The sequence below is a fragment of the Rhinolophus sinicus genome, chromosome 13 (genome assembly GCF_057876585.1).
Source record: "Rhinolophus sinicus isolate RSI-liver-muscle chromosome 13, RSI-T2T, whole genome shotgun sequence".
Classification (NCBI taxonomy): domain Eukaryota; kingdom Metazoa; phylum Chordata; class Mammalia; order Chiroptera; family Rhinolophidae; genus Rhinolophus; species Rhinolophus sinicus.
In genome coordinates, this window is record NC_142513.1 from 42,191,365 (window position 1) to 42,262,411 (window position 71,047).

A 71,047-nucleotide genomic window follows, 5' to 3' on the forward strand; every position below is an offset into this window, starting at 1 on the left:
GATTTTCAGTGAAGATTTTCCTAACTGTTTCTCTACCGATGTTTACTGGTCTGCTATGCTTCTCACAGTCTGCCAACAATTTTGACATACAATTCGATTAATTTTTGCTATGTTTTCATCAGTTCTGCTCGTTACTGGCTACCCTCACCTCTCTTCATCAGTGATGCATTCTTTCCCCTCAGAAAAAATATTTAATCCATTTGTACTCTGCCATTTTTTTCAGGGCATTACCCCTGTAAACTTGGACTAACATGTCCCTGATTTCACTTCCACTCTTGCCAAGTTTAACAAGAAATTTAATGTTTGTTCGTTGCTCTAATTCAAGCTCAGATATTCTTGCAATGGCCCACAAAAACATGCAATAACAATAATGAACGCTACTCAGCAAGATACTGCCACACATCAACACGAACACAGCTGGCAGACACTGATATACCAAGGTTATGAAACCTCACCGAGCTATTTGTACAGTGCTGCCAATATAAGCACACGGTAGAAAGTTCGTGAACTTAATTGTCAGACCTTCGAATAACACAATGGAAAACTACTCTGCCATAAGAAAAGATGAAATAGTGCCATTTGTGACAACATGGATGGCTCTTGAGATTATTATGCTAAGCGAAATAAATCACACAGAAAAAGTTGAGAATCATATGATTTCACAGATATGTGGTATATAAAACTGAAAGCAACAAAGGAACAAGACAAACAAATAAAGAAACAAAAACTCATAGACACAGACAATAGTTTAATGGTTACCAGAGGGTAAGGGACAAGGGGAGTGGTAGATGAGAGTATCGTGGTCAAATATATGGTGATGGAAGGAGAACTGACTCTGGGTGGTGAACACAATATGATATATAGATGATGTATTACAGAATTGTACACTTGAAACCTATGTAATTTTACTAACCATTGTCACCCCAATAAATTTTAATTAAAAGAAATTTGGGGGGCATGTATAAAAATACCATCCTTTCTTTACTTTAGGACTTTTAATTTTGAATAAACACTTTTGAATTTTATTGTATCTGTAACTTAGTTTTACTTTAATCAGTCACAAATTTCTTTTGGAAATAGGTAATATTTTTAAGAAATAAGCAAATTCAACAGTTTCACTCCTAGGTATATACCCAACTGAAATATATACATTCGTTCTACAAACTACATGGACTAGAATGTCCATGAAAACAATGTTCATGATGGCCCTAAAATGGAATCTGCCCAAACATGCCTGTGTACCCTAAATGCCATCTATAGTACAGTACATAGTAAATTGTGCTATATTCACATAATGAATACAGCAGTGAGAATGCAAGAACCACATTACATGCAACTATAGAGGTGAAATCTACAATTATAATCTTGAATGAAAGAAGCTGGACAGAAGAAAATACATGGTGTATAATTCTATTTATACAATTAAGTTCGTGAACTTGTTGTAATGATGTTGTTAACCTTTTTTGATATCAGAGGGATTATTCATTATGAATTTGTACCAACTGGACAAACAGTTAACCAAGTATACTATTTGGAAGTGCTGAAAAGGCTGCTGAAAAAGTTAGACGACCTGAATTTTTCACCATTTCGTGGCTCTTGCATCATGACAATGCACCAGCTCACACAACACTGTCTGTGAGGGAGTTTTTAGCCAGTAAACAAATAACTGTATCGAAACACCCTCCCTACTCACCTGGTCTGACCCCCAATGACTTCTTTCTTTACCCAAAGATAAAGGAAACATTGAAAGGAAAACATTTTGATAACACTCAGGGCATCAAAGGTAATACGACAGCTCTGATGGCCATTCCAGAAAAAGAGTTCCAAAATTGGTTTGAAGTGTAGACTAGGCACGGAGGTTGGTGCACAGCTTCCCGAGGGGAGCACTTCGAAGGTGACCATAGTGATATTCAGCAATGAAGTATGTAACACTTTTTGTAGGATGAATTCGTGAACTTAATTGTCAGACCTCGTATCTTAAGTAAAAAAACTAGACAAGAGTAATCTATGCTGTAGAGGTCAGGATAGTGGTTAACTTGGGTGGATAGTGACTGAGAAAGGGCAGGAGTCTTTGCTGGTGTTGGGATGATCTCTTTGTTGTTCTGGGTACTTGTTTCATGGATGTGATCATTTTGCAGAAACTCATCAAGCCATGCATTTGTAATACGTGTCTTTTTTGAGTGAATATTATACTTTAAAAATTTAAAAGAGAAATAAACAAGCACCTGTTTATTCTCTGTCTTCATTCTTCAAGGGCTTTTTCTACTGACAAAGAGTGTCCAAGATCACATTCTTAGGGTCTGCTGAAGGGTCCTTGTCTTTCATTAACTCCTTTTTCTTTGTATTTCTAAGACTCCCCAGGAATGCTGTTCAGTTCTACAAATGCATCCTGGTGGCCAGTACATCTTGCATGGGGCTTCAACATCCATTCCCTCTCATCTCTTATTGTTGTTCTCCATCATGCAGCATTTCTGCCAGGGATGTTTTGTCATAAAGGGTGGACCCAAAGCAATGCCAAAGCAACAGAAAATAAGGCTAACACAACTAACTCAAAATCTTCACAAAGTTTTCTGAAGGAGAGGTATGAAACTATAACACAGAAAAGTAAGACTTTGGAAGGAATATTAGGTACTATAATACTATTCCAGTGGTCCATTGGACCATGATCCTTCACACAGGATGCCCTCCTGGGCCTAGTTCTGATGACCTGCACATTTCATCCTCTGAAATCAATAACCCTTTCACTTTGACTTCCTTTTCTGTGTCTAGAGTCCCAATTCCCAGGAAACAAAAGACCAGTTCCAGTCTTCATAATCTCAGGGGAAATGGTCTCTGTCTCTAATAAAGACAACACTTTTCAGCATTAAACAAGATATTTACTATCTTAATATGAAAGGCTTCCCTAATAACAGTGAAATAAATATTTTCCTACTTCACATTTGCTTGATTAGAAAGGGTTTATGAAAAACGGTCCCTCCTAGAACAAAGCAAGGGGCCTCACTCTGAGCAAACACCACCTTCCACTTTGATGTCTAAAAGTTGTTTATGACCTAACCAACCTCACCCCACATACATATGAAGGACAATGCTATTTCAAATGCACTCACATGTTGTGTTATTCAATTTCCCTGTGATAATGTCGCTTAACAAATTATCCCCAAATTTCAGAGGTTCACAACAACATATATTTATTTTTCTTGCTCCAGATATATGGTTCAGTTGCAATGGCTCTGCCCCAGATTACTGGGCTAAAACTACTTTGTGTGCCTTTCATTCTGGGACTCAGGATGAAGGAGTAGTGGCTAACTTGAATACATTCCTCCTATGGCAACAGGTAGGAGTTCAAAAGTACTGTCAGAAAATTCCAATATCTTTTAAAATGTCTGCTTGGAACTAGGACACTGTCACTTCTGCCTACATCTCACAGGCCAATGCCAATATAAAAGTCATATTGCCAAATCTAACATCAATAGAAAAGAGAAGAGAATTCTCCTGTGGGAAAGGAGAGGAGAGTGAATATTTGCTAAACAATAATAAAACGAGTCTCTCTCTCTCTCTCTCTCTCTCTCTCTCTCTCTCTCTCTCTCTCTCTCTCTCTCTCTCTCTCTCTCACACACACACACACACACACACACACACACACATGCTCACGAACAAACATGCCCTACTTTGGGGAATATGGTGGATAAAACTGCCTGAGGGGCCCTTCTACTGTGAACAATGAGAACTTTGCTGGGATTGCAGAATATAAGGAAAACCTCCAAGGGAGGTGGGAAGGAGTAGCAAAAACAACAGTGAGCTAAAGCTAAAACAGAAAACAATAAGCCAGGCACACATACACACAAAGGCCATTTTCAGCATTTCCAAAGTTAAAAGGTGTGTATGTGTTTGTTGAAAGAGGAGGGAAGTTAGGGATGTGGGAAGAGACCTTGAGACCCCAGGTTTAGGCTGGGGACTACTGAAGGGGGCAAAAGTGACCCCAGGTTATTAATATCCCTGGATCTTTGCAGAATCAATTACAAATACACTCTGGAAGAAAGAATCTTCAATTTAGGTTCTCAGGTTTTCTACATATTAAAGGACCAAATATGAGCTTAAAATGAAAGGTTTCCAAATACAAAAGGAAATAATTCTCAATCCTGCTACGGATCCTCTGATAGTCTGCGCGTAGAATTTTTTCACCAAGAGGTGAGGAAGTTGGGGTATTTACCCACTAACTTCTGCCCCTCCTTGGCTGAGGGATGCTCTTTTGTGTCACTTTTCTCACCTGCTGTGGGTAGAGCATGCTCCTGCAACCAGTGAAAATGCTCAGAAGAAATGCAAGTGTATTGAGATAGGAAGCCATCAAGGTGTGTAAGAACTTTTCCACCAAAGTTGCTGGTGACTTACAGGGTGATCTGGGGGATATGGCACTCAACATTGTCTGTGACAGGACTGAAACCCAAAATGTATAGCAGTAAAATTTCAACAACAGTAGGATTTAAATCAAGAAGTGAGTGATCAGAGTTAAATGTTCTAAAGTATTATTCAAGAGAAATGTTAAGGTATTAGCATTAGATTTTATTAAAGTACATATGCAAGGTAAAATTTCAGTTTCCATTAAATGAGTAGAAATAGGTTGTATAACTTCCAAACCAGTTAAGAGGGAGACAGAGGGTACAAGAAGAAAAAAAATTAATAATAAACAAAACAAACAGAATGACCTGGGTGTAGATTATGATCGATAAGTAAACTAGCAACAGAGAAACTTAGAAATTCTGGGGATGAAGACTGGACATGTGTACTTTTCACAAGCTCCCAATGATTCTTGTATACCTTACAATTTAAGAACCACTTGTATATGCCCAGAGCAGCCATCTCAGTGGCTCTCTAGAAAACTCATGAGAAATAAACATGTGGGAGAAGCAGTCTGTGATTTCAAAAAACACTCCACTATGGCACCTTTAAAATGTGACCACAAAAATTTTAACATTCCTTCCATCAAGAGGTGGGGCCTATCTTCACTCCCTTTGAATCTGGACAGACTCTGTGACTGCTTTGACCAATAGAACACAGCAGAAATGATGCTACATGACTTCGAAGGCCAGGTCATGAAAAGTCATAAAGCTTCTCTCTTCCCTGGGGAATGCTTGTTTTTGGAGCTCTGAACTTCTATGTAAGAAGTTCAGTTACTATGAGACTGCTATGCTGGTGAAGTCACATGAAGACATTCTAGTTGACAGTCCCAGCTGAGTCCATCCTTCAGTTATCCCAGCCCAGATGCCAGTCTGGAGTGAAGAAACCCTCTTGGAATGGGGTCCTCCAGTACCATGGTTCCAGCCCCAGTTTGGACTATCTGAGGCTCCAGACACTGAGAAGCAAATATGAGCTGTCCCTACTGTGCCCTGTCTGAATTCCTGACCCACAGGATCTGTGAGCAGAATCAAACGGTGTTTTATGCCTCTATGTTTGTAATGCAGCAATATATGACCAGAAACACCTGAATTAGAAACTGGTCACACATATGAAAAATGCCACTGTGGTGCCCTATTCCACCCCTCCAAGCTCAGACCCAAAAGCTACCGGTGACCCTATGTGCATGAGAGGCAATATGATGAAAACTTAGTTGATACAGTTGATGAAAAGAAGCCCATGGAAAGCAGTAAGAGCTGGGGGTGTGGAGTGCACGCCTGGAGGCAGGTTCTTGCACAGAGCTGGTGACTCTCTGTGGTGGAATGTTCTATATATAATATTAATTAATTCAATGATACTGCTTTCCCCTGACACTTGGAGAGCCTCTAGGAGGAAAAAAAAAATTGAAAGAAACATGAGTAGAAATCTAGGTGACACTTATTGGGACCCTTAGAAGGGTAGGGTATCTGTCTCCCTATCCTACTTTCCTCCTCTAACTGGTCACTTTAGTCTTCCTGCTCCCCTACCTCCCTTGGGATGCTTGCCTCCTTCTCAGAAGAAGTAAATGAGCCCCAGATTTCAATTCCTCCTTCTTTCTTTCAAACTCGCTTTCTTTCAGCAGGCTGTTAATAGGTTTTCCTTGCCCAGGGTTCTGCTGCTCTAGAGAGGGAGGGCCCCATAGGCAGTGGTCCCATGGGGTTCGGGACACGTCCTTCCTATTTCAACTCCCTGACAGCAGTGATGCAGCTACTTCCCTCTTGAATTCACCTATGAGAAAACGCACCTAGTCACAGCCAGGGGCGATTAATTTTCTTACAAAGACTCCAGTCTCATGTAAAGAATACGTATTTCTTCTAGAATCATTGCTTTGACCTACTCTTGTCTATAATTATGCAGATATGTTTGCATTAAAGAACTGATTGCCTACTCTGAGGCTTAAAAAGAGACCTCATGTTAGTTGAGATTGGCTTTGTCTGGAGCCAGCCAGGACATACGAGGTGTGATCAAAACATATGGTGAATGTTTAAATTAAAAAAAAAATTATTACAGTAAAAGACACATTGTCATTAATCCCCCTCAAAATACTCCCCCTCTCTTCAAACACACCTTTCTCATCATTCTTGCCATTTTCTGAAGCAGTTCTGAAAGTCCTCTTTCAAGAGTGTCTTTAGTTGCACTGTCATGACTGCTTCGATGTCCTGAATCCTTTTGACTTTGGGGAAGGATCCAGAAGTCACACAGTGCCAGATCCGGTGAATAAGGTGGATGAGGACACACTGTAATGTGACATGGAACCTTTCCACTGTGATCAAAAGATACGGTGAATGTTGCTGCCAAGTGCCATCCAATGGAAAGGCAGGGATCTTCAATACAAGAAGTGGCACATCGAACCTTAGTAACACTGTGTGACAAGTTTCAACTTGTTCAGTTCAGTCAGTCGGGTGTGAGAGAAGGTGTGTTTTAAAGTGTGCCATAAATCATCCTCCATAATGATAACACTCCATGTCACCCATAGCTTCTGGTATGGCAATTTCTGTCAAGTAAAAACATTACAGTGTGTCCTCATCCACCTTATTCACCAGATCTGGCACCGTGTGACTTCTGGCTCTTCTCCAAAGTCAAAGTGATTCAGACATAGAAGCAGCCACAACAGCACAACTAAAGACAATTACAAAAAAGGACTTCCAGAACTGCTTCAGAAAGTGGCAAGAATGATGGAATAAGTGTGTTTGAAGCAAGGGGGAGTATTTTGAGGGGAGCTAATGGCAATGTGTCTTTTTGTAATAATTTTTTAAAATTTTAAACATTCACCTTATTGTTTGATCACGCCTCATAGAGTGCTGATAACGAGTGGATTCTTTCTGATCACATGCCCCCTCCCTGATGGAAGGAAATTTAAGGGAGTTGTGTTTCAGGTAAGCCTGCATTCAGGTATGAAGAAGTACCTTTACTCATGCCTTCAGTGTGGCCCAGAGGAGCTGTCCTCACTTGACAGGCATGTTATGATGGCTATGAGATGCAGGCATACCTTCTTTTATGATATTTCACTTCATTGTGCTTCCCAGATATTACATTTTTTAAAACAAATTTAAGGTTTGTGGCATCAAACAAGTCTATCGGGACCACATTTCCAACAACATTTGCTTACTTCCTGTCTCTATAGCACATTTTGGTAATTCTTGCAATATTTCAAACTTTTTCACTATATTTGTTATGGTGATCTGTGGTCAGTTATCTTTGATGTTACTATTGTAATTGTCTTGGGGTGCCACAAAACATGCCCTTATAAGATGGCAAACTCAATTGATAAATATTTGTATTCTGACTGCTCGACCAATGATTTCCCATTTCTTTCCCACTGCTCAGGCCTCCTTATTCCCTGAGACACAACAATATTGAAATTAGGCCAATTAATAACCCTACAATAGCCTCTAAGTGTTCAAGTGAAAGGAAAAGTCATACGTCTCTCACTTTAAATCAAAAGCTAGAAATGGTTAAGCTTAGTGAGGAAGGCATGTTGAAAGCTAAGACAGGCTGAAAGTTAGGCCTCTTATACCAAATAACTAGCCAAGTGTGAATGCAAAGAAAAAGTTATTGAGGGAAATTTAAAGTGCTACTCCCGTGAACACACAAACGATGAGAAAGCGAAACAGCGTTATTGCTGATATGAATAAAGTTTTAGTGGTATGGATAGAAGATCAAACCAGCCACAACATTCCCTTAAGCCAAAGCCTAATCCAGACCAAGGCCCTAACTCTTTTCAATTCTATGAAGGCCGACAGAGGTGAGGAAGCTGAAGAAGAAAAGTTTGAAGCTAGCAGAGGTTGGTTCATGAGGTTTAAGGAAACACACCGTCTCCATAACAAAAGTACAAGCTGAAGCAGTAAATGCTGATGTAGAAGTTGCAACAGAAGATCTAACTAAGAGAATTAATGAAGGTGGTTACGCTAAATGGCAGATTTTCAATATAGATGAAACAGCCTTATATCGGAAGAAGATGCCATCTAGGACTTTCATAGCTAGAGAGGAAAAGGTAACACCTGACTTCAAAGCTTTGAAGGACAGGCTAACTCTCTTGTTAGGGACTAATGCAACTGGTGACTTTAAACTGAAGCCAATGATCATTTACTATTCCCCAAATCCTAGGGCCCTTAAGAATTATGCTAAATCTCTACCTATGTGCTACGAATGGAATAACAAAGCCTGGATGACAGCACATCTATTTATATGGTTTACTGAATATTTTAAGCCCACTTTTGAGACCTACTGCTCGTAAAAAAGAATTCCTTTCAAAATTACTGCTCATTGACAATGCACCTGGTTACCCAAGAGCTCTGATGGAGATGTACAATGAGATTGATATTGTTTTCATGCCTACTGACATAACATCCATTTTGCAGCCCATGGATCAAGTAGTAATTTTGACTTTTTGGTCTTATTATTTAAGAAATAAATTTGTAAGGCTATAGCTGCCATATAGTGATTCCTCTGATGGATCTGGGCAAAGTAAATTGAAATCCTAGAATTGAAAACTATTCTAGAAGTCATAAAGTACATTCATGATTCATGGGAAGAGGTCAAAATACCAACATTAACAGGAGCTTAGAAGAGGTTGATTCCAACCCTCATGAATGTCTTTGAGGGGTTCGAGACTTCAGTGGAGGTAGTAACTGCAGAAGTGGTGGAAATAGTAAGAGAACTAGAATTAGAAGTGGAGCCTGAATATGTGACTGAATTGCCACAATCTCATGATAAAACTTTAATGCATGAGGAGTTGCTTCTTATGAATGAACAAAGAAAGCAGTATTTTGAGATGGAATATACTCCTGGTGAAAATGCTATGAAGATTGTTGAAATGACAACAAAGGATTTAGAATATTACATAAACTTGGTAAAGCAGCAGGGTTTGAGAGGATTGACTCCAATTTTGAAAGAAGTTCTACTGTGGGTAAAATGCTATCAAACAGCGTCGCATGCTACAGAGAAATTTTTCATGAAAGGAACAGTCAATTGATGCAGGTAATATCATTATTGTCTTATTTTAAGAAATTGACACAGCCAACCCAAACTTCAGCAATCCTAATCAATCAGCAGCTATCAACATCGAGGCAGGACCCTCCACCAGAAAAGATTATGACTCACTGTAGGCTCAGATGATGTTTAGCATTTTTTAGCAATAAAGTATTTTTAAATTATGGTATGTACATTGTTTTTTTAGACACAGTGTTACTGCACATTTAATAGACCACAGAATAGTGTAAGCATAACTTATGTGCACTGGGAAACCAAAAAATTTTTGTGACTTGCTTTATTGCAATATTCACTTTATTGTGATAGTCTGGAACCAAACCTGCAATATCTACAATATGCCTGTATCAAGAACTCACCTAACCAGGTAAGGATAATTCTGACAGCAAGAGGATTACTTCAGAATCAAGACTAGATTTCAACTGAGTTGGGCAGATCATGTTTTGAACAACACTGTTCTCAATTCCCTTTTTCCCCCGAATGTCTACCCATGAAAATCAAAACCACCTTTACTTTCCCTGTGGGTTTTGAGTAATTTGTGGGGAGCCATGGTTGCAGTTAACTCTGAGCCTTAACAGAATGGCTCGGTTTATGCTTAACCTGTTTCCTCCCCCTGAGGCAATTATCTCTGCCTGCATCTGGAGAGTGCTTGCAGGCTGCTCAGGAATGTGGTGGGAGTGGCCAGTTCCCGGAACAGAAGGCTGATGCCTATCAGGGCAATTGATAAGATAATTACTTTTGGGAGTTTCAGTGAATTTTGTGTCTCCTATGTTAAAGTTAAAGATTTACTGTTAACTAGGTAATGCATTTTTGTGCTTGTTAAACTGCACGTCCACAGAAGGTATAAATTCTGGGGACAGAATAAACTCAGCGGCTTCAGCATCACTGGAGTCCGCGATCGCCATCATCAAATTGTGTGAGTGTCTTTTTTCATTCCCACTCCCCTTGTCAGGAACCGTTCGACTCGTGGCGGCTGGCTCGCCACAAGTGGCGCCCGAACAGGGACTGAATATAGGGGTAATAGTGAGGAACACCGCATGGCAAGGGCCCAGCTCGTATAAGAGTTAATCTCAGTGGATGTGCGGTGAGTAAGGCACTGTCCCCTCGGTCGAATGAATGTGTGAATGATTGATAGTTCCACGACTTTTTGTCACGGAGCTTGATTGGGCCCCAATCTGCGGTTCCGGTTCTGTCATACGGCATAACGGCGACTGGGCTTTATAGTCCACCTGTCCGGGGGGATTATACCGGAGCGCCTCTAGCCAAGACAGGTTTAGTCCCGCAAGGGGCACGGCCAGACGGGCACCTGATTGTTTCTTTGTTTGAAAGAAGGACCGAGTTAGGGAAAAGGATGGGTCACGCCAGCAGCAAGGACCTGTATGTTAGAGGACTTAAGAAACTGCTTGCTGCTCGCGGCAGTCGTAAGAGCCGAGAGCAGTTAGATAAATTCTTAGACTTTATAAAGGAAGTCTGCCCGTGGTTTCCTGAAGAAGGAACGGTCAGCCTGGAAACCTGGCAGAAAGTGGGAGAACAATTAAAGGATTTTTACACTGTCCACGGGCCTCAGCAGGTTCCGATTGAAACATTTGGACTGTGGACTTTGATCCGGGACTGTTTGAACCTTAAACATGAGGAATGCAAATTAGAGAAAGTGAAACAAGCCGGCGATGAGGAGGGAGGGGGCGCAAAGTTGTTAGAGGGAGTTCTTAAAGTTAACAAAGAGCCGGTTGCTCAAGAGTTTCCAGACGACATATGGGAAGATTTGAGCCCTCGAGATCAGGAAGAATTAGAGGATGAGGCTGCTAAATATGATAGGGATAAATATCCTCCTGTTGTAGCTATGGCCCAAGAAAAGGGACCGACATCTGATGCTCTTCTTACTTTGTCGGAACAGATAAAAAAGATTCAGGGACAATTAATAGAGCTTAAGGTTTCAAAAAGTGAAGGAAATGGTCCTCGAGGCTCACGAGTCTCTTGTAAGGATCCTTGGAATCCGGGGAGAGAGGATCCCCCTTTTGATCCTTCTGCCCCGCCTCCTGAGAACCCCGGTATGTGGGATCCTCCATTACAGCCCCCTGTCTGGGATATGCCCACACAGCCTCCACCAGGTTATATCAAACCGGAATCCGATTCTTTTGTTGTGCGATCGCCACTTCAAATGGCTTGTGAACAAGCGCATAGGCAAGGGGAATCTACGGAACAGTTCGGGGTCTATCCTATTTTTGATAGAATTGACAGGAGAACAGGAAACAGAGTTCAGCATTGGGAGCCATTTCAATGGAAGGAAATAAAAGAGTTAAAAGAGGCTTGTGTGCAGTATGGACCCATAGCTCCTTTCACCATGGCAATTTTAGACGCTTTGTCAGGAGAGGCAACTCCCCCTGAGGATTGGAAACATATTGCCCATGCCTGCCTTTCTGGGGGCGATTACCTTTTGTGGAAATCAGAATTTTATGAAAATTGCAAGAAAAAGGCTAATCAGAATGCCTTGCGGCGAGTTCCCATTACTTTTGAAATGTTAGCAGGTGAAGGGATATACGCTAATTTAGAAAACCAAATGGGTTTTGCCCCGGGCGCCTATGCACAAACTTCTGTAGCGGCTAAGGATGCATGGCAAATACTGCCTGATACCTCCCGTAAAGAGGAGCATGTATCTCAAATAAGACAGGGACCTGACGAGCCCTTCCAAGATTTTGTGTCTCGCTTTACCACCGCAGCCGGAAGGATTTTTGGGACGTCAATTGCTACCCAGTCCTTTGTAACGCAGCTTGCCTATGAAAATGCCAACTCGGCATGTCAAGCTGTTATTAGGCCAATTAGGAAGAAAGGAACCTTATCTGATTACATTCGCCTGTGCACTGATGTGGGCTCCTCTTTTACCCAGGGCATAGCGATAGCGGCTGCTATTCAGGGGAAACCTATGAAGGAAGTGCTATGGTAACAGGCAAGACTCAATGCAGGGAGTCGCTCTGGAGCTTGTTTTACTTGTGGAAAGAAGGGACATCGAACGGCTCAATGCCCCGATAAGGGAGAAACAGGGACTGCAACCATGGCTCCCCACAGTAATTCAGTTCTTGGGTAGCCTTGACCCTTTTATAACAAGCTCTTTCCTATAAAGCCTTTTACATTTTAGGGTAGACGATTACTTCATTCCCTAGCTTCTGGGCAGACAACCTGCACCCCTTGACCATGTTTCTGTCAAAGTATGAGATACTCTACTTGAGCATGAATATTCAGAACCCTCTTGGAAACAGGGCAAAGCAGAAGTTTGTGGTTACCTTCGGTGCTGGGTCTTAGTTGTTTTGAGGACAAGCTTCTATGTCCTTTGAAAGAAGTTTCCAGTTAATAAACATGAAATTAAATACCCATAAATGGAGATACAAACAGCACATTTTAAATTTACCTCATTTAAAAAATCATGTCTGCTTCCCAAAAGCATGTACAAACTTGGTGGTGAGTATCCTGGGGTTGGTTGCTCAGCATCAATACTTAAAGCTCCTTCCACCCCCTCACTGTCCATCATGCCATTTTTGTAGCATTTAATCTCTGAGGATACCTTTAATGTCTGGTTGAACATGACCAAACTTCAACTGTGAGAAATCACAGTTGGAATAAGAGGAGGGGACCCTGGAGACAGCTTTTGAGATCATTGGAAGTTACTATTAGGAAGAAATCTTCAAGGGCATTAACTCAGTTTTGTAATACCTACACACCTATTCAAAAGTGTCCTTGTGAATGAGGAAACTAGAAAATCACAACTAGGCCAACACCACAATCATATTATACTCACTACAGGCATGATCCCTCAGTGGAAGTAAGATCAGAGGGCAAATGTTTGAAGGAAACAAGATATCTGCATATAGTCCCATACCCTGCCAAGATATTTGTTAATTACAAAGGGAAAAACAGTAACCCAACAGTGGAAACACCAGGCAGACACCATGTTAACCAAATAACCCAGTTTAACATCACTGGTGATAATTTACATCAGTGTCATGTACTGAGAAAACCCCAACATTACTTCTGTGGTATTCTTGCCCAAAATGTACAATTTCAGTCACAAGAGAAAAGACAAACTCAAATTGAAAGACATTTACAAACTAACTGACCAGTGGTCTTTAAAATTTTCAAGGTCATAAAAGATAAGGAAAGACGAAGGAACTGCCCAGATTTGAGATGACTACAATTAGATGGAAAGTGGGATCCTGAAGTGGGTCCTGTACTGGATAAAGGACATCAGAGGGAAAACTGGTGAAAGCCAAGTGAAGTATGTAGTTCTGAGTGTTGTTCCACTGTTAATTTCTTGGTCTTGTTAATCATTCAGTGGTTACGTACTAGGTTAATATTAGGAGAATCTGGGTCAGGCACAGACCCAAACTCTCTGAACTGTTTTTGCAACTTTCTGAAAGTCTAAAATAATTTTAAGACACACACACACACACACAAAATTAAAAAGTGTCCTTTTGAACAGGAAGTCTCCAAATATGGATTGTTGCTTTGTCAAGTTTTATTGGCCTGCAGATGTAAAGCCATAAAATTATAATATTCAAAACAGGTTCTTCCCACATTAAGGCGACAGTTGAAATAACAAAAAAAAGTAGAGATGTTTTGTTACTCCCTGATGACAAAATGTGTCGTTGATTCAGCTATAACTATAGCTGTGTGGAAAAGAACTTTACGTTTGTCCAACTGACATCTTGTCATGGAATATCCCAAAGCCTAACTTTTGGAAGCATAGAAGAGACCTAGCGGTGTTTTCTTTGGTTAAAGCTGTCTTAACGCCAGAAAGCCAGATAAATAAAGGCTGATACAACCTGTTACAAGGTTTTAAGATTCACTCCCATAGTGATACTGGTGGGGAGGGGGAGGGGAATTGCAAAATGTATGCATTTTTATTTGAGAAACTTCTTTGCTTTTCACAAAGTTGGTCCATAGATTTTTAAAGTGTACTTTCCCCTCCTATGTAGTAATTCCTCCAGGAGAGCTGAATGTAGCCTACTCCTTGGATTCATATCTAACTAGAGTTGCCACAGTCAAAACATTTAAGAATCATTAGGCAACAAACGCCAGGAAGAAAGATCATATCCCAGATTCATTGTTGATGCACTTCAGTGTTCTTCCATCAAGATAATGATTAGTAATCTATGTAAAAGTGACATTTTAATTAATACCTTCAATTTCCACCATGCTTTGTGGGTTTTAAAGCTTTTTCTTCTTATTTCAGCAGCAACAGCAAACAGATTGAGTGCCTACTGGAGTGGGACTCTGAGATCCTGTCCTGAGTGCTTGTCAGCCTGGCCGAAGACTGGGATGAATGCAAAGGGCCAAGCCCCACCATCAACCAAAAGAAAATCTAGAAATTGGGAATCCAGGGCAGGAAAGAGGAGCTAATTTTGGGGGAGATGAAAAAACCTTTTTGGGTTAAGGCAGAAGGCTGTGGAGGCCAGCAAGGGGAATGGATAGAAAGTGGGTGGGCATGCAAATGGAGACAGTCTCCCAGGCCAAAACAGAAGTTTTGGTATTTTTTTGTATGGATAGTGAGGAGCAGCTTGATTTTCTAAAGCAAGACTGTATAAAATTGTATTTATGAAGATTTATTTGAAACAGTATATAGAACAGTCAGGACTAGGGAAAAAAACACCCAAAGACTAGAAGAACAACTGGTAGCTAATAAAATGATTGGACATTCATTGAGAGCTTAACCAGGACCATGCTAAAGCCTTTACGTGCAGAATCGCATTTAATCTACCCAGTGTTCCTGAGGATTAGGTCACTGTTACCCCCATTCTATAGAACAAGAAACGAAGAGGTAGAATTAAAAAAAATTTTTTTTTTAATTTTTCAATTATAGTTGACATACAATAATACTATCTTAGCATCAGGTGTGCAAAACAGTGATTAGATATTTATATACCTTACAAGTGATCACCCCGTTAAGTCTAGGACTCACCTGACACCATACGTAGTTATTACAATATTATTGACTATATCCCTTATGCTGTACATTACATCTCCATGACTGTTTTTAGAAATGCCAATTTGCACTTCTTAATCCCTTCCCCTTTTCACCTTCCACCCATCCCCGCCCCAACCCATCTAACAACCAGCAACTTGTTTGAAGAGGTAGAGATTTTGAGTAGAGGAATCACCCCATCACAAAAGTAAGTTTGACCTAAACTCAGATTAATTGATCAAAGAGCTGGGACTTTAAACCAATAGTCAGCATTCAGATAATAATACTGATGGCAATAAGAAAAATGCCAAAGGAAATGACCTTGTTATTTAACACTCATGGCAGAGAGGCACTGTTCTAGGTGCTTTGCAAATACTTGGTTCCAGGAGTGGGGTTGTCATGTTGGCTTTCTTATCTTCAAGAATGCAGACTATGGGGGCCAGCCCGGTGGCTCAGGCGGTTGGAGCTCCGTGCTCCTAACACTGAAGGCTGGCAGTTCAATTCCCACATGTGCCAGTGGGCTCTCAACCACAAGGTTGCCTGATCGACTCCCGCAAGGGATGGTGGGCTCCACCCCCTGCAACTAACAACGGCCACTGGACCTGGAGATGAGCTGAGCCCTCCACAACTAAGAGTGAAAGAACAACAACTTGACTTGGAAACAGTCCTGGAAGTACACACTGTTCCCCAGTAAAGTCCTGTTCCCCTTCCCCAATAAAATCTTAAAAAAAAAAAAAAAAAAAAAAAAAAAGGAGAAAGCAGACAATGATCCATGATAAAAGCCTGAACTTGGGGCAAATGGGCTGGGAAGAAGGGGTTCAGTGATATGAATGTGGGGTTCCTTGGGAAGGAAGGGAGGAGTGAAATATATCAGGCCGGTGTGGAAAAGGCCAAGGAGACAGCTGGTGGAGAGGGAGCAGGGGGCACTGTTTTGCTTTTGGTAAGCTGGAGACCACTCCCTCCTCTTGGTGGGGCAGGGGTGGGAAGGATTGTGCCTACTGAAAAAAAGAAAAGAGTGAATTTCCTTAACTTTTATCTAAACAGCGTTAGCTATAATTTTTGAAGGGTGTATTAAATTATAGACTGGTCTTTAGTGAATTTGAAATCATTAAGAACCAATAATCCAATTAAGTGGGTAGGTTTAGTTAGCATTATCCTTAATTTTCTGAAATCATATAAAAAGGAAGAGTTTTTATTCACATAAAAATCATTTGGACTAGTTTGAGAATTTTATGTCTGAAACTACTGCTTTTCATTTTTCTGCTCAACTGTGTATTGGAAAAGTCAAACCTTTACTTATTATTGCTGGAGTTATTATTACACAAGCAGAAATATACATTCAAACAGTGTAGAAGGTATAAAATGAAAACTTGAAATATTCTAGTCCTACTCCTCAGAGATACCATATTTGACCATGTCTATTTTTGGTTCTTGTGGTTATTTACACTGAATCTAATTGTTTATTTACTCAGAAAGGGCACATATTTTGGAACTTGTTAAAAGCTTGAATTGTATACAAAATGGTATAGCATATTGCATTACTTCTACTAAGAGGAATTGACCCATTATACCTTTTAGAAACAGACTTTATTGAAATTTTTAGCAGAGTTCTAAAATGTTGATATTTAAGGTAAAAGTATGTTTTTAGTACTTGACACAATCACAACCAGCTTCATTGCAACCATTTCTAAACATACATTATTTGAATAACTTTCACGCCTTGTAAACTCTGAAGAACTAATGTGGTGTTAGAATAAAGAAATAATTTTTCAAATATATGGTGATGGAAGGAGAACTGACTCTGGGTGGTGAACACACAATGGGATTTATAGATGATGTAATACAGAATTGTACACCTGAAATCTATGTAATTTTACTAACAATTGTCACCCCAATAAATTTAAAAAAAAATCAGAAAAAAAATAATTTTGCTTCTAAACCCAGTTTTATCAGAATCCATGAAGGTTATATTGTAGCATAAATGTGCATACTATAATATGCTGGCGGGAACAAAAAGAAAACAAAAATTTAAGAATGGAAAAATTCCTGTCAGATGTAATATTACCAGTTTATTATTCTGGGACCATGATGAAAGTATTTGTTAGCATTGTCTTCTCTTACTTTTCAACCACATAGTGGAACTCAATCAGAGTATGATTTCCAACTTTACAGTCATTAAAAGTAAGGATTCACAAAAGAATGGATTGCCTTGTTTATTTTGCACCTTTTGCATTTGAACGCTCAGGATACTAATACTGCTGCAAGATGAATTTGTATCCCTTTTCCTCATTTGATTAATTAACTCAGCTGCGATAATTGTTTCAGCATCCCTCAGTACAAGCAGCTCTCCTGCCACATTGCCCAAGTCTCCGTTAGAGCCTTTCATTTCAACCGGTTGGTCTGGGGGGCGCTTGACAACAGTGTTCATAACTGCTTTGTCTAATTGCATAGGATCAGGGTAGGTAAATTTTAAAAGGGTATTTGCATCAATAGCGGTATTTCAATGTTCCTCGTTATTTTCTCCTGTTGCTGATATCATGCCTAATTTTATGTCATTATGTTCACAGAAAGTACTCAAATAGGAGTTAACATGAGAGCAAACGCTGCAGGCCTTTACTGAGCCTCTCATCTGGCCCACAGGCCCATTAAGACCGAAATTCTGCTTTGGGGCAATACTGTCTCTCTACTATCTCACTCCAGGGGGACTTCAGATGCTCTTCCCTGTCACAGAAGGCAATCCTTCTGTCTTCCAGAGAAGAAGTCCCTCTGCCCTCCTTGGTCTTCTTGTCCTGATTCCCCACTAGATGGCAAAGCTGGTGGGAGAAAGGGCAGGGGCGGCTAAAGGGATTCACTCTGCTGAAATTAAGGAGCACTTAATCTGCACTTTCTCATCCCCAAGTGGTAGAATTAAATTTCAATTTGATTTCCTTTATTTATAACTAAAATTCATTCTTCTGAAAAGGATTCTATAAGATTTTCTAGCCTGTCAAAGAGGTCTTTGGTACATAAGATTAAGAACCCCTGGGAGGTGGCTGAGCAGTAATTGGCATTTCTGAGTGTCCTCCCACTCCCACCCCTCCCCATTCCATCCAGATACACAGTCAGGAATCAACCAAGACTCCTAATATTTTTTTTAAAAAACTTTTTGTTTTTATGGAAGGTTATCCAGCCTGAGACATTTGTGATTGAGGGCAGAGAGAGTGTGTGAAGGGATAGATATACAGCCACACTCCTACCCCATTCCCCTGCCCTTGCCACCTGTGGCTATTCATTTCAGAGTGAACTGAAGGTTTCATAAGAGCAGTTGAAGAGTTGTGAATGGTGGTTAATTGCAATGATGTTAATTAACATTTTATAGAGTAGTAAGAAAGCCTAATTCATATCTTTCCTTTTACAGCTCCACACAAATGTTGGGTATGGTCTAGATCTTCCCCATCCAATAAAGGAGCCACTGGGCACATGTGGTTATTTAAATTTAAATTAATAAAAATTAAGTAAAATTTAAAAATGAGTTCCACGGTTACACTAGCCACATTTCTAGTGCTTGATAGCCACATGTGGCTAGTGGATACTATATTGGAAACCAGACACAGGACGTTTTCCTCACTGCAGAAATGTCCACTGGACAGCGTACCTTGAGGACTTTTTTATCTTGTTCACCTCACTCCAGAGCCTAGCCCGGGCCTGTCCCCCCAGCTTCCTCCTTTACTCCCCCAGTCCCTTCTGTCCTCACTCATTCTGAGTGTTTGATTCCCACCTCACCCAAGTCCTTTGCCATGAAAAAGTATGTGTGAGGACTGGGAGTTCAGTGCCACCATTTTCAAATGAATCAATACATTGACTACCTCCTTGTGACTCCCTTTGACTTAGGAAGGAAAGGTATATCCTTTTCAATTGTTTTAATCAGTGGGGAAACAGGCTCAGAGAGCACAAGTAACTTGTACAAGGTTGCAACTGACGCAGGCCATCTTGTGATTTCTGGTATAGGCTTCTTCTCATGGTTTGTGCTTGTAAAAATGTATTACAGTTGTGTGGTCTTAATTTTGAAGGTAGATACGTTCATCATTTGCTATGTCTCTCTGACAGGGTGTCACTGTGGAAAGGAGGTACATTTGCATGGCAGCAGGGAGACCCAGCTTCGAGTCTCCTGTCTCTTCTGTGAGCCACCTGCCTTTGTGACCTGGAGCAGATTGTTTTCATCATGGGGCCTCAATTTCCTCATATGAAAAATTTGGGGAGGTAGTATTTACAAAACGATGCTAAGATTTCTTCCAGCTCTAATAGTCAATATATATTTTGGATTACTTTTTACTCATATGGCTCTTGATTATTTATTTCCCAAATGATTCAAAGACCTTTAAAAAAGTTTCCCTGCCCTTGTTTTGGGGTGGCCATCACTCTAGCAGGCTTCCTATTAGTAATTTAATAGGGTTATCTTTAGCAAGACACGTGGAGCTGTCATCTAGGCCTTCCCTATCCCAAGGGTGGCCCTGCACCAGCAGCCCCTGGGAGCTTGTTAGAAATGCAGAATCTCAGGCTTGCTGAATTAGAATCTTCATTTTATCAAAATCCCAGGTGATTCATTTGTACCCCAAAGTTTGAGCAACTCTGATCCAGGCCCTGGGGAGAAAAGAATAAATGCAACTCACCAACTAGAAATGTGCTTTAGAGGGACCAAGCAGATACAGGATACTTGCTATTGCTCCAAACCCTCCCAGCCTCTCCCCTCAGGGGCTTTCCCTTGGGGTTTGATCTCCTTCCCTGGGCAGTGATATATTCTCTCCTACATCTGCCTCATAAATATGAGAGAATTCATGGAGAATACTTTTGGCCCTGGAGTCTACCTACTTAAGGATGCACATCTGCTCTTGGTCTTTCTTCCTTCTCATTAAGACTCTGACTAAAGCCAGAGAGAGCTTTAGTCAGAGTCTTAATGAGAAGGAAGAAAGACCTTCTCTGGGAGCAGGGTTTCCATGCACATCCTGTGGTCCTGCAAAGTCTGTAAAGTTGGGGATTAGAATACTGGGTCCATGGGTTACACCCAGAGTTAGGTACACTCCAGGCAATGTGGCTGTGTCACTAAATGGCTCGATGACCCTGGAATCCACCAGGGGCCTAGAGAAACTGTCTCTCACTGTTTGGGGAATGAGAGCAGGATTCCATTAGGCCAGAGCCTTGGGAAATGGTTATTTCAACCTTGACAAGAGGACAGGGTAGGATTCAGTATACAAAAATCTAAGACTGAGTGAAATTCCAAGTAGAAAATGTCTAGGCTATGAGACTCTGAGTGCCTGTGTATAATAAGCCTGCTCAAGCTGCCATAATAAAGTATCACAGACAGGGGACAGAAACAACAGACGTATTTTCTCAATCTGGAAATTGAAAGTTTGAGAACAAAGTGTCAATAGGGCTGGTTTCTTCTAAGCCCTCCTTCTTGGCTTGTAGATGGCTGTCTTCTTGCTGTGTCAACATGTGGTCTTCCCTCTGTGTGTTGATGTCTTCGTTTCCTCTTCTTATAAGGAAACAAATCATGTTGGATTAGGGCCCACCCTAATGACCTCATTTTTAAAATTACCTCTTTGAAAACTCTATCTCCAGATACGTTACAATCTAAGATACTGGGGGTTGGGTCTACAATACAGTGGTACCTCGGTTTTCGAACATAATCCATTCCGGAAGACCGTTCGAGTTCTGAAACGTTCAAAAACCGAGGCACAGTTTCCCCATAGAAAGTAATGCAAAATGGATTAATCCATTCCAGACCTTGAAAATCAACCCTTAAAACTACAAATTTAGCATGAATTTTACTATCTAATGATACCATTGATCCATAAAACTTACGGCTTTTGTAATTCAAAATGTTTGTCAACCGAGATGTTCGAAAACCAAGGTACCACTGTATATGAATTTGGGGGACACAATTCAGTCCATAACATGCCATCTCCATAGCCTCTTCCGAATAACGAGAGTGGCTGTTTCTGCACGTAGATGTCAAACTCTATGCCTGTGCTATGTGTCCCAGTGTCCTATGTGTCCAAGTCAAAAGTCACCATGCAGGATGAACTTTAGGGAAGCCAACTGCCCATCAGGTGTTTTGGACCCAGAACCTGACCAAGAAGGACTCTGCAAATTGGAGAGTGCCTGCCTGACTAATCTGCTTCTCCCTCTTCGGAGGCAGGGAAGTGAGCTGTTCTCCGAGAAGCTGGGTGCCCCTTTCTGATGGGCAAAGACTAAGTCAACTGGTCTTGAGGCTGGATCCTGAGGGAACAAAAACCATAGTTTTGGATCTATGTGTGAGGGTGGCTATATGTCCCAGGCTTGACCATGAGATCCAGAGTGAGTGGCCAGCTGCTGGTTAGTCTCCATATCCATCATTGCACAGTTGCCTGGGCTCACTGATTCCTTGCCACCCCAAACTCTAAGTAGGACAGAGAATGCATGAACTGTGGACATTCCCAAGGACCACATGAGGAAAGGGACCATTGGGATGGGCCACTAGGTCATGGGTGATCTCTGAGAGACCAATGTCAGGTCCAGGATGAAGACAGAAGTGAGATTTCAAGTATCTGTCTCTCAGTTTGGGTGCCCCCAGAAGCAGATCCTGAGACAAGATTTATGTACAAGTAGTTAATAAGGAGAGGATCCCAGGAAGGACCAACAAGGAAATGGGGAGGTGAGACAGGGAAGGGGAAAACCCCGTTACAAGGTGTGTTAATAAGCAGATTGCCATGGAGGGCAACCGGGGCTCAGTTCTATTGGAGAACTCTGTAGGATAGCACAAAACATGTCTCCCAGTTGTTCCACCTGCCCCGTGGAAGCCACAGTATTTATCCATCAACCTCCACCTGAAACTGATTGAAGACCATGAACTTCCCAGCATTTGCCAACTGTCCCAGGGGTCTTGCTCTCTCCTGTTCCCTCTTCAGGTAGCGACTTGCAGGTGCTATCTGTAGGCAGCCCTTTGCACAAGTGGGAACATGGGGTACCCAGGACCTGTGGGCACCATGCTGCTGTCTGCAACGAACACTTCCTCCTATCCAGAGCCACGTCTTTCCACGCCCAGAGGAGTTGACCATGTGAAATGGCGGAGAAGGACTGGCTATTGTGGTCAGACTATCAGGTGTCTGATCCTTTATCAAACACAAAAATTAGATTCCTTTGGCTTGACCTCATAAATTCAACTCTCCCTTTTTAAATCTGTCTATGCTGAGGCCATTATTTTATGTTGTAGATAGCAGAGCTAAAGAAACATGGAGAGGTCTGGAAGTAAGTGCTTTAGTAAAACTCCCTTTAATAATTATTGTAAACCTCTCAGATTAGGGAGTCAGCTCTATACTCAAAAGAGCATAACTTGTATTTTTTGTTTCCCCCCTATCAGGTAAAAGACAGGTAATCCTTTAAAGATATGAGATCAATTGTCAATTGAAATCTATTTTTCTTGTGCCCTTTATCATTCGGTGGGTGGGAGGAGACTTGCTTTTGTCACCAAAACCAAGGACATAGCAGACCACGGGCTCAGGAATGAGAACAGATTCAGAGTGCCCCTCAGGTGGACCCCTCAGCCTGTTTGCCCTCACACAGGACCCTGTGGAGGGGTGTGGTGTGCAGGTTTCTTGGAAGATGTCAAAGGGCTGCCACCCACACCAGCCAGATTGGGACCTGGGGCTCGCTGCTAATGGGAACCGTCAGAGCCTTGCACCATGGAGAAGCCTGCCCCCTAGCTGCCTTGGGAAGAACAGGAGGAAGTCTTTGTCCTCCCCTACCCCATTTCCTCTTCTCCTGAAATAGGATAGGACACCCTGGTAAATCCCACCTCCACCTCCACCTCCTTTGTTAAGAACGCTGCCTTTTTCATATGCACAGGTGCTTAACTTCTCTGAGACTCAGCTTCCTCATTTGTTGAAGGACAGATTAGGTGTGACAATCAAATAGGAGGCTGTAGTAGGAGAAGCACCTAGCAGGTGTCTGGACATAGTGGATACTCAATAAATGGTGGTGCTGGTCACGGTCTTCAGGTGTGGGGGCTGAGGGCAGATAATTGTGGCTTTCTCTGTACTATATTATGGACAAAGGCAAAAGTACCACAGGTGAATACAAGCAGCAAGGGATGTAATCTTTTCATCAAAGTTTTCAATTTATGCCAATAAGTATTCTGGCAGGAGGAAATATTTTGGGGTGATGGGAATGTTCTATGTCTTGATTATGGTGATGATGGCTACATGGGTGTCAGCCTCAGCAACCCAAGAAAAGGGTGAAGAAAGGGGTTGGGCTGGGATGGATACCTTTTAGCCTTTTCCACCACGTTCTAGGCACCAAGTTCAAGGACAGAGAATTTTAATTGTTCTGGAATTAAGATTTAGCAATCTGAACTTCCTTTTCCGAAATAAGTGGATACTACCCGCCTACATAACACACACGACCACTACCACCACCACCACCACCACCACCACCACCACCACCACCTTAGCGCTGGTGTAACGGACACCTCACCCAGACATACTACAGGTGTACGCCAATATCCAGGACAGTGACCGATGGGGAAGTCTTTTCTTGTCCAATTGCGCCACCCGGCGGACAACTTTGGCACTGCAGACTTCCTTATCCGACCGACCTGCAGGTGTTGAAGGCAGGGGTGAGGGTGAAGCGGGGGTTGGGGCTTAAGAAAGTAAAGGGATCAACGTTCGGAGCCACTAATGCCTTCGATAGGAGGCAGTTCCAACTCGTGAATCCACGGTAAAATCAACGAAACGAGCCGGAATTGCGGGCCCTATTTTGGGGGAGTGGACACTGAGGAGTTTAATCCTTTCGGCCCCTAACTGCTGCCCCAGACCCATCCTCTCAGGAAGGCAACAAGGCGTGGGTGGAGATGAGAGACATCTACAGTCCGGTGCCCTTTCCACTCTTGGATACCCCTGCGCTCCAATCGAGGCCTCAATACAAGGTAATCTCAGCTGGTGTCGGGAGGCGTTCTCTCGCCTCTCTTGCCCAGACCCACAGCCGGGTGTTCGCGTGGCGTCTCCACCTGGTGGCCAGATGGCGCCACCGAACCGCTCGCTCGTAGCTGGGGAAAAGGCGCGACGCGGTGGAGGGCTTCCCTTTGCGCCCTTCTTCGCTGTCAGCCGCACGCGCACCTGATTGGGATTGGGGATAATAAGGAGTAGTTGAGACCCAGACTCGATGGTGGGCGAGCGGTGAGGGTCTCTTTCTCCTAGTACTCCCTTCCTTCTCCCCCCAACCAAAATCAGAATCCTTTGGCATCATTCTCTCGCTCCTTGAACCACTTGGACCCACCGCACCCTGCCAGAACTGCCCATTCCGCGTTCACCCACAGGGGCCGATCTGTGCATAAGGACCGCTTGGGATGGCGCCCTGGTGCTCCGTGGCGCCCTCCTCATGCCCAGTGGGTGCCTGGACCACAGGATGGAGAAGGATGGGGGGAAATTACAAACTAGGGAAAAGAGTGCCCGCAAGTGCAGATGGCGCCTGTCGACGCGCACTTTCCAAGCCGCCCGGGGACCCGCAGGCCGAGGGGGAGCGGGCAGCTCTCGCCGCCATCGGACTGAAAAGCTCTAATCCTGGTTCGGAGCTGCCATCTCCTTCTCTGGCCCTACACGAGGCTTCCACGAAAATGCAGCCGGGGACTTGGGGAGCAGGTCTGCCTCTTCTCGCGTCTATGCGGAGCGCGCAACCACGCGGCAGGAACGCGGAGCTCGGGCGCCTCCTGGCGGCGGCGCCGGCGCGCGGGCCACGCAGTTTCTCCAGCCCCAGGCGGTTGGTCTGCCAGACGCGGGGTACGCGCGCGGGCCTGCATTTTCACCTTGCTCGGGTGGCGGCGCTGAGGCCTATTCGTTTTTGTCAATAACGATGCCCGGGAGGAAGAAAGAAAATTAGAGCCTTTAAAACCAGGCAGGGTGGAAAGGGAGGGTGCACGGGCGCGCCAGTGTGTGTATATATGTGTGGAGGGAGGGAAGGGGGGGAGGGGAGGGGAGGGGAGTGGGGGAGGGGAGGGGAGGGGAGAGGAGAGGAGAGGAGAGGAGAGGAGAGGAGAGGAGAGGAGAGGAGAGGAGAGGAGAGGACAGAGGAGAGGAGAGGAGAGACGGGCGTTGGTGAAAGCAATAAAACTCAGACCGCTTCCTTGGAGAGATAGCGGTGGCTATAATACGCTGGGGGTATCAGGGGTTTATTTGCAGATCCTGGATAAAAGATGATATATTAACACAGTTTAGAGTGTCATTGCGCCTGGCCTCTCAGGAAGCCACAAGTACGTATTTCCTGAAATACCGGCCAATACAATATCTAATCCACACTCCACTTAAGCACGAGAGGGGAACCTCAGCATCTCACACGTTCTCGCCTGGCTTCCTAGTTCTGGGTGGGAAGACCCCACCCGGCAGGATCTGGTGCTCTTGGATGCCCCCTCTCCTGGCCTTTGTCTTCAGTCCAAGTAATCAGTGACGGGCCTTAATAAATACTGTCCTTATGCTCGGTAAATATTGGATTAGCTTTTCAATGACCAGGCTCTTGAAACGGCTGGAGAAATCCACACCAGGTCTCAATTAAGCCCCACAGTCAATAGGTAAGGAAAATAAGTGATTCCCCTGCCTGGGGTGGGGGCGTTGAGAAGAGGGTTCTTATCAAGTTATCTGAGTCTACTAAGTATGACAGTAGTACTAAATAGAAAAGGGGGTAGTGCCCAAATTTTGGACTAGCTGTAATTTCCACCATCTCTGGTTGTGCTCCTTAGTGTTGAATCACTTCGCCCAAGGGGGACATTTGTGGGTTCTCTTTTTATTTCCCCAGCGCTCAGAATGAACTTTTCGTTTATCACAAAGTTTTTGTTTGGGGGCTGATACGGTTATTGGGGGAGGGACGTGACCCAAATAATCTCCGAATGCCCTGCTCTAATTAGGACTGTTTAGGCGAGGCAAGAATGGGCAAATTCCTTGGAAGCTCTGTTCTGTGTCCCTGTTACTGAATTTTGCTAACAAGACGATTCTGCAGACAATGAGAATTAAAGAGGAAGTCCCTCTCTCCTCCAATACCGGGTGAAGGGGGAAAGTGGGGCTGCAAACGAAGTTTCTCAACTGGTTTCCGGTCGCACAGAGATGCCAGTGGGATACAGGAGCATAATTCGAATGACGGGGATAGTAACTGAGCGGGGCTGCTGGGTGGAAGTGGCCTCAGAACCGGCCGCGGAGATTGAAGCTGGGCCTAGGACAGAGCAGGCCCCTTGGCCTCTCCGAGACTTTTTTGCGGTGCGTGGAGGGGTAGCTCCGTCAGGACGCGTCGGGTGCGGGAACTAGGGGACTGGATTTTCGTCTACCCTGCAGCGGTGAAGCCCGACGGGGGGCCGAGCATCCCCCAGGCCCTGGGCACCCGGTCTTCTTCTGAGCCCGGTACAGTCCGATGGCTTCAACGCAGGGCTCCAAGTCAGGAGAAGCCTAGCTCCGTAGCATGCAAAGTGCGCTCAATGAGCCCAAACACTGAAGGCCTGAGCTCTACAGTTACAGCGGATACAGGCACAAAAGGCAAAGGGGAGGGGAGAGGGAGAGAGAGATCTCTCCATTGTGAGAGATCCAGAGATCTAGCCCTCAGTGTATCACGGGGCCTAGGCGGGGCAAGCGCCCTCTGAAGCCATCAAAGACAGGGGTTGCTTTTTTCCCCTCCTCCCCAATAGATATAGCACGAATTTTTAATGCGTCTTCCTTTCACAGACAACAATAAAGGGTTTGAAAGCCGGATACAATTTGGGTTTTGTGCGGGTCCCTCCTCGCGCTCCCTCGGCCCAGCTGGCCATATGGAATCCAGCATGGAGCCCGAGGATGACAAAGGGACCCAGTGACAGGCCCAACAAAACCCCAAGGAGACTTCTGCCTGACTCCGGGATTCACTGCCTGCGATAAGCGCGCTGAATGGTGCGGGTGGAGGGGGGGCGGGCCCCTTCTCCCTCTTCCCCACTCTCAGTCCCCTGAGACCCATTCTCTGTCCCTTTTTAATATGCACGCCTCTAACACCCTTGCTCCCAGCTCTCCCATTGTGCCGTTTTGTGCGGCCCGCTGTAGATTGGGCGAAGATAGACTGCCTAAGCGGACTCGGCGCCGGGTGCGCTCCCAGGGCGCCGGGGTTAGGGCCACACAGGTCCTCCGCGGGCGCTTTTTATTGACTCCATGGGGGCCCGAGAACAGAAAGAGGCGGGCGCCAGGCCCACCTCCTTGGTTCCTGGCCGCGCGAGCGCACACCCAGATTGCAAGCCTGCGGGCCTGGCCACCTCCCCAAACGCGCCCTCAAAGCACACACTCAGTGGAAGCCTGAGAGAATTTGGACTTTGAAAGCCGACTCTTTCCTCCCCGGAGGCTTGGAGGCTCCTATGATCAATCTTGACCCCCGGGAAGCCCTAGGGCCAGGAATGGAGTCTTGGGGCTGTGCCTCAAGCCTCCTGTCAACTCCATTCCATAAGGCTCAGAAAATCTCACCTCCCTTCCGGGTGGATTCGGGGGTTACGGGAAAGTTACGAGTGGGATGTTGAGTGGTTGGTACCAGGGCAAGTTGGACATTAGGTTATTGCAGAAGACTAAGGGGAAAATTCTTCTGGCCTTTACAAACAAAACAGCAAGAAATAAAAACCCCAAGCGTTTCCAAACTGGTGTGGGGAACAAAGGGAGACTTTTCAGCTTTTAGGAAAACCTGGATGAACCCAGAAGAACCTAGAGATGTGAAAGGACATTTAGGAGGATATTAGAAGGACTTTCAGGTCCTCAATTATCCAGGGGCGGTGCACAATGCGGGAATAACTGGTAATCACATCCCTGGGCGTGTTGCGCCGAGTGCTATTGACGCACAGATTTGGTCACACGGATAATCATGTTTGCTTTAGATATTGAATTAAACCTGATCATCAACTAGAGGGAGTGAGAAAGTCAGCTGGGACTGCTCCTTTTGCCTAGCCTCCTCGCCCCCGCCTTCCCCTCCAGCCACGAAGGTGGAGCTGGGGAAGGAACGAGAGACACAGTTTCCGAATGGGTCTGACTTTCAATACCGAGGCGTCTCAGAGCGCCCACTGAGCTCTGAACTACAGAACCCTGGGTATTTTCGGAAATCCGTCAGATAGGGGAGAAAGGCGCCCCTCCCCCCAAGTCCGCAGGGGCTCCTGAGACGCTTCCCCCCGAGGGCAAGTGTGCACCAGCATCCGCCGAAGAGATCTCTTTGCGACGAGGGTGGAATGGAATCAGTAGTCTACTAGAGAAGGACTGATGCGCCCTCCCCTGGGCGAACCCGGGGCTGTTTGCTCATTTCCCACTCCTCTCACCCCAGCCCTGGAAGCCGGGGCGCACCACCGCACCTCCAAACCCCTACTTTCTAGCAAGCAAGTCACCCAGCTCCACGCCAAAAAACTCTCCTGGGGGACCACGCGCAGCCAAATGCTAGGAGGGAAGAGGATCGAAATCAAGGAGGCTGGAAACCCAGATCTGATGGGGGCGGGAGGGAGGGGGAGCCTCTGTTAGAAGGGATTGCCACTGGCTCCCGCTCCCTGGCTCTTCCTCCCTAACTAGTCTACAGGAGGCGCAGCACCCCACTCCCCCCGCCCCCGCGCCCCGGGTCCTTCCTTATTGCCAAAGCCTCGAGGGCCTCGAAACCCTCCCCACGCCCCCAAACCCATTTCTTGGAGCGGTCTCTTAGGCCACCTCGGGTCCGCGGATTTTTAAAAGGAGGTGGGGAATAGAGAGAAGAAAGCCGACCAGTCTCAGCCTCTAGCCCTTCCCCCCGCCCTTCTTAGCGCGAGGTAAATCAAATGCAACAAAGTGAAAGTCATCGAGTGTAGTGGCTTCAACAGCTTCTCAGGCTGAAGGAGCCACTCACAGATTTGGGCGAGCGAGGGGGGCTTGCTCCCTCGCCTTTGCGTTTTCCAAAGTCATTTTGTGCTGCCAAAGTCAGGACGCCGCTGCCCGGGATTCAGACAGCGTGAGGCCAGGAGAGAGGCTCGGGAGAGGGCGGGCGACACCGGGCTTCGGGTCGACAGCTCGCAGGCCCGAGGCCAAACGCTCCCTCCCCAGCCCGGGGTCCGAGGGGCCGGACCTCGCCCTCCTGCCCAGGTGAGTCCTGTCCGGGAGCCTTTCCTGCGTCCCTGGTACCCCTGGCCGGGTCCCCGCTCCCGGCCTCGACAGGAAGCGCGGGTAAGAGAGCTGCAAGCGGCCTGGCCAGGGTTCTTGCCCAAAGCCTCGGCCCGGCGCAGGGCGACAAAGTAAGACAAACGGGAGGGCCGGGCTTTTTTTTTTTTTTTTTTTTTTTAAACACAGGATTTTTATTAAAATTCTCATTTAAAAAATCGAAAGCTTTCAGCGCCCGGCGCTCTTGGGGAACCGCACCGAACTGTGAGCTCCAAGTTCCGGGGCTCAGAACCCGGACGATGGGCAGGGGATTCGCGCCTACACATTTTTCCTTTTTCATATTTGAGAAATGTTTACACTGAACAAAATAAAAAAAGAAAATAAGAAAGCAGGGGTAACTAAACGTAAGCAAACCAAAACAAACCACAAAGAAAGGAGTTGGGCTTCGAGGGGGAACAGGCCCATCCTGAAGGTCATTTTGGCAACAATCACCACCGATATTTACAACGAAAGGCGAAATCTGCCACCAGTTGTCAGAACGTTTACATGACCATAAATATTTAGCATTTTCTTATTTTTTAAAAAAGGAGGAAAATCCTCTATATTTTTAAAGTGTTCTTCACTTGCTTTAGAAGAAGACGGTTGACAACATCGCTACTCACACAAACATATTTTACAAAATTCACAAAAGCAAGGGGAGAGGAAGGAGGATTGGTCTTTTTCTTGTTCTCAAGTGAGGACGTTAACGCTGGGACGATTTGGTGCCCCCGGGGAGAGGCGAGAAGCAAGCTGCGCAAACATTCTGTAAACAAGGCTTATAGTTCAGCCCTCTCCAAAGGTTCAAAAGGAGAGAGGGACGCGGCAGCGCTTGGTGGATGGAATCTGCCACTCCAAGGAGGCGCAGGCAACCTCCCTGCACCTCCCCAATGGAGCCGAGAGTCAACCCGACTCCATGATAATAATTATAAGAATAATAATAACCACCGTTAAGGACCAAGTCCTCTTTGCCGCCGCCGCCGCCGCCGGGATGGGGCCTGGGTCTGGGGCCGCGAGTCTCGGAGGGGCGGCGCTCACCAAGTCCACTGCTGGGCTGGGACCAGAGGGTGAGCTGTCGGGTACTGGGGGGTGCCGGCCGAGCTGTACTGGGCGTTGTACTGCATGTGCTGCAGAGACTGCGCGCTGTAAGCCGAAAAGGGAATGCCCGCCTGGAAGGTGGCGGCTGCCAGGTCCTGGGCTTTGAGCGCGTGGCACGGTTTGCCGTCCCTGACCAAAACCGGCACGGCCACCCGGCGCGGTGAGGGCAAGGGCGTCACCTCCATACCTTTCTCCGCCCGGGCGCGCTTCATCTTGTAGCGGTGGTTCTGGAACCAGATCTTGACCTGCGTGGGCGTGAGGCGGATGAGGCTGGCCAGGTGCTCACGCTCGGGCGCCGACAGGTACCGCTGCTGCCGGAAGCGCCGCTCCAGCTCATAGGTCTGAGCTTTAGAGAAGAGCACCCGCCGCTTCCGCTTCTTGCCCGCGTCCCCCCCGCTGCCCGGGGTCTCCTTGTCATTGTCCGGTGACTCATCGGCTGAGGGCTCCGGAGACTTGGAGCTCGAGTCCTGGGGCGCCGCGCCGGCCGCCAGCCCGTGCACTGCGGGAGAGAAAAGCGCATCAGGCGCCTAGAGGCCGCGCGCCGGCTGGGCCAGACACTGCGCGCTCAAATCCTCCGTGCCCCATCGGCCCTCCGCTCCCCGCAGCCCGACCCCAGGGTCTTCGCCTTGCCCCGCGCCCTGCTCCATTCTTGACGAAGCCGTCGGTGTCCCCCGGGGGAAAGAGGAGAAGCTGCAGCAGTGGGGACTCGGGGCTCGTGTTTCTAGGGGTTCGCACAGTGTGGGTGCGTATTTTGGGGGAGTGGCACTTGGAAAATACCATCGTGGGTTAAGGGCTTCGGCCCCCTTAAGCAGTTTCCTTTCTGGAGAAACGTGGGTAGATTTTTAAAAGAAAAACCCCACAATCCGGGCATTGATCGGCTCGGCCATTTAAGGCAGGTTTTTGGGGGCTTCAGTTTTTTGCTTTCGGACTTTCTCGACACCCGCTGCATTGCACAAAGCGTCCTCTAAGATCGTTCAGGGGACAGGGTGAGCTATTTATACCCGGGCCACCGGGAGCCTCCCCCACCTGTATCCGAGGCTTGCTGGCTCACTCCAGGGCTCCAGGCCAGTCCCTCCTGCCTGTCGGAATGGGGCGCGGGGTGGGGGTGGGGGTGGGAGGCTATAGCAGGAGCCATCAGTCCCGGTTGACTTCTGGAACCAGCCTTGGGAGGTATTCTCCTCCCCTATAGCTCTTAATTTTTCTTTGGAAACAAAACCATCTGAGACCATTTCCTTTTCTGGGACTAGGGGCACTTGACGAGGATAGTTTGGGCATCCTAAACAAGTGTTAAAAATCTCTAGAGGAGCAGGGTGAGGGATTCCGGGCTTCAATGGCTCCTTCCCCTTTCTCCCCCCAGCGTCCAACGTGGGCTTCGGCCACAGTAATAGAGGCAGCCACGACCAGGGCAGCGAAGTTTCGCTACTTACGGGAGTACTGGAGGCCCTCGGTGCTGGCCAGCCAGCGCGTATATGGGTTGTCGCTGCTGTCGTAGAAGGGGTTCTTCAGGGGCAGGCTCTGCACCGTGTCCAGGGCTCCCTGCCCCAGCGGCCCGGTCCTCTTGGCGGGCTCCGGCCCCTCGCTCTCCTCCTCTGGCCCTTCGGCCACCGAGCCCTCCTCATCGTTGGTGTCCGGCAGATCCAAGATGTCCTTGACCGAAAACCCCGTCTTTGTGTTGGTCAGCGACATGGCTCGGGACCCCGGAATTTATGCCGTAAAGTTGTAGCTTCACTTGGTCAAATCGTGGCGCTCCCCACTTGGGACAGGGAAGGGGTAATGGGGGGAGGGATTGGGGAGGGGAGGGGGGGTGGGCTTTAATTATTGAGATAATTATTATTTTTAAAAGAGAAATAAACTATGGGGAAGGGGGGGGGAGCCCAACTCAGCGCCTGTGTTCTCCGAAAGCACGACGAAATGGATGCAGGGAGCTGAGCAACCCGCGCGCCGGGCCTTAGTTTGTAACTCCAGGAGGGGTGCCAAGGCGGCGTCAGCTCGGGCTCCAGCAGCCGGTCGGCGCGCGGTGGCGGCTGGTGGCGAGGAAAAAATGGGCCATTGCCCGAGCGATCAGTCCATATAAGGCTGGGCTCCACTCGCGAACCTGGGGCGGGCGGGGGGAGAGGGGGAGAAAAAGAGGGAGGGAAAGAGAGAGGGAGGGAGGGGGAGCGAGTGAGGGAGTGAGAGAAGGGTGGAAAAAAAGGGGGGAGACATTAAAACGCAAAGGTTGGACACGTGTGGGCGGGTCTTGGAAGTCAAGTGGATGAAGACAGTATTTGCAGATGTGAAATTGTGGGTTTTGGGGAGCTCCGCGCTCCCAGCCAACGGCCCTCTAGAGCAAGATGAGAGGTGTAACGTGTCAATTAATTGCAAAGACGGGGCGAGCCTTTTTAAACCCAGTATTTACATACAAAGGACCACCGCGTTGCTTGCGAGTCCACACACTTGAAAGCGCCGTTTTAACAAATTGCATCTTTAAAAAAGCAGGGGAGGAGGAGGGGAAAACAAAACAGAAACCGAGAGGAGGAAAAAAAAATCCTCCTTAACATTCACCGGTTCCTACCTCCCCGCCCCCGCGCGCCCGCCCCCCAACAAGCCGGAAAATTCGCGATTTGTGGTGCCTTTGGAAAGGGGGGAGGGGGAGAAGGCTGAGCCGCGGAAATCTCTCCTTCCCATCGCTGGTGGCTCACTAAACAAGATCCGGTTCAAATGGCAAGAGCCCAACTTCTGTAAGCCTCCTAGGTCAATATTTTGGTTGAGGCTTAAGGATGAGTACTAGAAATGACAAGGCAAGTAATTGATTCTAGTTAACGCCAAAAGAGCCCAAAACCCAGGAGAGGGATCGGAAGGGGTTGGCGCGGTCACCACCAGGCAACAACCCGCCCCACCCCCCCAGCCGCCCTTTATTTGCTAAACACTTATTTATTTCCTTCACTCCATCTTCGCTTCACCCCCTCCGTTTCTTTGCAGCCGAGGACCGCGCAGTTCATTTACGGCTGTGCAGGCCTCCAGGGGAGGGGCGGTGTGTGTGTGTGGGTAACTCTAACTTTGGGTTCGGACCGCGACTTTGCCGCCTAGGGGATCCGCGGGCCGCGTTTTCCGGGTGGAGGGAAGGGCAGACGGCCCCGCAACCTTCCTGTCCTCTGTTTTGCCTTCCTCTCCAGCCCCTCCCTCTCCAGCCTCCTGCGGTGGTGGAGTCGCGGGATACCAGCGAGGAAAGAGGGCGGGGGCGCTGTCTCCAGCCTTGGTGAGGACCTGCGAAAGCCGCGGGGGAGGGGGCCGCAGGGCGGGCGGATGATGCTGCATTTTCTTCTCCTAAGCTAGTCCTTTAATTTCGTCTCCTTTTGGGCACCCCAGGGACGCGTTCCGAGGACAAGCTCCAGGCTCCCAGCTTGCCAGCCTGGAAACTGAACTTTCCTGGGACGGCACGTCCTCCTCGGCACTTCACTTCCCGCCCCTCCCTCCAGTTCCTTTTTGGGGGTTGAGGATGGGGGGAGGTTTGCTACCTGATGCTCGCCTACCCTGGAAAGAGCATCAGGAGGGTGATTTGCCTGGGGGCGGGAGGGGCAGACATGGCCGCTCGCGGGAGACGGGTCTCGGCTCCCTCTCAGCGGGTAGCCACGGCCGCCGCAGCGCGGGCCCAGCGGAGAATGCGGACACCGCGTCCTCCTCGCGCGTAGCTGCGATCACTGCCGCACCCCGGTCGCCCCACGGTTGCCAGCGCCCAGCGAGGACGCCTCGCCCCAAGCAGCTCGGCGGTTTTCTGCAGCCCTCGCTGCCTCGCCCCCAGTATGTGACGTGGGTGACAATGGCCCAGGTTAGAGCAAGCCCCTCGTCGGAGCGTCCTGGGTGGTCGGACCCCGGCAAACACAAATACAAACCGATTGCTAAGCTGCGGACAATGAGCGAAATGTAGACAAATGTCCCGCTCCCGTTGGAAGCCTTTGTCCCGGCTCGGTTTTTGCATTTATTTCAGTGGCGAAATAATACATGATTGACGCTCTCTTTCAATGTGTCCTAACTGTTTGGAATAAATCTAAGGTTGTTCCTAGTTGTCATGGCATTCAACCCTTTTCAATGGACTATCTCTTCATTCATTTCTGAATCCGTCCACAATATTAAGGAAACCCCTTCATGTCGACGCTCCCTATTCCTCTTTCTCCTTCCACTTTTTCTTTTCTCCTTTCTACCCTCCCTCTTTTTTTTCTGCAAGAATTGGAAACTGGTTTGAGTCGTGTTCCTTGAACCCATTACTTTTCGTGTCCCCCCCCCCCCAATCTCTATCTTTCTCAGCCTCCCTCTCCCTTGTCTTTCCCTGCCCCCTTCACGTGGGAGCCCTCTTCCCTGTCCAGTCGAGGAGTTGGTTCTCCAGGAGGAGGGGGGCCCAGAGTTTGGAAGAAGGGGTGGGTGGGCCTGCCCCAGCCATTGTTACTCAGCTGCTAAGTAAATAACTGGCCAGAAAAAAGTTCCTCAATCTAAGCACTGCAGCAAAGATCTTCCTATGATCCTTGCTCTTATTCCTATGTCCCAAGGGGGTGGGGTGTGTGGGTGGGTTGTCTCTTGGGGACTAGGGCAGGCTCCAGGGATGGCGAAGGGAGAGGCCAATTCTTGGGTTGGGTGGAAAATGGTCTTTTGATAAGAAACGCTCAGGAGCTCCCCCAACGCGGGCCTTTTTGCATATCTCCTGAGCCATCTTTGGGGGGAGAAGTCACCCCAAATGCCTTCCTGGAACCACCTGGTTCCATTTAGTTCCCAACTTCTTCCTCCCTTCCCCAAATACAGTGGGCCCTTCTCACTGGATCTAATCAGCACAACCACTGTCTATCAAGTCCCCCTCCCTTCCCTCTGGGGGCCTCTACGGAAGAGCACCCATTTTCCTTTGGTAATCCAGGCTCCTAGGAATTGATCCTGGAGAGGGAGTGCTGACAGTGGCGCTTTGAAAAGAAGGGCCCCAGCCCTCCTTCACTGAAGGTCAGGCTCCTCAGGGCACCTGCCCCTTGACCTCAACCAACTCTAGTTTTTCCAGCCTCAGGTCTCAAGGTCCCCTTCCAGGAGCACTGGCAGCGCCACACTTCCCCTGATCACACAGGCCATTGCCTGGGTCTCTGCTTCCCCCACCCCCCTCACTTCAGCATTTGCTGCCGTTTTTCCTTCCCTGCCTTGTAGGAGCAAGGCAGGGAGGGAGTTGGGAGCCTCTGCATTGCCTCCTGCTACCAAACTCTGCGCCCTGCCAGAACCGGTGCACTGAGTAGGTCTCTCTCCTGGGACCTCGTGAGTCCAAAATATTTTCCCCATTGCTTAGCCGCCCGTGTGATTCCCGCAACCGCTTCCAAAGTGCTGATATTTGCAATTGAAAAGGCGCAGGGAGGCCTCTGGGAGTCTTGTAATTGAAGGGGAGAAATTACGTTTGTTAGAGGAAGATCATAAAATACATGTCCCCTGGGAATAGCCTGCGGACCCTGGGACACCAGTGAGGGACCAGCTGGAGGCTGGGGGCAAGTCCGGTGCCCAAACACGCTCCAGGGTCTCCTGGATTTCCTGCGACTGGAAGAGCGGGGGCCAGACATCAAACGCATCTTTCCACACAAATTAACCAAGTGATTGTATTCCGACGACTCCGTAAGAGGTCTCCCCAGAAGCACGACAGCGGGCCTTTAGAGTCCGGGATCTCCTGTTCAGCGAGATCCCGCACACCCAGCAGGCTGAGAGAACGCGGCCCCGCGCCCCTACCCCTGCTCCAGAGTCCTCGCTATACCTACCCTGTTGGTTCTAAACGTATCAGCGTCCCCTAGCACCAGTTTCAGCTCTACTTGGATATGCTCTAGTCTGACCAACTCAGATTCCTTAATCAATTCTTTCCAGGTTCCATCTGGCAGCGAGGAGAAAATATCCTGAGTTCCATCAGGTCAGGGTTTGGGCTTTGGGCTCTTGGCCCGCGTTGGCGGAGCTCCTGAGCGCTCTGCCATAGGCCTTCTTCTGGTGCAAACTTGGGGACAAAGTTGAGAGAGGTGCTGGAAGTTTGATCACAGCATGTTCTAAGCCGAAGGGAGACAGGCTTGGCTCTCTTGGGGTGCGAACACCACGCAGAACTCCTTCCAGGGTCACCTGAGCAGCCGGAGGTCCTCTACCCCTGGTCTTTTAGCGTCGAGGCTCCAGGTTCCTTACAAATCTCTAACTCTGTATTCCTTCTTCCCTTTAGGATGGGCGCAAAAGGAGTCGCAGGCCCCGAAGGGATGTGGGGGAGGGGAGGAAGAGACTCTTTCTCGCTGAAGGCTAGAGGGAACTTCCTTTGGGAGGCATCACAGGCCGCTAAGATGCTCTTTGCTGCCCAGGGCTCCGGAGGGACTGAAGCGCAAGCGCCTGGAGAGGGCGGCGGGGTGCTGAACAATCGGCGGAGGCCCATGAGGGGAGATGAATGTACACAGGCTAAGTGGCCCCACTCCAGGACAAGTGGCCCTCCAAGTCGGCCCAGTGTTTACCTGTTTACTTTCCCAGGTAGCTCAAACACGAGCGCCTTTTTGGAGCTCCGGAGCCTGGGGGCGGCCCTGGTGCGCGGTGTGTTCCCAGCTTCTCACTTCACCACACCGCGGCTTTACGCCCCCTGTTGGGGGAGGGGTGAGGTCTAAACAGCAGCAAACAAGGCAGAAAAGATACTTTGGCAAAGTGAGGAGAGGCCCGTGCACACCCCACTACTGGGAGCCTGACTCGGTGGGCCTGTGGATGAAGGGGGCGTGCTGGGGTGGCATTGAGCTCTGCCCCCACCTCTCTACCTCGGTTCTGTGATTCAGGGCCACTTGGGAGGCACTCTGCTCACATCCTTCCCTTTTCAGGGTAGTGAAAGCTTGCTAGGTAGGTGCATCCTCCAGAGGAGTTTAGGGCAGGAAAAGTCCAAGTGTGAGGTACTTGGGGGCCAGCTCTAAAGGGAGGGGGCTGGCCTTGAGGAGCCCAAAGCTTGGGCAGCCCTAGGCAGCACCACTCGGCCGCCTCACTCACAAAAAGGCTTCCAGTCATTAAAAACACAAGGTCTTTTCCCTTTATTTGGAAACACTAATTTGTTTGATTTCATTTCATTTCTCTTTTTTTTTTTGGAATGAAAAGAAACTCCTTCCCTGGTACAGTGTGTGACTGAGCTGTCAGTCTCCCCGCCCCCCCATCCCATCTCTGATAACAGCCTTCAAGTGGATTAGTTTATTGTCTGGTTAGCGCCAAGGTGCAAGCGTTTGTCTTCATTCACTCCCGAAACAAAGCGCGTTGCACCTTCCTGCTCCAGCGAGGATTAGCGGCGTCGACACAAAGGTTTTGTCCGAGAGGGAAGGTTTATTTTATAGCGGGTTGGAGACTAGCAGCGTGGCATGCATTCGAAATCAATGGGGAAGGAAAATGTCACCCAATCTGGTCCCTGAGCCTGGCGATAAAGCGCTCACCTTTAAGATGCAAACCTCCAAAACGGCCCAAAAGGCGTCTCTGACGTCAGGTGGGGGTGCAGGCTCTGCAGGAAGCAGGGCTGTCAGCTCTGGCGTCTCGGATGAAAGAAGTCCAGGAGTGTGGCCCAGGATACCACCCCAAACGGAACCTTTCCTAACCAAAAAATTGAAAGTCAGGTTTTTCTCCGATGGGTCCAAGCACCAACTGACATCGCCTTCTGTCCCTTGGAAAAGGCAGCTGAGGTCCCTGGAAGTCCCTGCAGCCTGTGGAGCAGCAGAGTGGAGCGACTGAATTGGGGAGGCCTAAAGCCCTGTCAGTGTGCAACTTTCACGAGGCGAGACCGTGATAGGGGCTGGGCAGGAGAGACCCGCAGCCATTGGACGGATGGACCAGACAGGGCTAGTGTGAAGGGAAAGGAAATCTCAGCCCACTTTGGGCTCAAGCTGGAGGTGACTGCTTTATTTCTTTGGCCCACATTGTGGTAACCCTTAATATTGCCCTAGGAGGGGAAGAATGAGTGGGTGACTCCCAGGACAGTCCTCCCAAGTCACCAAGAAGGTGTTGGTCAGGGAAGTTTTTCAGACATAGAGACAAAGCTCTGATCTGTCTCTGGAAAAGCCCCCTTCACCTCACCCCTTCAGGAACTCTTGTGAAGCCATGGAGAGAAAAACTGATCTTGGAACCTAGAGCCTGGCGTCCCCTGTGCAATTATTTGTGGGTGCAGTACGTAGGCATCCGAGTGAGTTACCCCCCTTCTTTTTTCACGATGAAATACAAGTTTTCCCAATTATCTGTTTCAGAAGGGAAAAAAAGCAATATCTCCCGAGGACATAAATTGTAACAGAAATGAGGATTTCTCTTTCTATTAATCAGCTTCATTTTGTGGGCGTAAGACCCCGCGGACATATGTTAGGACTTTGATAAATGCACTTTAATGAGATCTTTGAAAATGCATCCAATAAAAAAAAAGGAGAGAAAAGCCGTTTAACTTTCATGGATGTTAAATTGAACACGAAATGTGGCTCCGGGCGCACTACAAAATGGAACCGGCCTCACTCCAATATTTTCTTTTAAAACGCAGCTCTAAGCCCCCCTCGGGCCAAATGAGTTATCTCAGCCAATCCATTGTCACCGGTTTATTGGGGGAACCAAACACCACGTCCCCCTTGGCGAACCCCTTTGCTTCATTCGTTCGCGCTGCTCTAATGATTAAATATGTTACAATGAGATTACGCATCATCAGTGTTGCCTTCAGGAACGTTCTTCCAGCCGTGCCCTGCCTCCCCCCATAAGGGCGATTTCAATGCAGGAGATTTGAGTTTCTCAAGGAAACATGGCGTTGAAAGCACGTTCTTATCTGAATTTACTTTTTAACACGTGACAAACTCGTTACCACAGGACTCAGGAAAAACAATCGGCCTCTCCTAACGGGTTAGAATTCAGCACTTAAAGCTGGGCCAGGCGGACTGAGGTGAAATGCAGTCATCACCGGCGCAGGGAAGCCGCGCTCTCCAGAGCCTGCGCTGAAAAGAGCTGGGGCCTGGAAGCACAGGGAACCGACCCGCGAGGGCCCTCGAGCACAGGAGGAGGCTGCGGGCGTTCCTGGGGTGCTCCCTTTCGTTTCTCCAACCTGAGCACCAGAGGTCCACAACCCTCCCCCAGACGCAACGCCCCCTTTCCACACCCAAGCACCATCAAAGTCTAGAAGGCGCGAGAGGCACGCGAAAGGTCTCTCTCTCTCTCTCTCTCTCTCTCTCTCTCTCTCTCTGTATGGAGAAGAGGGGGGCACCCCTCGGAGACCAGGACCTCAACAGACCCCGCTGAGACGCATTTCTGATCCTCTGGCGATCTCTACTGACGCAAATGAGAACTGTCTCTCTCCTGGCGCGGCCCGGGAGACACTAGCTCCTTCAAAGTCTAAGCTGGAGCTGCCTCCTCAGCGACCCCCGACAGCTGCTTTGGCCTCCGAGTCCTTCCTTATTCCCCCCCGCCTCACAGCCTCGAACCTCTTGGTCCAGTTCTGACCGGGGAGGACCCCTTTCTCTAAATTAGACGCCATCTCCAAATTACCTTCGGGACTTCTGCCTCGGCCTGAACCCCCAATCACCTGAACCCCCAATCGTGAGACCTCCACGGCGCACAGGGGGAGACTTACCCGGCGGAGGTGGGTGCCGAGCCGCCCTCTTCCTTACAGAGGCGCGGTTAGCGAAGGACCATCCGGCACCCGGCAGTGGGGAGGGGACTGGCAAAGCGCTCTGCGCGCCCGCTCCGCCTCCCTCTCTCCCGCGCTGCGGCGACAGCCCCGCCGCATTTCCAGGCGCGTCTTTATCTAGCCCTCCACCTACTGGACCCCCGCTTCCATGGGCCCCTCCCCCACCGTGCGCTCTCCGGGCGGAGCTTGTAGTAGGACTGCGGCTCTCTCCGCGCCGCGTCCCCCACTCGCCGTTCCTCTCGGCCCCTGCACCTGCCCAGCCCCTGATCCCCGGCGGTCCAGCTCCCCTCGCGGTGCCGGAAAGTCAGCGGCTGCCCGGCACCCGGCCTCAGTTGCAGGTAAAACTTTTCCTGTCCGCGGGCTCTGCGGGCCGGCCCTCTCCTCACCAAACTACCCTCGTCCCAACCCGCGGAGTCAGCGGAGGACTTCTTACGCTCAGCTTTGCCACCTGCTGCTTCCGGACTCCGCGGCTTGGGGAGGAAGCATAATCCGAGTCTCGAGAGTGAGAGGCGCTCAAGCGGTCTCGCAGGGACCCCGAACTCTGGCACAGCTTGGCGGCGACGGCGGTGCCCAGAGCGCTTTCCCGCGGCGGCGGAGGCTAGCGCGGACTGGGGCAGGAGGAGCCGGCGGTCCGCGCCTGACAGCGAAGGGCGACGCCCGGCTCCTTCGCGGCTCCGGGCCCCGCCGTGTCCCCCGCGTCCAGTAGGCCACCCGGCCACGCGCGCGAGCAGGAGGCTCACCTGGAGCACGGCTGTGCCGCGGGAACCGGGCTCCGCGAGCGCGCAGATCCCTGGCCGCTCAGTATCCCGAGCCGGGGGCGGGTTTGGGGTCGCAGGCGTTCCGGCAGTGGCGCGGCGCTGCATGCGAGCGCCCCCCTCCGGGCCTTACGGCCCCACCCTCCCTGGCTGGGCCAGGCGGACGCACAGCCCTAGCGGAGGGGGCCGCTCCCCCGCGCTGCGCGCACTCTGTTTGTTTTCCTTGCCCGACTGACGTGAGTCAAAATATTGGCCATATGTTCAGCGGTAATAAATTGGGTATGAGCGCAAACACACTTGGGCTTCTATGGCTCTTTCAGCTGCCACATGGCCGGCTTGGGGGAGGGGGAATGCCACCTTGCGTCTGCCCCGATCCCCAAATAGGCTGGTAGGTTCCCTCCCCTTAGAGACCCCCTGCGCTGGAGATCTGAGACCGAGGTCTCTCCTCTCCCTCGCGCCTCCTTTGGCCCCAGCAGTGCCTTGGACCCTGCAGCTCCTGGTGAGCTGGGTCTGGTGGTTAACAAGGTTGCCATCTATAAATTGCTCGGTCGCTAAGACGCCATAAAATCGAAGGGCCATATGTGGCACGCTATTTATGTGCGAAACCGCGTTTACACTAGATATGCCGATCCAAGGTCTATATCACGACTTCGCGGGAGGTCACAGACCTCTCTCCCTGGGCTCCAGCCTCCTCCTCCAGCACCATCTCCCCCCAGATTGAGCGGTGTTGATTTTTCTGGGAAAGGGATTCAGCTCTCCGCAGCGCAGGAAGAAAGTGATTTCAGTGCACTTGTGCCAAGGTGCCACCTGTCCAGGATTAGAAGCAGCCTCTGTGATTTATTTCTATAGCTTTTCTGTTTCCTTTCTTTCACAGGGACGGGAAGACTTTTATTTCCCAGGCGGTTGATACGCTCCATGGGACTTTGGTCTGAACAGGAAAGGTGGTATTTGGAAGCTGGAGATGATCAAGCCTGCGCGTGGGTGGGATTTGAGGGTGAGGGCCTCCTGAATTACAAGGGAGCGATATTTGGGGGCGGTCGAGGCAGAGATGGCAGTGAAACAGGTCACCTGGCTGAGGGAGGCCTGATACTACTTCTACCTCAAGCCTGATGGTGGACTCCAGTGTAATCTGTTAGGCACCTTATTTAAGTCAAATGGCAGCCAAGGTACTCAGACAGGAAGTCCTAGCGTTGGACATGAAATCCCAGCGCCTCTGTGTGCTTCAGGAAAGGGAGGTAAATACTGTGTAGTAATAGAAAACAATTGTTTCATTTTTCTCCCTCAGAATGAAGGCAGCCTCGGGACTGCATGTCCCCAAACCGGTCACCTCACACTTTACTCACATGAATTTATTAAGAGTCATTGTCGCTCCTGTGCCATTATTTTACTATTTCTTGAAGTGAACCAAATTCTCTCTGTGGTTAATAAGCACTGAACCAGCCCCCCTACCTTCCTTTTCATCTTCAAAACACCTGGGGTTCCCTGAATGACATCTTCAATCTGGCCAAGGAAAATAAGAGATGAAAAATGTTGCCCTACTGCAGGGAAAAACATAAGCATTTGACTTTGCTATTACAAGTTACCCTGGGTCTGTGTTCACTGGATAACTGTCCTTAGTTGGCAGTTAAGGGTGGAAAAATGATGCTGTTGAAAGGGGGTGGGAGAGAAGGGGAGAGTAGATATGGAGTGGGGGTGGTAAGGAGGAACCCATTCAACAGGTGCAAAAAATAACTAAAAAAATGAACCTCTTAACCTTAAATGCTGAGCACAAACAGCACCTCTCCAGGTGTACTCTCCTGGGAGTGAGCTCCCAGAAATTTTTAGTCATTGCAGAGAAATATGGGGCTACATGCAAGCCCGACGGGGTTGTTTATCCTGGAAAATTACTACTGCATTTCATCTTTTTCTCTTGGATTTCAAGTCTTTATAGTTAACAAAAAACAAAATCTAGAGTGTATTTTTGGGTTTACATCACTTCCGAGTGTAAATTCTGGGACCATCAATGAATAGCTTTTATGGGTTGAAAACATTGCTTCATGCCCAAAATTGAACAAGGAGATTTATTTGTAGGGACACCTTCACGTATATAGTCCTCATGGGAATGGGTGTCTTTGTCTAACAAATGCCCTGTGTAGTTTCCCTGCCAATATCACAGATACCTGCTAGGCAGTGAACAGAGATGCAGACAATGAGTTTAGAGAGTCTGTGTGGTGGTCTCAGGGTAGAAAACAGAGATGTGAAGCAAAGAGTACATCAAGTCAGTCTCTATATCCTTCCATATTTAGGAAACCCTGGTTTGAAAAAAGCAAAATGTGCCATGGCATCAACTAAATAATTGATAATAAAAATCCATTATAAAGGAGATGCAGTTGGGAGCAAGATAATAAATGAAGCATAATGCTTAGATATGACTCATTTTGGGCTTATATAGCAATCTGGTGCTAAACTTGATACACTTAAGTATTCTTAAACCTAGACAGATTTCATGCAGTGCCTTTTCTTAGTTCCATAGTTGCTTATGCTATTTTTACTTCAGAGACATTCCTGTCCTACCACGGGCTCAAAATTCTTGGACTTTTCACACTGGGAAAACCTTCCTCCATTAAGTTCCCCAAAGGTTTCATCAGCTGCAAGGTGCTTGTGTTGTTCCCCGCTGGGAGCAAGCAGTTCTTGGTACTTACAAGTAAGGATCAATGAAAACAAAAACTTTAGACTGCTTTGAATTAAGCTAAGATGTAATTTGCAGTGTCTTGAGAAGACTTATCCAGTGATTCCCACAAAGTTCCTCCCTCCGTACAGCTGCTTGGGCTTCCGCGTAGTCCAGTCAATCAAGGAAGGCAGGTACCTTACTTGTGCTTTACCTGGGCATCATACTTGGTGGCCAGAGTGGCTCCACGAAGGTGAGATCTGAGATGGACTTGGAGGAAAGTCAGTGCCCACCACCCCTGACAATGGGGGGGATTTAAGGAAGCTCTGTGTCTCTGCAAATATCAGAATGCCAAATGAGGTGTGGAGGAGACTCTGCAGATGGGTGATGCCCCTTCCAGTGCCCTCAACCAGTGAAAAGGTCAGCTGAGCTCATCCGATATGGAATCTTGGTCCACTTTATTTGAAAACAGACCTGCTTCTTTCCCTCCATTGCATCTCTCAGCAGAGCCAGAAGGTAGATGGCATGGTCTTATGAGGCCTGTGGTCCCCTAGATGCAGAAAATAATAACAGCTTCCTCTTGTCTCTTGCAGAGAACCGGGGTGAGAAAACACAGCAGGACACACATCATTTGGGTGAAGTGTTGGCAGCAAGCGAGAAATTCGGCAATATGTGTCAAATCTTTAAGAAGTAAAAAGCAAATGCATCTAGAGATAGAAACTAGATAGTGGTTGCTTAGGGTTGGGGTCATGGGGAGGCTGGAGAGTGATGGCTAAGGGGTGGGAGATTTCTTTTTAGGGTAATGAAAATATTCTAAACATGATTGTGCTGATGGTTGCACAACTCTATGAATATACTAAAAACCATTGAATTGTACACACTAAATTGGGTGAATTGTATAGTATGTGAATTATATCTCAATAAAGCTGTATATCTCAATAAAGAATTAAAGGCATCTCTCTTTTTCTTTGGGCTAGAAGGTGCTAGGCTAGAAGCTAGGAGAGAATGGAGGAGTTAGGGGAAGACAAGTTGGGGGAAGACAATATATAAAAATTGTTTTCTATATTCCCAATTTTTATTCTGAATATTTTTTAACATACAGAAAAGTTGAAGGTATAGTAGAGTGAACAGTTTTAAACAATCTATCTGGATTCAACAATTATTAACATTTACCACATATGCTTTATCACTTTACAATAATACATGTTCATTTTGTTAAACTATTTGGAATTAAGGTTGTGGGCATCATGATACTTCCCCACTGAGTATTTCAGCATGTGTCTCCTAAGAATAGACATTCTCCAACATAATTACACCACCATTACTACGCTTTAGAAAATTAGCAATAATTCCATAATTTATTTCTTATTCAAATTCTCAAATTTTACCCCAAACAAAATGCAGTTTTACAACCAGTTTATTTTTTTTTCAGATCTAGGACCTACTCAAGTTTAATGCACTGCATTGCTGCATTTCATTATTATTTTTTAGTTTTTTATGTCCATATTCTCTTAATTTATAACTGTGACTATCCTTGTTGTCTTCTTTCCTTCTCTCCTTTCTGGCATTGACTGTTGAGAACCCAGACCATTTGTAGAATACCTCCCTGCTCCTTTCCAGGCTGTTTTCTCCTGGTGTCATTGCCCTTGCCCCTTTAGTCCCTGAACAGTCACAAACTGGATGTTAGATCTATAATCTGTATTAGGCACAGGCTACATATTTGTGATAGGAATGCCACATGTGTGTTATGTCACACTGCATCTCATTAAGAAGCAAATCATGTCCCTCTATTAGTGAGGCTAAGTTTGATTACTTGGTTAAGGTGGTGACTGCCAGATTGTCCCATGTGAATTAGTAAGTGATTAGTAAGTAATCTGAGGGGTAAGTGATACTTTGGTATCATTTCAATATTCTTTGTCACTGGAAATATACCTCATATTCCCCAATAACTTTTATCCAGTGGTCTTTAGCATCCATTGCCTGAATTCTATTGTTCATTCCACATAACTTGCTGGTATTTTTCTGTAAAGAAAAGCTTCCTTTCCCTTAACCCCCATCATGGGCTCATGGAATTAAAATTTTAATATGATACAATCAATTAACACCTTTCTTTTGATGCTCAAACTATCCAAATTATTCAGTGTATGGCAATGCACTAGAAAGTGCTGAGGGAAAAGTCAGACATAGAAAATGATAAAAAAAAAACTTGGAGGAGCCCATGGCACCTACAGAGTTAGCAGTTCTCAGTGGTTCTCAGCAACCCAAGTTATCGTGGAACACTTCTGTGTGTGTTTCTGACCAACAATGAGTGACTCATCATCAATCACAAAAATAGCTCATTCCACATTCCCAGGGTGCTCAAATGTGTTACGTATTAAAACGAATCAAAATACTGAACATATCTCAAGTATTACACTATTAAAAGAAGATAAAACAAAAGAGATTGCTTTTAAGGAATTGGCTTATGCAATTAGAGGCTGGCAATCCCAAATCTGCAGTGAACCGGCAAGTTGGAGACCCAGGGAACAGCTGATGTTGCAGTTCAAGTCTGAAGACCATCAGGCTGGAGAAATCCTTCTTGCTCAGGGGAGGCATACACTTCTTTTGTTCTATTCAGGTCTTCAACTTATTGGGCAAGACCCATCCACATTACGGAGGGGCAATCTGCTTTACTCAAAGCCCACTGATTTAAATGTCAATTTCATTCAATAACATCCTCACAGAAACATCCGGAATAATGTCTGACCACATATCTGGGCACCGTGGCCCAGTGAACTTGACATAGAAAATGAACCATCATAAGCCCTGATTCACGCATGTTGGAAATTCTACCCCAGGATCCAGGAGTGTTTGTGGAAAGTCTTGAGCTAAGTTTCTGAGCAGCTACAACCACATGATACCACACAATGCCATGTCCTCTTCTCCAAATCTTACAGTTCCTGTTTCCTAGCATTGGCCTGGACCTCAGGGTGACATTCCTGATAAATACTCTTTATGATTCAGACATTGGATGCACTTCCTATAGACAAACACATGGGACTAAGATAATGCCCTTTGCAGCCCCTGAAAATATCTAGTTATTTGTAAGTGGGAGGAAGATCAAGGAACTTGTTTTGGGTTTGGAGGGTAAAAGTAGCCCTGTGGAGAACGAATACCCAGGTCCCTAAATCTTTAATCATCATAGAGTAAACCTAGCCTTGTGGCATACTTTGAAACAATGTTAGTCTGTGTCTTGATTCTATGAATGAATTAAGAGGCCTGTTTTCATTTTTAAGGCCATATGATGGCCTTCTTTCCAAAAAGGGATATTGGATTTCAAGAACAATGCAAATTTGGGGTAAGCCATGATTAATATTGGGCTAATTTTTGGAAGAGAATGATAAGCACTGTGAAATGGACATCAAGTACAATCTTGGACCATTTGGACCATTCATCTTCTTGCCAGTATAGGGGATTAGATCCTAACAGCATATGTTTTATTGAACACTTACTATGTCCCTGGCACTGTGCTAAGGCCTCTTTTGTATATCATTTCCTTAGTTCCAAAAATAAACTAATAAGTTAAGGAACATCAATTATTACCTTTATTTTAAAGATAAGAAAACTGATGTTTAAGGAGGTTACACAAAGATTATGGAGTCACAGTGCGTGGACCTAAATATCCCATCTTTCTTATGACTTCAGCAAATTACATAACTTCTTTGAGCCTCATTTCCTCCCTGTGTAAAATGGAGCTCATAATAGAACCTGTTATGAGTGTTGTGAGGTTGAGATGAGATAATATATGTAAAGCTCAGAATCTGCTGGTGCCTGATGCACGGTAGACACTCTATAACTTCTTGCTTCAGTTGCTATCATTATGATTAGTTCTGATAACAGGAAACCTGGGATTTCAATCCAGGTCTACCTGATCCCAAAGCCATGCTCCTGACTGTCACAACATGGCACAGAACTTTGTCACTGAGTGGCAACTGGAGAGATTCCAGAAAGTGTTTCCTTTCCCTGAAGGGAGTTTTCTTGGTTTTTCTCCTCCATTCCCTTTTCTTTAAGTATTTTCCCTCTCGCAGTATTTTCTTTCTCTTTTTCTCTACAGATTTTTTTTTAAAGATTTTTTATTGGGGAAGGGGTACAGGACTTTATTGGGGGAACAGTGTGTACTTCCAGGACTTTTTTCCAAGTCAAGTTGTTGTCCTTTCAATCTTAGTTGTGGAGGGTGCCGTTCAGCTTCAAGTTGTCCTTTTTAGTCTTAGTTGTGGAGGGCGCAGCTCAGCTCCAGGTCCAGTTGCGGTTGCCAGTTGCAGGGGGCACAGCCCACCATCCCTTGTGGGAGTCAAACCGGCAACCTTGTGGTTGAGATGATGTGCTCCAACCAACTGAGCCATCCGGGAGCTCAGCGGCAGCTCAGCTCAAGGTGCCATGTTCAATCTTAGTTGCAGGGGACTCGAGGAATTGAACTGGCAACTTTGTGGTTGAGAGCCCGCTGGCCCATGTGGGAATCGAACCGGCAGCCTTCAGAGTTAGGAGCATGGAGCTCTAACCGCCTGAGCCACCGGGCCGGCCCTCTCTACAGATTTTAATTAAAATATGGCTAACATATAATATTATATTGGTTTCAGGTATACATCATAGTGGTTCAACAGTATACACCTCACACTATACATAGTTATTACCATATTATTGATTATATTCCCTGTGCTAAAGAAGTGATCACCATGATAAGTCCAGCAACCATCTGACACTGCACCACGCTATCACAATATTATTGATCTTTTCTACACCTTTAAAATTTTTCAATTAGAGTTGACATTCAATATTAATTTATATTAGTTTCAAGTGTATAGCATTGTGGTTAGATATTTATATAATTTAGGAAGTGATCCCCTGACTAGTACCACTTGGCACTATATATAGTTATTACCATATTATTGATTATATTCCCTATACTTTACATCCCATGACTATTTTGTAACTATCGACATATTTCTCAATCCCTTCACCTTTTTCACCCTGCCCCCAACTCCTCTCCCATCTGTCACCCCATAGATCGAGTACCCATCTGACACCACACATAGTTATTACAATATTATTGACTATATTCCTTATGCTATCCCCTTGACTACTGTGTAACAACCAGTTTGTACTTCTTAATCCCTTCCCCTCTTTGCCTACCTACAACCCCCCTTCCATCTGGCAACCATCAAAATGTGCTCTCTATCTATGAGTTTGTTTGTTTATTTTGTTCTTTAGATTCCACTTATAAGTGAAATCATATGACATTTGTCTTTTGGTATCTGACTTATTACACACAGCACAGTATCCTCTATGTTCATCCATTGTTGTCTCAGATGGCAAGATTTTGTTCTTTTTTATGGCTGAGTAATATTCCATGGTATATATGTACCACCTCTTCTTTATGCATTCATCCATTCAGTTGCCTTCATATCTTGGCTTATGTAAATAATGCTGCAATGGATATTTGGATGAGCACATCCCCTTGAAGAAGCATTTTGGGTTTGTTTGGATAAATACCCAGAAGTGGGATTACTTGGTCCTTCTTTGTCTCTTGTTATAGTCATTGTTTTAAAGTCTATTTTGTCTGGTATAAGTATTGCTACCTCAGCTTTTTGTTTGTTTCCATTTTCATAAAATATCTTTTTTCATTCCTTTACTTTCAGTCTGTGTTTGTCTTTCGATCTGTAGTGTGTCTCTTGGCAGCATATGTAAGGGTCTTATTTTCTTATCCATTCAGCCTCCTTATCTTTTGATTGGAGTATTTAATCCATTTTCATTGAAAGTAATTGTTGATAGGTATGTAGTTGTTGTCATTTTATTATTCATATTTTTGATGTTTTTTTTCATATTAAAGAAGTCGCTCTAAGATTCCTTATAATACTGTTTTGGCGGTGATGAACTGGTTTAGCTTTTTCTTGTCTGGGAAGCTCTTTATCTTTCCTTCGATTCTAGATCATAGCTGTGTTGACTAGAGTAATATTGATTGTAGGTCCTTGCTTTTCATCACTTTAGAATATTTCCTGCCAATCCCTTCTGACCTGCAAAGTTTCTGTTGAGAAATTAGCTGACAGTCTTATGGGGGCGCCCTTGTAGGTAACTAACTGCTTTTCTCTTGCTGCTTTTAAGATTCTTTCTTTGTCTTTAACCTTTGGCATTTTAATTATGATGTGTCTTGATGTGGGGCTGTTTGGGTTCATCTTGCTTGGGACTCTCTGTGCTTCCTGGGCTTGTATATCTATTTCCTTCACCAGGTTAGGAAAGTTTTCTGTCATTATTTCTTTAACTAGGTTTTCAATTCCTTGCTCTCTCTCTTCTCCTTCTGGTACCCCTATGATGTGAATATTGGTACCCTTGATGTTGTTCCAGAGGCCCCTTAAACTCTCCTCAGTTTTTTGGATTCTTTTTTCTTTTTGCTGTTCTGATTGGGTGTTTTCTGCTACCTTATCTTCTACATCGCTGGTTGGATCCTCTGCTTCATCTAATCTACTGTTGATTTCCTGTAACGTATTCTTCATTTCCATTATTCTATTTTTTATTTCTGACTGGTTCTTTTTCATGTTTTCTCCATTTTTATGTTTCCTATCTTTTTGTTGAAGTTCTCCCTGAGATCATTGAGCATCCTTAATAACCAGTGTTTGGAACTCTGCATCTGGCAGATTGCTTGTTTCCATTTTGTTTAGTTCTTTCTCTGGAGATTTGTTTTGTTCTTTTATTTGGGAAACGTTTCTTGTCTCCCCATTTTGACTGCTTCCCTGTTTTTGTTTCTGTGTATTAGGTAGGGCTGCTACGTCTTCTGGTCTTAGTAGAGTGGCCTTATGTAGTAGATGTGCGCTGTAAGGATCAGTGGTGTGGTTTTCTTGGTCATTTGAGCCACAAACTTCAGGTGTATCCCTTGTGTGGGTTGTGTGTGACCTCCTCTTGTAGTTGAGTCTTGGTTGCTATTTGCACATCAATAGGAGGGACTGGCCCTCAGGCTCATTGGTTGTGAGGACTAGCCATGACTACAGTGGAGGAGCTGTTGTGCAGGGGCTGACCCTACAGAACAGGATCTACCTCAGCAGGGCTCATCTGTCCCTTGGGTGTGTCAGCCTTGGATGCGTCATCCTTGGATGCAATTGGGTGATGCTCCAGATCATTTCAAACTGGCCACTGGGGGTGCCAGCCCCAGGACTACCTTGGAGGGGATCCGCTACAGGTCAAGTTCAGCCGTAGCCCATGCGCCACTCAGAGCCACTCAGCAGGAGCCACAAAGAAATCCACAAATGGCCACTGCCTGTGCTGTGCTTGGACGTGCCTCAAGAGGCCAAGCTGTGAACCAAGGCCGGCTGCTGCTAGTGCTGGACTTAGGGCTGCTCAGCCAGAGGTACAGGACATACTCAAGCCAGATGCTGCTTGTCTGGATTCCACAAACCTTTGAGAGACCCTAGGGAAGTCTGCAGCATGAGCTAAGGCAGGCGATTAGTATGACAAAACCACTGGAAGTGGCTTGGGTGTGCCTGAAAGTTGGGCAGGTTGGGCTCTCAAATCACTAGGGCATGGCGAATGAACTGTGTTCGTGAGTTTGATGGAGACTCAGATATGGCGGCTGCCTGCATATGCAAGCTGGGAACGGGAGGGCTCAACAAAGAAACAATGGCCTCTGCCAGTTCCTCTGTCCAGGAGAAAGCTGTCCCTCCAGCCCCTGTCCCAAGCCAAACAACTCAATTCCCCCCATATGTCCCTGTTTCCTTTCCAGCTGCTGCCCCAGCACTGGAGGGCAGAGCCAGTTAATCCATCTGTGGGTAAGTTTGTGTGTGGTCCCTTTAAGAGGAGCAGCTGGGACCACAGCCACCCTCTGTTTTTCACAACCAGAAATTATGGGGACTTCTCTCCCTGGCACTGGAACCCTGGCCTGAGGTGGCTTTGGGAACTCCCACTGCTCCAGGAGGTGGGGACCTCCACAGCTGAAATAGCCCTCCAGATTTTTAATGGTCACACATGGGTGTGGGACCAGCTTGTTCCACGTCTCTGCCCCTCTTACCAGTCTCAAGGTGGCTTCTTCTGTATGTCCTTAGTTGTAGGGCTTCAGCAAGATTTTAGGCGATTCTCAATGATGGTTGTTTTGTAGTTTAGTTTGTTTTTACATTGACTGTATGTTAACTTGGTGTATTAGTTTGCAAGGACTGCAGTAAAAAAATACCACCAACTGGGTGGCTTAAACAGTAGAAATTTATTGTTTCATGGTTCTGGAGACTAGAAGTCCAAAATCAAGGTGTCAGCAGGATTGGTTCCTTATGAGAGTGATGAGAGAAGGATCTGTTCCAGGACTCTCTCCTTGGCTTTTAGATGACCATCTTTTCCCTGTGTCTCTTCACACTATGTTTTCTCTGCCTGTCTGTCCATGTTTTCAAATTTTCCCATTTTATAAGGGTCTAAATGACCTCATGTAAGTTGATTATGCCTGTAAAGATTCTACTCCAAATACAGCCACATTATGAGGTTAGGATTTCAGCATATCTTTTTTAAGAGGACATAATTCAAACTGTAACACTTGGGATAGGTTTAAAGTGGGAGTGACGGAGATCATGGGAGGCCCAAAGCCCCGAGCCATACCCGGTGATGTCAAAGTTTAGTCTAATTCTAGTGCCTGCCTCTGAGTATAAAGGCCTTGGGGTTGGGTATGCAGTTGATGATGGACGTTTGGTATTCAAGGCATATGACTTTTAAATGAATGAAAATAATAATTTGGAATAGCAATTCCATTAGGAAAATGGGCATATATATACTAAGTAGCTTAAGAGAAATAAGCAAGTCAGCTAGGACAGTTCTTCCTACTGATGAAGCAACTGTGAACTTTGTATATTTGAACTTTGTCTACTTTTCTATTGCGCTGTCACATCTTTATTCTCATTCTTACTTTTATTTGATATTGAAATATCTAACTGTATATTTCTGATAGACATCTAATTCTCACTGAGTTAATGGGAAATTTTAGGCCTTTCTAATAACTGCCAGTGAATATTAAGATGTAATTATAATGTTTTTATCTTTATATGACTTATGGCTTTTAGGAACCCCCAGCACATCGAGCATGGCGTCATTACAAAGGATTACAGAATCCTCTTACCATCACTTGGACCTGAATTGCAAGTATCATTACTGCTATATTGGAAGAGGAAAACCCAAGGAACAGAATAGGAAAGTCTGTTGTTGTCTAATGCCACAAAGAGGACAGGAATGGCCACATTGTCCCTTTGTCATATCCTTTATCCTGGAGTGTTCTTTAGCTAGATTGTCTTCCAAAGCAATCTTTATGCTTTAGTTTAGCCTCCCCAGTTGCTGTTTGTGTACACTGCCTGGTGTCTGGGGCAGGAGCAGTTCTGGATGAATTGAGAAGAAAAACGACAAGACTTCTATTATAATGCACTGTTTATTATTGGATCAATATGATCGATGTCCACCTGTCAGATCTGTAACATTATCTGGGAACCAGCAGATGGAGCTGTTACAGATAGCATTCAGAGGTTTGTTTATTCTCCTGAGCACGTGTTTCCATCCTGAGGGAAATACCACTTCATTGTTAGAGCAGAGGAGTTTTTTCTAGCCAGATGTTGCACACGTTTTTTCTCTTGTCCCACACACTTTTTCTCTTGTCCCAAGTCTGCAGAACTAGAAGGTCATTTAGGTGGACGGCCAAGGTTTTCATGTGAAAAAGGTATGATCAGTTTTGTACGCTTCTCGGAGGCCTTCTCATGGCAGGAACACATGTTTGCTATGTACAAGGAGAAAACTAAATATACTGCTTTCTGGAAAGCCCAGACATAGAATCCTAGAAGTGTTCACATATGGCAGACTACAGGGGAAAAGAGAGATTTGGTTAACAATGACTCACTTTGTAAACACATTATCAATATTGATAGACCCCAAAAGTTTGCATATGCAGACTGTCCCTTGGGATTTGCAGGAACTGTTTGTCCAGGCGAGCATCCAGTACTATTCATTCCAGCCGGACAGGACAGATGTGCCTTACTTCTGTTACGGAGGGTGGAGGTGGGTTGCTCTTCCCATCTTATTCTTTTGAGGATACTTAGAAAACTTAAAATGTATCCATGTTTCCTTTAATATAGAAGGCATTTCTTTCCTGGGGGAGTAATGGAAACGTACTAACGGTTTTCAAGTATATAAAAGACTACCAGAAGGAAAAGCGGGACTCTGGCTTTCCACCTCTGGTGTGATCAGAAGGAAAGGAAATTCATTTTGGGGCAGCATGAAAGACACGGAGTGAGTGACAAGATGTTCCAATAGCAAAAGCTGATAAATATTGAAACATGTCCCCATGGCCTTTTCCTCTAGGGTGGTTAATAAATAATGATTTCAAAAATGATGTCTGAAGAATCTCAGATGGTGTGTGAGACAAGAAGGGGGATAAAAGAACACCCCATGTAGTGGTTTATGTATGATGAGTCTTTAAAACCTACTAATTGATTTTCCTGAGGGAAGATGGTATGAAGTTCACCAACAGCAACTACTTTTTAAAATGTTTAGAACTTTAAAAAGTGTTTTCTTTCTGTAACCCAAACTATAAATAATTAGTGGGATTTTGGACCAAATGTCATTTTATTTCCTTCTAGCCTATAAGACTTTAGGAGTAAAACTTTATATCATAACTAAAGCTTGAGGAGTCAAATTTTTATAGATATAACACTTAAAATTTAATTTAGAGCTAATATAATTTTTAGGTTTAAGCTGTAGTTGGAAGTATTCCTAGCATGTATTTGTCCAAATTCTTCCAAAGTCGTTATAGTATACTGAAGATAATTGATCATTGTAATAAGTACTCTAGGATTTTGCAATTTCTGGAGTTATTGTACAGTTTTAGAAGACAAAAAGAGTGCGGGCAGTTAGACTGTGTTCTAATACTAGGGAACAACCTGGATTCCCCCGTTGGAGTAGGAGACGTGATTCTTTATCCCTGATCTGAGCAAGTCTATCTCTTTGATGGATTTCTACATTTCTCTAAGGGGTGGCATGTTGAAAATTGGCTGGGGTTCTAATTAGCTTAGTTACAGTCAATTAACGTTCCACTGGAATCGTAACTATCATTTAGGATATCACTTTCCAAATGGTCTTAAAAGAAAAAGGCATTTTTCTGTTTGGAAAATTTTTCTTGATTTTTAGATTTATTATGACATTTTCCCCAAAAGATGGAAGTAAAGTAAAGTGCTTTGAAGGAAGGTGACTTTTCCAATTTATATAAAACCCCATGTGGACAGTACTGGGTCTATATTTACACACACATATTATGTATCTATATTACACCTATTATATCTATATAATATCTTATATATTATAGCATGCAATATGCACTACTCTGTCTGCCTTTTTTCACTTACCAATATATCTTAAAGATCTTTGCATGGCTCTCCTTCATTCTTAATGACTGTATAACATTTCAAAATATCAATGCACCCTAATTAATTAACTTATCTCCTAATGAGGGACATTAAGTTGTTTCTAAATTTTCACTATATTAAATACTGCACCAAAAATCTTTGACTGTACCATTTATTTAGAATAGTTTCCTAGAAGAAGAATTTATCAGTTAAAAGTCTTTCTTTAACATTTTAAAACACACTGCCGCTCTAAGGCATTTGTCTGTGCGTCCACCTGTTTGTGAGTAATATAGCTCCTGGAGAAAGTGGATCTTAAAAGAGCTAAATAATGAAATCTTCAAGTGTTCCAAATATCTCCTTGTAGCACTTGAAAATATCTCTTTTCTCTCCTTCCTATAACCATGCCAGTCATTCTCTTCATTGCCTGAACCAGCATTTATTAACTGCAGACAGTGGCCTGGGTGCATCTGCCTGAGAAGAAGGTAGTTGCTGTACATTTTCTAATATCTACTGATACTCCTACCTTATATTTTGCTGGTTGGATAAAAGATGGCAAGAGCTTTCACTGCCCTTTCAAAGTCATTTCTTAGATTTTCCCAAAAGGAAGATGATATCAGGATGGTGGTAGTGGGCAAAAATGCCACCAGGCTTACACTCAGGTGAAGAGAGAGTTCTTTACATGTGAGAAATCTTCTGGACCATGGGAACATGGGATGGATATGACGCTGCGACACTCGGAGCAGAGCAGAAGCAGAACTGGAGCGCAGTTGGGGACCTGAGAAGATGGGGCCAGGCTCATATATGAGATGCTGAGAACAGTGAGGAACCCACGGGAGAGGTAGGTGTTTCTTGGAAAACAGGAACTTCAAGAAGCATAAGAAGTAACAATACCAGGAGACTCAACGATGGTAATTCCATAATTAGGTGTGATCAGAGATCAATATGGTCTGTTTGGTTTGAGTTCACTTATCCTGAACTCAAATGCTGCTCTCTGGTGTCATTTATTGGCAATCTTTCCAACTTGGTAGAGATATCAATTGTGGTGTGCAGTACAAGGTGTGTGTGTGTGTGTGTGTGTGTGTGTGTGTGTGTGTGTGTGTCTGTCTCTGCACACAAATGCATTTTCCTAGAGAATTATCTTAATTATCTTAATGCAAGTTTTGTAAGTTTGGATTTTCTTTTTTTTTTTTTTTTTTTTTTTTAATTAAATTTATTGGGGTGACAATTGTTAGTAAAATTACATAGATTTCAGGTGTACAATTCTGTATTACATCATCTATAAATCCCATTGTATGTTCATCACCCAGAGTCAGTTCTTCCATCACCATATATTCGATCCCCCTTACCCTCACCCCCCACCACCACCCCCCACCACCCTTACCCTCTGGCAACCACTAAACTATTGTCCGTGTCTATGAGTTTCTGTTTCTCATTTGTTTGTCTTGTTCTTTTGTTGTTTTTGGTTTATATACCACATATCAGTGAAATCACATGGTTCTCTGCTTTTTCTGTCTGACTTGTTTTGCTCAGCATTACTCTCTCAAGATCCATCCATGTTGTCACAAATGTTCCTATATCATCTTTTCTCACTGCCGAATAGTATTCCATTGTGTATATGTACCACAACTTCATTATCCATTCATCTATCGAAGGACATTTTGGTTGTTTCCATGTCTTGGCCACCGTAAACAAAGCTGCAATGAACATTGGAGCACACGTGTCTTTATCTCTAAATGTTTTCAGATTTTTTGGGTAGATACCCAGGAGAGGGATTGCTGGGTCATACGGCAATTCTATTCGTAATTCTTTGAGGAACCTCCACACTGCCTTCCATAACGGCTGCACCAGTCTGCATTCCCACCAACAGTGTATGAGGGTTCCTTTTTCTCCACAACCTCTCCAACATTTGTTACTATTTGTCTTGTTGATGATAGCCATTCTGACTGGGGTGAGGTGATATCTCATTGAGGTTTTGATTTGCATTTCTCTGATGATTAGTGATGTTGAGCATTTTTTCATATGTTTATTTGCCATTTGTATGTCCTCTTTGGAGAAATGTCTCTTCAAGTCCTCTGCCCATTTTTCAATTGGGTTGTTTGTTTTTTTGTTGTTGAGTTGCATGAGTTCCTTGTATATTCTGGATACTAGCCCCTTATCGGAGGCACTGTTAGCAAAAATCTTCTCCCATTCAGTTGGTGGCCTCTTTATTTTGTCAATGGTTTCTTTTGCTGTGCAGAAGCTTTTAAGTTTCATATAGTCCCATTCGTTTATTTTAGCTTTTACTTCCATTGCCTTTGGAGTCAAGTTCATAAAATGCTCTTTGAACCCAAGGTCCATAAGTTTAGTACCTATGTTTTCTTCTATGCAGTTTATTGTTTCAGGTCTTATGCTTAAGTCTTTGATCCATTTTGAATTGACTTTGGTACATGGTGACAAATAGCAGTCCAGTTTCATTCTTTTGCACGTGGCTATCCAATTCTCCCAGCACCATTTATTGAAGAGGCTGTCTTTGCTCCATTGTATGTTTTTAGCTTCTTTGTCAAAAATTATCTGTCCATATTTATGTGGTTTTATTTCTGGGTTCTCAATTCTATTCCATTGGTCTATGTGTCTGTTTTTCTGCCAATACCATGCTGTTTTGATTATTGTGGCCCTGTAGTACAAGCTAAAGTCAGGGAGTGTGATACCTCCAGTATTGTTCTTTTTTCTTAAGATTGCTTTGGCTATTCGGGGTCTTTTGTGGTTCCAAACAAATCTGATGATTTTTTGTTCTATTTCTTTAAAATATGCCATTGGGATTTTGATGGGGATTGCATTGAATCTGTATATTGCTTTGGGTAATATGGCCATTTTAACTATGTTGATTCTTCCAATCCATGAGCATGGAATGTCTTTCCATTTCTTTGTGTCTTCTTCAATTTCTTTCAAAAATGTCTTATAGTTTTCAGCATATAGGTCTTTCACATCCTTGGTTAAGTTTATTCCTAGGTATTTTATTCTTTTTGCGGCAATTGCAAAAGGAATTGTTTTTTGTATTTCTTTTTCTGAGATTTCATTGTTAGTATATAGGAAGGCAATGGACTTTTGTGCGTTGATTTTGTAGCCGGCAACTTTACTGTATTCGTTGATTGTTTCTAGTAGCTTTTTGGTGGAGTCTTTAGGGTTTTCTATATATAGCATCATGTCATCTGCAAAGAGTGATAATTTAACTTCTTCATTCCCAATTTGGATGCCTTTTATTTCTTTCTCTTGCCTGATTGCTCTGGCAAGGACTTCCAACACTATGTTGAAAAGCAGAGGTGATAGGGGACATCCTTGTCGTGTTCCTGAACGTAGAGCAAAGGGCTTCAGCTTTTCTCCATTAATTATGAGATTAGCAGAGGGCTTGTCATATATGGCCTTTATTATGTTAAGGTATTTTCCTTCTATACCCATTTTATTAAGTGTTTTAATCATAAATGGATGTTGTATCTTGTCAAATGCTTTTTCTGCATCAATTGATATAATCATATGATTTTTGTCCTTTATTTTGTTTATGTGATGTATCACATTGATGGATTTGCGGATGTTGAACCATCCTTGTGCCCCGGGGATGAACCCCACTTGGTCGTGATGAATAATCTTTTTAATGCATTGTTGTATTCGATTTGCTAGAATTTTATTTAGGATTTTTGCATCGGTATTCATTAGAGATATTGGTCTGTAGTTTTCTTTTTTTGTGCTGTCCTTACCAGGTTTTGGTATCAGGGTGATGTTGGCCTCATAAAATGAGTTAGGGAGTACTGTCTCTTCTTCAATTTTTTGGAAGAGTTTGTGCAGAATTGGTATTAGATCCTCTTTGAAGGTTTGGTAGAATTCACTAGTGAAGCCATCTGGTCCCGGACTTTTGCTTTTGGGAAGGTTTTGGATGACTGATTCAATTTCGTTACTGGTGATCGGTCTGTTAAGATTTTCCAGTTCTTCATGGTTCAGCCTTGGAAGGCTATATGTTTCTAAGAACTTGTCCATTTCTTCTAGGTTGTTGAATTTGGTGGCATATAGTCCTTCATAGTATTCTTGGATGATCCTTTGTATTTCTGTGGTGTCCGTGATAACTTCCCCTTTTACGTTTCTGATTTTGTTAATCAGTGTCTTCTCTCTTTTTATCTTAGTAAGTCTAGCCAAGGGTTTGTCAATTTTGTTAATCTTTTCAAAGAACCAGCTCTTTGTCACATTAATTTTTTCTATTGTCTTTTTGTTCTCTATTTCATTTATTTCTGCTTTAATTTTTATTATTTCCTTTCTTCTGCTGACCTTGGGTTTTACTTGTTCTTCTTTTTCTAGTTCTTTAAGATGTAACATGAGGTTATTTATTTGGGAGTTTTCTTGTTTCTTGAGATAGGCCTGTAATGAGATAAATTTCCCTCTTAAAACTGCTTTCGCTGCATCCCAGAAATTTTGGTAGGATGTATTTTCATTGTCATTTGTTTCTATGTATCTTTTGATCTCTCCTCTAATTTCTTCTTTGACCCAGTCCTTCTTTAAAAGTATGTTGTTTAATCTCCATGTATTTGTGTTTTTTCCCGCTTTCTTTTTACAGTTGATATCCAATTTCAAAGCCTTGTGATCAGAGAATATGCATGGTATGATTTCAATCTTCTTAAATTTGTTGAGACTGATTTTATGTCCCAATATATGGTCTATCCTTGAGAATGTGCCGTGTACACCAGAAAAGAATGTATAGTCTGATGTTTTAGGATGAAGTGCTCTATAAATGTCAATTATGTCCATTTCATCTAATGTGTCATTTAGGGCTACTATTTCGTTATTTATTTTCTGTTTGGATGATCTATCCATAGCTGTCAATGATGTATTTAAGTCCCCTAGTATAATTGTGTTTTGGTCAATTTCTCCCTTTAGTTCTGTTAGTAGTTGCTTGGTGTATTTCGGTGCTCCCTGATTGGGGGCATAAATATTGATGACTGTTATGTCTTCTTGTTGTACAGTCCCCTTCACCATTATGAAATGTCCATCTTTATCTCTTGTTATCTTTTTCACCTTGAAGTCTGTTTCATCTGATATCATTATGGCTACACCTGATTTTCTCTGGGTACCATTTGCTTGGAGTGTCAATTTCCACCCTTTCACTTTGAGTCTGTGCTTGTCCTTGTAGCTGAGATGTGTCTCTTGGAGACAGCATATGGTTGGGTTTAGTTTTTTGATCCAATCTGCTACTCTGTGCCTTTTTATTGGTGAGTTCAGTCCATTTACATTTAGGGTGATTATTGATATGTGAGGATTTCCTGTCATTCTATCTTTAGTTTTCTGGTAAGGCTGTGTCTCCATTGTTTCTTTGCCTTTTTGTTGTTGTCTATTATTTCTGTGTGGTGGTATTCTATGATGTTTCCCTCTGTTTCTTCTCTTATTTCAGTATATATTTCAGTTCTGGATTTTTTTTGAGTGGTTACCCTTAAGTTTATGTAAAAGAAAGTTTGATATTTAGAGTATTCCATTTTCTTCAGCACGCTTACTCTCTCCATTCCCATATTCCGGTTCAGGCCTTTACTCTCCCCCTTTTTGAGTTTTGGTTGCCACAAATTGTCCCTGTTGATGGTGGTCGAATAGCCTCCTTTAGTATTTCTTGTAGTGCAGGTCGTGTATTAGAAAATTCCCTCAGCTTCTGTATGTCTGGAAAGGTCTTTATTCCTCCTTCATATCTAAAGGATATCTTTGCTGGATATATTATTCTTGGCTCATGATTTCTCTCTTTCAATAGTTTGAATATTTGGTTCCACTCCCTCCTGGCTTGTAGAGTTTCTGCTGAAAAATCTGATGATAATCTAATGGGCTTTCCTTTGTAAGTCACCGTCTTCTTTTCCCTGGCTGCCTTGAGGATTCTTTCTTTGTCGTTGATTTTAGACAGCTTCAATACAATGTGCCTTGGAGAAGGTCTGTTGGGATTGAGGTAACTAGGTGTTCTATTTGCTTCTTGGATTCGAGGGTCCAGTTCTGTCCACAAATTTGGGAAGTTCTCATCGACAATTTGTTTGAATATATTCTCTGTTCCCTTCTCTCTTTCTTCTCCTTCTGGTATGCCCATTATTCTTATATTGCTCTTTCTGATGGAGTCAGAAAGTTCTTGTAGAGTTCTTTCATTTCTTTTAAGTCTCAAGTCTCTTTCTTCTTCTCTCTGTGTCATTTCCAGGTTTCTATCTTCGATGTCACTGACTCTTTCCTCCATCTGGTCAACTCTACTACCTAAGCTGGTTATTTCATTCTTAATTTCTTCTATTGAGTTCTTAATCTCCAGAAATTCTATTTGGTTCTTTTTTAAGATTTCAATCTCTTTCGTAAAATGCTCATGCTGTTCTTTGATTGAGTTTCTGAGTTCCTTTAACTGCCTATCTGTGTTTTCTTGTATCTCGTTGAGTTTTTTCAGAACTGCAATCTTGAATTCTCTGTCATTTAAGTCACATATTTCTGTATCTTTAAGTGCCTTCTCTGGAGATTTTTCACTTTCTTCCTGAGTTATCTTGTTGCCTTGGTTATTCATGGCGATTACTGGTTTACTATTTCTCTTCCTAGACATCTACAGGAGTGGCTTCTGCAACAGGTTGATAGAAAGCGGTCTTTCTTTTGTTTGTTAGTACTTGTTGGTAGAATGTTTTATTATTTCTCCAACTGCAACTTATTTTCCTTCTCCCACACAGTAGTGCTATGTTTTCTCTGCACTATTCCAACTTCTCACACAATGGGGGGATTCCCTGGGAGACGGGCTTCTCCTCTGTTAATAGTTCGTCTAGGTCACAGGGCGCAATGTCCCGGTGGGTATGCGGAGAGCTTTTGATGTTCCAAAGCTCTTCCAGCTCCTGATTCAGAGCCCGTAGGTTTCAGCAGTTCTGTTTACTCCTGCAGGGATCCGCCCAGATAGGTGGGGTCAGAGGCGGGGTGAGTTGTGAGAGGTGGCCCAGAGCAATGGCGGCAACCACCACCACAGCCCGTCCTGCTTCCACAGCTCTCTCCCCTTTGCTGGAACTAGTTGGGCTGTGAAATTGTGTTTGCAGTCCACAGTTCTCAAAACAGCAAATTTTCTGTTGTTTTGATCTGACACTGCTACTGTTTCGCTTTTAGCACCGGGCAGGTGGGGGCGGGGTGAGCTCTGGGAGGGGTGGGAGGGGGCGGCTAGTCTCAGTGCCTAAGGCTCCGTTCTCTGCTCGGCAGTGCGGGCTTAAACCACCGTTTGCAGCCTTTTTCCCTCAGTCTTTTCTCCGAGGTCTCTGCCGTGAGCGTTGGGTTCAGCCGTGTTATATGCTGTCCCCTCAGCCCTGTGGAGCCCTGGCGGAGCCCTAGCAGTCCGAGTTCTTCCCTCTCCCGCAGCTGCGGTAGTTCCGGGAAGCAGCGAGCTCGGCGCACTGAGCTAGGTCTGCGTCCTCCGCCCGCGCGTCTCCGTCTCCGCGCACTTCTCCGTTTCCTCCTCCCTCCACTCGCGCGAATCTCCCACCTGTAGGTGATTTCAGTCGGTAGTGGGCCTCTTCGTGTTGCCTGTGTGCTGTGCAGGGAGTCCTTTGTGGAGTTTTTGTTGTTCGATTCGTTGTAAATTCCAGGGGAGCTTTACAGAGGCTCACCTCACGCCGCCATTTTTCAAGTTTGGATTTTCAAAACATAGCGATGCCCAAACAAAGAAGAGAAATTGTCTGAACGCTGCTCTGATATGCAGTGCCAGTTGTCTTTACTAGTTGCCAGCTTTCCAAAATCCAAAGATGTGTATAAACATAGCATCTTGCCAGTTATGCAACAAAACAGGTAAGAAGGGGTCCACTTCTTTCCTCTTAAGTTAAAATGTTGGTAACATTATTTTTGAAATGAAAAATACAGATATATTATAGAGTAAGGACAAAATTCATGTGAATTTTTATGATAAAATATAACCTGGGTAGGAAATTTCAAACCAGCTGCTGGCTGCCTCAAACTGCATTAACCGAATAAACCAAAAAGTTTATTTTCATATACTTTAAACTCTGATTTTCATCATCTTTTTCCATCTGGAATGGTTGGTAGGGCAACTAGACTCATTTCTTTAATAACTACATAATGATTGAAATGCATATCTTTGCCATTTAAAGGCAAAGGATCCAAGCACATTTTATGAAATTCGTACTTTCTCACTGCTTGACATTTGCTGGCTCAGACATGTTTCTTTAAAGAAAATCAAAAGACCAGCAGCCTGAGAACCTTGGAGACATCTGCTGGCTTTGAAATTGTTTCTAAAGTTGGCGAGACGTTCACTCTCCTTCCTGCTCGTCACTAAGGTGGGACTCTTTCTGAAGAGCACCAAAACCTAAAGGAAAGGGGTTCTCTGAATGAGCCTCTGACTTCTCTGGCACAAAGGACCTATCACCAGGAGCAGATGTAGCTCTTGTTTAGGGTTGAACTCACCTGGACTAAATTATTTCAGGTGAAAATGCTGTTGTCTCGCACAAACACATATAGGCTGCTCACCATGATCTAAAATGGCATGTAATGACACAGGAGTACCTGGCACAAAACCATACTCTAGATAGACTCAGAAGGCACTTTTGAGGATAGAAACTGAATAGAAGCTGAGACACTAACCTCCCCACCCCCGCCTTCTTCAATGAGCTGAGCAGAGCTGCAGAACACACACACCTGGGTGGAACAGATGGTGCCCTGGTGCTATTGTTATTTTACAGTCTTGCTGAATGGCAAACTGAATGGTCAAGGACAGCATGTAGACTATTGCAGTTAAACAGGGGATTGTATCCCCCAAGAAAGGATTCTACCATCTTGGTGGAGTCAAGTATGACTGCGCTTCACAGAGGTGGTGAGTGCAGCTGAGATTTTTTTAGAAGCAGTGATTTATATAATGATTCTTAGTGAATGATTTCCAGGTAACTGTCTGCAGCATTGAACTGTTTGAGCTTCCTGTTTGAAGTTTCCTGGAGAAGAGCTACTGCTTGTCTGGATCTTGAATTTCTGTTGCTTACAGCAAGACAGAGTTTCCATCTTGCAAACATAAAGGTCATATATATTTTTTATTTGACATTTCCAAAATATGACTAGTCTGCAAAATCATATGGATGAAACAGGTCTGATTGACAAGCACACAGCCTATGTGTGAGAACTTGGGAGGCAAGCAGAGGAAAAGCTCCTGGTGGGTTGTATTAATTTTTAACATGCAAAGACAGCCACACGTTGGAAGTTAATACTCTAGCAAGGCTGAAATCTATTATTATTTCAGAATATTAGCATTGTTTGGTGTAGAATAACTTAGCTGTAATGACACATTGAGAAATCAATATGACATGAGAGCCAGTGTGCATTTTCTTGAAGATGTGCTGGATGATGACTTTAGCAATGTTTTAACAGAGGGAATAAGCAAATTTCAAAAGTAAATGAATCAGAAACTGATAAGCAAGTAATAGATTTGTAATACATAAACGATTTTGGTTTTAGTTTGAGATTATCTCCATATTGTTCTAGAAATATATATTATGGTCATTTACTTTGTGTGCAAATTATGCTACGTGTCCTATAGTTGTGCACATTTGATATATTTCAGGGACGTGTCACTCATCAGCAAGAAACTCAAATTTTCTTTTCTTGGAGGACACTCAATTTAGTGTTACTTGACAAGTTGGTACGAAAAGTTGAAGATGGAGAGAAAAAAGGTTGGGTTGTAATCTTAGTGTCCAAAAGAGAAAATAGTATCCTTCCCTAAGATTTCCTACTTTTTTCTCAAAGGGGAAATAGCTTAAGTTTTGCTGTTAATTACAAGACGATTAAATGCTTGTTGAAAGTAATTTAAATAATGCAAAAATATAAAGTAAAAGGTGAAGTCACCTCTGTAATCCCACCCGATAAAGATTAAAACTACTAACAGTTTGATACATGTTTCTTGGTTTTTAAATGCATAGATATAAGTAAATATGTATAAATAAAATAAATTAGGTTATTCTGTATCCACTGCTATGTAGGCTGCTTTTCCATTTGACTAGGTCTCTAGGATGCTTTTCCATGTCAGTAAATATAGGTCTGCATTAAAGAAGATGTTCCATGATTTATTTCACTAGTTCCCTGCTGACAGATATTCAGCTGGTTTCCAGTTTTCGACTCTTATAACCAACATTGCAGCCATTATGTTGTACACACATTGGTGTATATTTTTAAATATCTCCTTAGGATAAATTATCACTGGTACTATTGATGTTTTTTTTTTTCCAAAAAAGCTTTAAGCAAAATACCTAGGTTTTAGGGTATAAGTCACTTTTTAAAAATTATTATATTAATTTCAGGTGTATGAAACAATATAATGATTAGACATTTACACCCCTCACAAAGTGATAACCCCCCCCAAGTCTACTACCCCTCTGATATCGTATATAGCTGTTATAGTACCGTTGACTATATTCCCTATGCTATACTTTACATCCTGTGACCATATTATATATATATATATATATATATATATATATATATATATATATATATATATATATATGTAATTGTAGTTAACATTCAATATTATTTTACTTGTGCTTCTGGTGTGCAGCACAATGGTCAGGAATCTGCACAATCTATGAAGTGATCCCCCTGATAAATCCAGTACCCATCTAGCCACATGGTGGATTATTCACAATGATATAGAATTCCCAGCTGAATTTCTCCTGTCATCAGTGCTTGGGGTAGGCAGAATTCTAAGGTGGCCTCCAAGATTCTAGCCCTTTTGCTATACATCCCTGTATGATCTCTCCCCTTGAGTGTGGACAGGACTGTGAATATGATGGGCTGTTTCTCCTGTGATTGGGTTACTATCGGTTGACTTTGAATTCATCACAGTGGAGATTATCTGGTGAGCCTGACTTAAACAGGTGAATCCTTTAAGATCTTCTGCTGGTCAGGAAGGAAGCCAACAGCTATGTTGGGATCTGCCTAGGGACCACGTGGCCCAAAACCTTGAGTGGCCTTTAGGAGCTGAGCTGACATATCTGGCCAAACATGTCAGCTCTACAACTATAATAAACTGAATTCTGCCAGTGAATTTGGAAGAAAACCTCAAGCCTTGAATAAGAATTGCAGCCCCAGGCTGAGACCTTGATTTCAGTCTGGTGAGCCACTAAGCAGAGGACCCAGCCAAACCATACATGGGTGAAAGTCACTGAAATAGCTATGTATGTGGTAATTTATTACACAGTAATAGAAAACTATTAATAAAATCACAGTGAACTGAGGAAGGGCACTGCGAGCATGTTCTGGATTTTGCTTGTAGCTGTCATATCTGGTGAAATAAAGTCTTCCCAAGTACTCACCCTCTACAGAGATGTGGGAGCCAGCCTGAGGTGGGAACGGACCCAAAGCTCTGCGCGTGGACGTCTTCCTGGAGATCACAGTTTGGCACCTCAGTCCATAGCCTTGCTCCTCAGGAGGACTTCCTTGGAGAAGAAAAATCCAGCTTTGCCCTCTCAGTGCTTAGAACTTAGGCCAGCTGCATAGAGGGCCTTTCTTAGAGAGTTTTGTTACTCTAGCAACAAATTTAAGTTATTTAATTGATTTTTCCCCAGATATAAATAATGAATAAACAGCAGGGCTATTATGGGCTCGTGGACTCTTATTTTATTCAAAGGATTATAAACCATTACTATCATTTTGATGCTCAGATTATCAAAGTTTTCCCAGTAGGTGTTCCTTCAAATTGGCTTTTATGTCATTTTGACCCATCCCATCATTTTTTGAGCACTTCTTTATGTATTCTGGTACAACAAGGTATTCCAGATTCATCTTGTACTTTCTCTGGAATTGACCATTTCTACAAGGAGCGCTGGTTCCTTTCAGTGGGTGAATGAATGGTATTTAGAAACCGAAATTTTGGTAGTAGAGGTGCTCACAGCTTCCAGGCCCTTCTGAGCTATGAAATTTCTTTTCTTCCTCTCTCCCTCCTTTCCTTTCCTTTCCTTTCCTTTCCTTTCCTTTCCTTTCCTTTCCTTTCCTTTCCTGTCCTGTCCTGTCCTGTCCTGTCCTGTCCTGTCCTGTCCTGTCCTGCCCTGCCCTGCCCTGCCTTTCCCTTCCCTTCCCTTCCCTTCCCTTCCCTTCCCTTCCCTTCCCTTCCCTTCCCTTCCCTTCCCTTCCCTTCCCTTCCCTTCCCTTTCCTTTCCCTTTCCTTTCCTCTGAAACTTTCTATCCCAATCAAACACCATAGAGTGTACTATTTCTAATTCCCTTCCCCAACAGTGGGAAACCTGGCTCCCACTATTTACTCATTTGCTCCATCCTACTTCAGTATTGTAAACACATACCACCGAGAATCAAACATTCTAATTAGAGTTCAACATTTATTTACAGTTCGTTTTGATTTTAGAATGAAGGTAAACAGAATACTGTATTCAAAGTTACTTGGGTTAGTTGTTTTTTTAAAATTCTTTTCTCCAGTGTGGTTATGTTATTCATTTGAAATACAATTAGGTTCATTTGTTTCTGTTTAATTTATCCAGTTTTAATTTACTTTTTTATATTTTTCAAATTATCTTTTTTATCCATATCAGGCAGAAAATATCTTAATAAGAGTTTATCGCCAGAAGCCCCGCAGTGGTCCTTTTTGCTCCAGAAATGGAGTTCCAGATCCAGGGATCCCCTTGGCCTCAAATGGAGTCCCACAGGGAACATGTGATGGACCCACAACTGCTCTAGGCAGGTGCCCCAAACCTGTTTGCTTATCATGCAATCCTAGAAGAAGTCAACTATAGAACTGATCTCATCCCTAACAGTGTCCTTATGGCAGAGGACACACCTTCCTGTGGATTATCTCTCATTACCAAAAGCAGTGCCCCAATATGTCCTCCCCCCATGTTTATATATTGATCTTCATCAAAGTACAGAGAACAAGGCCTGCAAAAATATACAAGGGGAAATGGACAAAACACAATGAACTAGAATGGCTCTGCGAACTCTCCCTCAATCCTAAAGATTAAAAAGAACAAAAAATAAGGATATTGGATTGGAGTCTGGGTTGAAAAAGGTATTTCTTTGAAGGACAGTATTGAGACAACTGATTAGTGAATAAAGATAATATGATATATATTTGCTATTACATAATAGCATTTTATCAATATTCAACTTCCTGAACTTAATATTTAATATTTGCTCTGTGGTTATATCAGAAATGGTTCTTGTTCTTTAGTGACACATGCTTAAAAATCGAGGACTGTTTTTCCAGGATCCATCAGCTCCAAGTCACATAGTTGTTTCAATAACAATTACCACCCCAATAAACTTTAATTTAAAAAAAAAATTGAGGAGTGAAGGGTCATTATAACTGCAACTTGCTCTCAAATAGTTCACATATACACACACAAAAGCAAAATGGCAAAGTGTTAGTAGTTGGTGAAGAGTATATGAGAGTTATTTGATACTATTCTTGAAAATTTTCTGCAGTCTTGAATTTTTCAAAATAAAAAGTAAAAATATTGATAATTAATAAGATAGATCCATTTTACAAATTATAGATAAGCCACATTATTTGTCTATATCAAATCCTCTATACTTTTATTCAGATACCCACGCAAAAATCACAAAAAAGTGGACCACATTTTAAAGCACAAAGAAACTCCCCATAAATTCCAGAAAGTAGACACTTTCACTATTAAATAAGAATAAAAACAAATTGAGCATTCTATTCAAGAGATTTAAAAAAAAAAGAGACCAACAGAGCATCTAAATAAAGCAGAAGGGCAGCCTCTTGAGCTTTGTCTTTGCTCGAGACCCGCTCCAAACCCTTTGGAGTGTACTATCTCTTCTTATAAACTACCCTTTCAACACTTAAAAAAAAAAAAAGCAGAAGGGTGGAACTGAAAATATAAAACCAGAAATACAAAAAAAACCCCAATCATATTGAAAAATAAACCCAGGCACTGTTTCTTTGAAACACCCAGTGATATAGATAAACTATCGCTGGTTTAATTTAAAAATACAAAGTTATGGGCCAATTCTACCTTATGGAGAGTGACACAAAATCTATTCATGCAGATCACTCTATTAATAAAGCAATGAAGAAAAGTTATACTAAATCTCTAGCGTTGTCAAAAATTATTTAATAAACTTTAATGTTCTGTGCAAGTGATGGGCCTTGAGGCTTAAGTTGCATCAGTCATGTGCAAAATCCACTTAAATCCACTTCTGGATTCCCAGGGGCTGAGGGAGAAGTTTCCAGGGGCCACTCAGGAGAGAGTGTATTTGCCTGAGTCAAAGAAATTGTGGGAGAGAGGAACTGGGGGCAGGAGCCTTCAGAGAAGTGGGAATCTCCAAGAGCTGCAGGAAATACCAAAGAGAGGAAGTCTGATTTAACATTTGCCAGATTGAGGGAAGAAGCCACTGGCTGAGCAAGAATTGTTGGTTGCTTTGCCCCCTACCACATTCACACATGTGTACAAAGGGAGTAAGTGTAGGTCCAAAACAGCACCCAGTGGGTAGAGGAGGAAGTGAGTGCAGATGGGCAGAGAGAACAGAGGCAGAGGCCACCCACACCCTTCTCTTAAGGCAGGCAGAGGAGGCAGGAGAAAGGTGGGTAAAAAAGCCTCATCAGTACCAAAGTGAAGGCTTTGATCAGCATCTTGGACTGAGCAGGCTAATTTCTGACACTGAGACTGTTTGTGGCTTAACATCATCATAAGACTTCTCCCTAAGAATGAGCTGTAAAGTCAGGCCGTTTCCACCCACGGTAGGAAAGGGTTTCCCCCACTGAATAAAGTTTACAGGGCCAGTGGGAGACAGAAATAAAGTGTGTTTTGATAACATCCTTCTCTCAACTTCTCTCTCTCCTTTCACATTTCTTACATCATAAGCAGCAAGAAGAGACCAGGTGACAACCTTCAATCCTGTTCTTGGAAATCCCTTTAACTAGAGAACCAACTTCATCAGGTACATATTATGCTTTTTATGTAACTTCACATGACAATTTTCCTAAGCTTTCTGCCACTACATAGCAAAGATTCTATTCCCCCAGTTTCCAATGACATTTCCTTATTTCCTTTAAAGCCCTCAGTAGCATCATCTTCAAAGTCCAGATTTTTGCTCACCAGTCGGCTTTAGGCTTTTTCTATCATCCTGCTCAAAATCCTTCCAGTTTCTGCTCACTGCCTGGTTCCAAAGCCACTCTCACATTTTAATTATTTGTTATGGCAGCACCCCACTTCCAGGGACCAAAATCTATATTAGTTATCTATTGCTGAATAACAATTACGACAAACTTAGCAGCCTAAAATAACACACATTTATTTTCTCACAGTTTCTGTGGGTCAGGAATTCAGGAATTTCTTAGCTGGACTCTGCTTTAGGGTTTTTCACAAGACTGCAGTCAAAGGGTGGCCAGCACTGGGCTCTCATCTGCAGGCTTGACTAAGAAAGGGTCTGTTTCCAAGCTCACTTATATTGTTGTTGGTAGGGTTCAGTTCCTTTTGGGTTGTTGGACTGAGGGCCTCAGTTATTATTTGGCTATTGGCCAGAGACCACCCTCCATTTCTTGCCATGTAGGCCTACCCTACATGGCAACTGGCTTCATCAAAACCAGCAAAGAAAAAAGTCTGCTAGCAAGATAGAGTCACAATCTTATATAATCTAATTATGGAAGTATCATCCCATCACCATTGCTCTATCCTATAACTTTGTAGGATACATTTTTGTAACTGGCTTCTGATAAAAGTTTGAAAACAAATTTTGAAAATATAGCTTCATTTGCTTTATTTGGGGTAGAATTTAAAGGAAATATTATGAGTTTACCGAAATTGTTGAAAGAGCTTTTCTTCCATTCCATAAAGTGTACCTTTGTGGACTGGTTTCTCTGTTATGAGTGTTATTAAAGTCAAACTAGAAACAGTTTAAGTATACATTATGCCCTGTGAGTAAAATTGTCAATCCAATCTGGGTCATATATATTAACAACTGAGGAGAAGACTCACTTGTCATATTTAAAACTTTAAATATTTCACTTTGTTCTTATTTTGGTTATCTATTGCAATATAACAAACTGTTCACA

General features: G+C 44.6%; 3 protein-coding genes across 3 annotated transcripts; 2 read left to right on the forward strand and 1 right to left on the reverse strand.

Annotated features, from left to right (window-relative positions):
- Positions 1-24,734: 24,734 nt before the first annotated feature.
- On the forward strand, positions 24,735-34,606 carry LOC141568074 (uncharacterized). Its single transcript, XM_088789443.1, has 6 exons — positions 24,735-25,164; positions 26,704-26,769; positions 28,318-28,456; positions 29,220-29,463; positions 33,768-33,850; positions 33,961-34,606. Exons 1-6 carry the CDS (start codon positions 24,735-24,737, stop codon positions 34,517-34,519), a joined length of 1,521 nt encoding a protein of 506 aa, XP_088645569.1. The 3' UTR covers positions 34,520-34,606.
- On the reverse strand, positions 29,726-32,394 carry NKX2-2 (NK2 homeobox 2). The gene is made up of 2 exons (XM_019717475.3): positions 32,040-32,394; positions 29,726-31,111 (listed from the first exon to the last, which is right to left on the reverse strand). Exons 1-2 carry the CDS (start codon positions 32,296-32,298, stop codon positions 30,549-30,551), a joined length of 822 nt encoding a protein of 273 aa, XP_019573034.2. The 5' UTR covers positions 32,299-32,394; the 3' UTR covers positions 29,726-30,548.
- Positions 34,607-40,388: 5,782 nt separating the features above from the next.
- Positions 40,389-44,526, forward strand: LOC109437949 (uncharacterized). The gene is made up of 3 exons (XM_088789296.1): positions 40,389-40,578; positions 41,870-41,989; positions 44,236-44,526. Exons 1-3 carry the CDS (start codon positions 40,389-40,391, stop codon positions 44,334-44,336), a joined length of 411 nt encoding a protein of 136 aa, XP_088645422.1. The 3' UTR covers positions 44,337-44,526.
- The last annotated feature ends 26,521 nt before the right edge of the window (positions 44,527-71,047 follow it).

What these genes read in the sequence shown, in the direction of transcription:
- LOC141568074 (XM_088789443.1), top strand. Translation starts at nt 24,735, where the DNA reads ATGGCGCCCTGGTGCTCCGTGGCGCCCTCCTCATGCCCAGTGGGTGCC. An exon ending in GTTGGTCTGCCAGACGCGGG is followed by an intron (nt 25,165 to 26,703) that starts GTACGCGCGCGG and finishes TCTACCCTGCAG; the next exon opens with CGGTGAAGCCCGACGGGGGG. An exon ending in GGGCGCTGTCTCCAGCCTTG is followed by an intron (nt 33,851 to 33,960) that starts GTGAGGACCTGC and finishes TGGGCACCCCAG; the next exon opens with GGACGCGTTCCGAGGACAAG.
- NKX2-2 (XM_019717475.3), bottom strand. Translation starts at nt 32,298, where the DNA reads ATGTCGCTGACCAACACAAAGACGGGGTTTTCGGTCAAGGACATCTTG. An exon ending in CGAGGGCCTCCAGTACTCCC is followed by an intron (nt 31,112 to 32,039) that starts GTAAGTAGCGAA and finishes TCTCTCCCGCAG; the next exon opens with TGCACGGGCTGGCGGCCGGC.
- LOC109437949 (XM_088789296.1), top strand. Translation starts at nt 40,389, where the DNA reads ATGGGCCCCTCCCCCACCGTGCGCTCTCCGGGCGGAGCTTGTAGTAGG. An exon ending in GCACCCGGCCTCAGTTGCAG is followed by an intron (nt 40,579 to 41,869) that starts GTAAAACTTTTC and finishes TTTCTTTCACAG; the next exon opens with GGACGGGAAGACTTTTATTT. An exon ending in CGCGTGGGTGGGATTTGAGG is followed by an intron (nt 41,990 to 44,235) that starts GTGAGGGCCTCC and finishes TGTCTCTTGCAG; the next exon opens with AGAACCGGGGTGAGAAAACA.